This window comes from Lynx canadensis, chromosome B3, assembly GCF_007474595.2.
Source record: "Lynx canadensis isolate LIC74 chromosome B3, mLynCan4.pri.v2, whole genome shotgun sequence".
Taxonomy (NCBI): Eukaryota; Metazoa; Chordata; class Mammalia; order Carnivora; family Felidae; genus Lynx; species Lynx canadensis.
In genome coordinates this window covers 71,746,909-71,807,856 of record NC_044308.2, presented here as the reverse complement: position 1 = coordinate 71,807,856, position 60,948 = coordinate 71,746,909, and the positions used below count along the sequence as shown (strand labels likewise).

At 49.7% G+C, this 60,948-nt stretch overlaps 3 protein-coding genes and 1 pseudogene across 4 annotated transcripts; 1 reads left to right on the top strand and 3 right to left on the bottom strand.

Moving 5' to 3' along the window:
• Positions 1–6,116: 6,116 nt before the first annotated feature.
• LOC115517039 lies at positions 6,117–9,054 on the bottom strand (annotated as a pseudogene).
• Positions 9,055–16,750: 7,696 nt separating this feature from the next.
• On the top strand, positions 16,751–31,331 carry ZNF219 (zinc finger protein 219). 2 transcript variants are annotated; one of them, XM_030318637.1, is made up of 5 exons: positions 16,751–16,873; positions 27,817–27,908; positions 28,201–29,608; positions 29,918–30,049; positions 30,270–31,331. In XM_030318637.1, exons 2-5 carry the CDS (start codon positions 27,903–27,905, stop codon positions 30,869–30,871), a joined length of 2,148 nt encoding a protein of 715 aa, XP_030174497.1. In that variant the 5' UTR covers positions 16,751–16,873; positions 27,817–27,902; the 3' UTR covers positions 30,872–31,331. The 2 variants fall into 2 exon arrangements, with proteins under 2 accessions (XP_030174497.1, XP_030174496.1); XM_030318636.1 differs by lacking the exon at positions 16,751–16,873 and adding an exon at positions 23,062–23,091.
• On the bottom strand, positions 17,671–20,065 carry TMEM253 (transmembrane protein 253). Its single transcript, XM_032593674.1, has 6 exons — positions 19,939–20,065; positions 19,479–19,589; positions 19,330–19,386; positions 18,897–19,007; positions 18,632–18,778; positions 17,671–18,269 (listed from the first exon to the last, which is right to left on the bottom strand). Exons 1-6 carry the CDS (start codon positions 20,044–20,046, stop codon positions 18,189–18,191), a joined length of 615 nt encoding a protein of 204 aa, XP_032449565.1. The 5' UTR covers positions 20,047–20,065; the 3' UTR covers positions 17,671–18,188.
• A 508-nt stretch (positions 31,332–31,839) lies between the features above and the next one.
• Positions 31,840–51,062, bottom strand: ARHGEF40 (Rho guanine nucleotide exchange factor 40). Its single transcript, XM_030318644.1, is given in 28 exon segments — positions 31,840–32,245; positions 32,494–32,539; positions 33,188–33,318; positions 33,823–33,966; positions 34,194–34,298; positions 35,064–35,241; positions 36,451–36,621; positions 37,337–37,552; positions 38,376–38,462; positions 38,803–38,826; positions 38,828–38,964; positions 38,967–39,024; positions 39,140–39,781; positions 40,279–40,422; positions 40,525–40,583; positions 40,586–40,627; positions 40,630–40,645; positions 42,301–42,427; positions 42,803–42,918; positions 43,000–43,095; positions 44,428–44,544; positions 44,657–44,737; positions 44,848–44,941; positions 45,525–45,645; positions 45,774–45,941; positions 46,079–47,324; positions 47,913–48,110; positions 50,669–51,062. Coding segments are annotated over 27 exon segments (4,563 nt in total). The 5' UTR covers positions 50,672–51,062; the 3' UTR covers positions 31,840–32,245; positions 32,494–32,497.
• Positions 51,063–60,948: the final 9,886 nt, after the last annotated feature.

Genomic DNA, 60,948 nt, shown 5'->3' with positions numbered 1-60,948 from the left:
TCTGAGCTGATAGCACTGAGCCTGATGCAGGGGTCCAACCCATGAACTGAAAGATCATGACCTGAGCTCAAATTGTCACTCATCTCACTGAGCCACTCAGGTGCCCCTCAAGTTATATCATTTTCTGTTTAATTCAGCCAGTTAGTTTCTGATATTTGTAACTATTAACCCTGACTGTTAGTGGAAACAAGTCTGGAAGGAAGGAAAGAGTTAGGAGGTCATTATTATAAACCAGGTGATGATGGTGTGGGGAAGAATGTTGGAGGAATAAGAGATTATTGGATTGGGAATATATTTTGGATATAAAGGAGACAGAATTTTCTAAAGGATTGGATAAGGAAGAGGAAGAAAATAAGGTAACCAAGGATGACTCCTGGGTTTTTGGCTAGCACAGCTCTGTGATTGGTAGTGCCATTTAATTGAAGTGGGAAAGACCGAGGGAGAACGTTTTCCTAAGGGTAGAAATTGGAAGTTCTGCTTCGGTCATGCTCCACTCCAGATTCCTGTTAGACGTCCACACAGAGATGATATACGAGCCTGGGGTTCTACACAGAATCACATCTGGAGCTACAAGCTTATGGGATCAGCAGCAAATAGAGTATTTAAAGTCATAGGACTGGATGGAATCATTAGGGAAATCGTATATATAAAGAAGATGGCCATGAAATGAAGCCTGAGGCAACTGATATTTAGATATTGGGAAGAGAAGGAGGATCCAGAAAATTTAATATAAGATATGAAAAGATAGAAATAATTAGTGAACTTGACAAAGGCATTTTCATACGGTTGTGTGGAGAAAAGCCCGGGCTTTACTTCCTTTTTCCCTCCTTCCAACTTTCTCTTTCTTCCTACCTGGAATGCAGATAAAATGCCTGACGCTACTGTAGCCCTGTTGGGTCGTTATATGCACTTGAGAATGGAAGTTTTGTGCTAAAGATCTCGGAGCAGGAAGACAAAGGGCCCCTGGGTCCCTAGTGACAACATGGAACCATACTATCTACCTCTGAGCCTCCATCACATAAAGGAACACAAAACTTACCGTTTAAAAAAAAATGTTTATTTATTTTGAGAGAGAGAGAGAGAGAGAGAGTGCATGTGCGAACAGGGGAGGGGCAAAGAGAGAGGGAGAGAGAATCCCAAGCAGGATCTGTGCTGTCAGCACAGAGCCCGACATGGGACTCGATCCCACAAACTGTGAGATCATGACCGAAATCATGAGTCAGACACTTAACCAACTAAGTCACCCAGGCGCCCCAAACCTTATTTTATATATGACCCCAATTTAGGTTTCCTGTTATATGAGACTAATCCTAATTCACACTGACATAGGAGAGTAAAGAAAAGAGGCAATGTCCCTACAGAAACAAAGTTATTTAAAAAAAGGGGGGGAGATACTATAACATATTTCTAGGCTGATAGGAATAATTATACAGAGGAAGAAAAGATGATGTAGAAGAGAGAAGGTATAATTAGAGGAGCAAAGCAAGTGAGGAAGGAAAAGGGGTTGGAGTCCCATACACAGATGAGGGGATTGGCCTGAGATTGTATAAGGAGAGAAGACAGACAAGTACAGGCCCAGGCAGTTTGATAGCTTTGGTGAGGAAGAGGAAGTAGTTTTCAACTGGATTCTTCTATTTTCTCAATAAAATATGAAGTGAGTCATGAAGTTACTTTAATAATAGTTTATCTGTAAAATGGAGATAATAGCGCTTGCTTCCAAGGGTTAATGTTCATGTATTTAGGTCACATACAGTATATAGGTCATGGCTAGGTTTGCTGTACTGAAATCTCCAGGAGGCCTAATTGCACAGCAAGAAATGACACTCGAGGGGTGACTGGGTGGCTCAGTTGGTTAAGTGTCCAACTTCGGCTCAGGTCATGATCTCACGGTTTGTGAGTTCGAGTGCCGCATTGGGCTCACTGCTGTCAGTACAGAGCCAGCTTTGGATCCTTTGTCCTCCTCTCTCTGTCCCTCCCCCCTCATGCTTGTGCTCTTTCTCTCTCTCTCTCTCAAAAATAAATAAACATTGGAAATAAAAAAAAATGACACTTGGAAGTAACTAATGCTTCCTATGGATTTTGTGACTAGGTTATATTTCTAGGGCATAGAATAGATTATATGAACCTGGAACTCAGGTGTTAGTTAGGGTGATGAGCCCTGACGTTCTCTCCCTAGTTTCAAAATGGAAGAAAGTTCTGTTGTTCCTGGCCCTTACGGTTGAGGTCGCTGAACTTTGGGCACAGCCCCATGAGAAACAAGGGAAGGTCTGGGAATCTGCTCCAACTTTTTCCTCATTCTCTCATCCTCAAGGTCCTTGAACTTTGGCCAACCCTCATTGTCTGTTCTAGTCTAAGTGGTCACTTTGTAATTTGTATTATCATCTGAGTTGACGTAATTTGTTGGGGAAAATAAGTGACTGAAATAGTGCACCAAATCAGTTAGGTCTTTTATCAACCCTCCCTTCCAGTTCTCATAAAGTTCTCTCATGCTTAGAGGCCATATAGAAAAAGTCACACCGGATGTGAGAATCCTTAGTCAGCAGTGTGGCACTCTAGCCAACTCAACCCTGCAGTGGACTGGGAACTCTGCCTCCCCCGATTGACCATTCCTACCTAATATTAGATGAAAACCTGTCTCCAGATTAGCTTTGAACCACTGGTATTAGTCTACTTCCGGAGTCACACCGGTCTTCATATATGGTGATCACTTTCATCTCTGCAAGTTTTCTTTGCAGGCTAAACAACCACTAAGCCAGTGTTTTTCAATATGTGGTTAGTGGATATTTTACTTCAGAATCAACTTTACAGTTTAAAAAAAAGAAAATTCTTGAGTCCTAACTTCTAAAGACTGAATTGGTATCTCTTGGGGTAAAGCCCCAGAATTTGCACTTAAAAAAAAATTTTTTTTAACATTTATTTTTGAGAGACAGAACATGAACAGGGGAGGGGCAGAGAAAGCCGGAGACACAGAATCCTAAATAAGCTCCAGGCTCTGAGCTGGCAACACAGAGCCGGATGCCTGGCTCGAACTCGCAAACTCCGAGATCATGACCTGACCTGAGATCATGACCTGACCTGAAGTTGGATGCTTAATCGACTGAGCCATCCAGGCGCCCCCAGAATTTGCACTTTTAATTAATTTAGCAATGGATTCCATGCATTCTGATGTTTTAGGACCATTGCACTAAAATGCATGAGCCAAGGGACCATGCTACTCTTGTCCCCCACTGTAATCTCCACACCTGGCACAATATGTGCAATGTAGTACTCAACAATTATCAAATGAATGAATGAATGAATGAGTGAGTGAATGAATGGAGTGAGTGAATGAGTGAATGAATGAATTACAGCAAGAGGCTGTGATTATTCCTTCAGAAACCACGTTCCCTTTACCTTATGTCAGGCAGTGGTTCTCAAACATTTTGATGTCAGGATCCCAAAGAACTTGCCTTAGAAAATCCCAGAAAAATGCAAGACTTTACAAACACATATTCTATTGGCCATTAAAGTGGATGACGTCATCGCACTTCCTGTAGCCTCTGGAAAACTCTAGGTACTCATAAAAGAATGAGAAAAAAAATATTAGGGTTATTATGAAAATAGTTTTGACCTCCAGGATTTCCTGAAAGGACTACTTTTAGTGAACGACTGCTGGAAGGGATGTTTTAACCATCAAGGCGGTATAACATGGTGGTTAAGTGCATGAACTCTAGAGTAAGGACTGCTGGATGTGATTGGTTCTTTCACTTACCAGCTGGTGACATCAGTGTGTGACACTACTCGACCTTCCTGTGCTTCATTTTCCTTATCTGTAAAATAGGGATAATAGTGCCTGCTTCTTAGCGATGTTATGAGAATCAGGTGAGTTAAAACACTGTAAGTGCTTAAGACAGTGTCAAGCACGTAGTAAGCATGACAAAGGTACATGTAAATATTATTATTAGAAATGTAGGTCGGGCACCTGGGTGGCTCAGTCGGTTGAGTGACCAACTCTTGATTTCCGCTCAGGTCACGATCCCAGGATTGTGGGATTGAGACACACATTGCCCTCTGCCTTAAGTGTGGAAACTGCTTAGACTTCTCTGCTTCTCTTTCTCTGTCTCTGTTTCTGCCCCTCTCCCCCATTCTTGCTTTCTCTCTCTGAAAAAAAAAAAAAAAGAAAGAAATGAAGGTATTAGGTATCATTAGTAGTAGCAGTAGTATAAATGCTACATAATTGCTCATAACTGTTATTTTCTCAGGCCCCTTCCAAAGGCCTTTTCATGAACACAGACCACATTTGCAGCCCTTCTGTCCTGCAACCCAGTGGCCAGCTATAGTCAGAGGTCACAGTTTGACCACAGGTTTCTAACTGCTTCTCTGACTTGTTTTGAAATTCCCGGGTGCTGTCTGTCACACATTGCTCCAAAAGCAATTTCTCCTCTGCAGCACTGAATATGATTTGGTTGCATCCTCGTTCTTTTTGCCTTTGCCTTTCTGAAAGGTACTTCTCCCTCACAATAATGACATTTTTGAGTCTGTGAGTTAGCTATGCAAGAGGTTTATTTTTTTTTTCTTTCTAAGCACGTGCTTACTTGTTTCTGAATATTCTCTTCCATTTTCAGTGTAATAGTTTCCAGATTCTTTGGTGTTATTTACCTTTAAAACTTTACCTTTTGGAGGTGCCTGGGTGGCTCAGTCAGTTAAGTGTCTGACTCTTGGTTTCAGCTCAGGTCATGATCTCACAGTTCATGAGATGGAGCCCCATGTTGGCCTCTGTGCTGATGGTGAGGAGCCTGCTTGGGATTCTGTGTCTCCCTCTCTCTTTGCCCCTTCCCTGCTCATGCTCTCTCTTTCTCTCAAAAATAAGTAAATAACTTTTAAAAATTTTTAAAAGAAAGATCTCATCTGCCAAGATTATATAAATATATACCTATATTTCTTCTCATATTTTTATGGTTTTGATTTTTTTCATTTAAGTGGTTAATCATCTGGAGTTTATTTTGGCTTAAAGTCGATGATAGAAGTATAACTTAATTTATTTGCAAATGGGTATTCATTTGTTCCAACATAATTTATTGAAAAAAATCATTTCTTTTAAGATTTTATTTTTAAGTAATCTCTACACCCAGTGCGGGGCTTGCACTTACAACCCTGAGATCAAGAGTCCCATGCTCCACTGACTGAGCCAGGCAGGTGCCCTGAGAAAAATCAGTTTGTAATTAACTGACTGTTGAGAAATAGTGCCACGAAAATATATTAAATCTCTGTATATACTTGAGCTCTCTTTTTAAATATATATTTTTAAGTAAGTTCTATACCCAACATGGGACTTGAAATCAAGAGTTTCATACTCAACCAACTGAGCTAGCCAGGCACACCCACTTGAGCTCTTTTTTTTTTTTTTTTTTTTTACTCTATTCTGTTCCATTCATCTATCTGTCTATTCTGGCGCCAATACCACACTGTTTTAATGTTTTTAATCTTTTTTTTTAATGTTTTATTTTATTTTTGAGACAGGGAGAGACAGAGCATGAACAGGGGAGGGTCAGAGAGAGGGAGACACAGAATCTGAAACAGGCTCCAGGCTCTGAACTGTCAGCACAGAGCCTGATGTGGGGCTTGAACCCACGGACCGCGAGATCATGACCTGACCCGAAGTCGGCCGCTCAACCGACTGAGCCACCCAGGTGCTCCTTATCTTTATAATATATATTAATAGCTGATAGACCAGGTCTCACCTTGTTACTTTTTGTTAGAAGCTTTCTCTTTCCTTTCCTCTCTTCCTTCCTTCTTTTCATGATCATTTGTTTATTCTTCTAGAAGCACTTTACAGCAACCATTGAGAACAAAGTGAAAAACTTGAAGTAGCAGCTGTGGAAACTGACAGCTGCCAATAGTAGTATTATGGTGTAGCCTTTAAGATCTAGTTGCAGTTTGAGATCACGAATTTGTTGTGGCACCAGCTGCCACATTTGAATGATTTTCTGCAATGGCATTATTATTGTTAATGTTTCAGCAGACTGAATAAGTCAGAATATCGCACGGGAGCTTGTATGTTGAGTAGAATGCCTTTTAAGGTTCCTTCTGGCTTAGTCTATTTATTCAGTGAATATTGAATGTCTCCTATACGTCATTCACTTGGCTAAGTTCTGAGGTCTTAAGGACAAACAAAATGTTTCTCACTTCAAAGGTGGACACATAAATGATACTTTCAATTGTAGGGGAAGAAAAAACTTCTCTATCCTCTTAGGTTTAGTAGCTGGAGTTTGCAAATTAGATTGACATAAGTCAAATTAACAGGATAAAAGGCATACAAATTTTTATGTTAATATTTTAATTTTTATGTGCACAGAGGGCTTTCATAGAGAAGAGATGGAGACCCAAAGAGGAGATTAGATACAAAGCATTACATACCATTTAAATTTTTTTTAATGTTTATTTTTGAGACAGAGAGAGGCAGAGCATGAATGGGGGAGGGTCACAGAGAGAGGAAGACACAGAATCCAAAGCAGGCTCCAGGCTCTGAGCTGTCAGCACAGAGCCTGACACGGGGCTTGAACTCATGGACCAAGAGATCATGACCTGAGCTGAAGTCGGATGCTCAACCGACTGAGCCACCCAGGCGCCCCATTACATACCATTTTAATAAAGAGTCAGAAATTAGGGGATCCTGGCTGGCTCAGTCGGAAAAGCATGGGACTCGGGGTTGTGAGTGCGAGCTGCACGTTGGATATAGAGATTACGTAAATAAATAGAACTTTAAAAAAAAAGTTTGAGATTATAATTGACAAGACAAAGGAAAGGGGTTTGGGCTTCGAGGGGAGGTAAATTGTAGAAAAGCAAATATATGGGGGAAATTGATGGAAGATAAGGGTTATTTTAGTAAGGTTTGTTTGTGCAGACCCATCACAGTGGTGGCACTCCGTCTGCAGTGATAATGCTAGTCTTTCCTCCTCCTGCTCAGGGAGAGGGGAGGGGAAGACCTTCACAAAGGGAACTTTATATCCCACTTTAAGGCAGATGGGGGAAGGCAGAGAGTTCTTTCTGAGTTTGCTGCTTCTTATTTGCCTTCAGCTCCAAACAATCCTTATGCCGATGTGGCATATTCTGATCCCCTTCACAATAAAATGTTGTAAGTATAGAACTATGCATAGAGCACTAAGGCAGTATTGAACAGTATAGTCTGGGTGCTAGTGGGAGAGGTCAGGGAAGCTTCCCAAAGTAGGTGAGTATGGAACTGAGTCTTTAAGGATCAGTAGCTGTTGTGAAGGGCTGTTGTAGGGCTAGGACTAGGTACAACAGCTTGAATAACGCAGGTAAGAAAGAAATATATGCACTGGGGGCGCCTGGATGGCTCAGTCGGTTGAGTGTCCGACTTTGGTTCAGGTCATGATTTCACGGTTCATGGGTTCAGATCCCACATCGGGGTCTGCGCTGACAATGCAGAGCCTGCCTGGGAGTCTCTCTCTCTGCCCCTCACCCTGCTTGCTCTCTCTCTGTCTCAAAATAAATAAATAAACTTAAAAAAAAAAAAAGAAATATATGTGCCCAAATCAGATGTTCTGACTTATTTTTTCATGATATGGCTTTCACCTCCTACTAGTGTTTTCATTTATTTATTTAATTTTTTCCATGATCTGTGATTTTGTTTTTAATTATCTTAAGCCTTAACACATAATTTACAAATTTGTGTTGATGACATATCTCCTCTACTTTAACCCACGAGTTGGCAATAGCCATTACCAGTCATACATATATATGGTAATTCCACAGTTGTGTTTTAAATAGCTGTTTAGAAGACAACCCCAAATTATAACTTCGTAAAGAATTCACAAGCCAAGCCTGCTGCTATACCTTATACCTGAATTTTAAAAGCATCTGACCTTACAGATCATCTATAAAATGTGAGAATTGCTAATATTCTTGATTTAATGTTATACATTAACCACACTAAAATGCCTTTCATTAACCAAAAGGCAACATTTTAAATGGCATAGTTAAGACTAAAAAGATAAAGTGGACATTGCCAGCTTATCTTCAGCCCTTGCCTTTAACAGGCTAACAAACAACTTGAAACACAGCTGAGTCTTGCTGTTCTGATACAGTGAAGGGATTTCCTTAGTATTTAAATATATTAATATAATATAAATCTATTTTATATAAATCTAAATATAAAAATATAAATCTAAATATATACATTTGTATAAATCTAAATATAAAACCAATCTCCTGTAAGTTTAAACATGGAATTTACCATCTCTGTGAGAAGCTGAACATTATTAATTAATTCCAATCTATTTTTCGAAGGGGAAAATGGGGACAGCACTTGCTGAACCAGAATTACTATCAAAGTTTAAAAAGCTGATCATATTCATTTAACCACAAACTAATCTTATTTAAATCAGGACTGTCCAAAAGAAATAGTCCATAATCTGAATTCTGGTGTATGAGATCAATTTAAATATGGTACACATAAAAAAAAAAGTCATGAGACATTTTTGTTTTGTAATAAATAAGGCAATCGCCAAATATTACTCCTTAGTAGCTTTTTTTTAAATTTTTTTTTTCAACGTTTATTTATTTTTGGGACAGAGAGAGACAGAGCATGAACGGGGGAGGAGCAGAGAGAGAGGGAGACACAGAATCGGAAACAGGCTCCAGGCTCTGAGCCATCAGCCCAGAGCCTGATGCAGGGCTCGAACTCACGGACCGCGAGATCGTGACCTGGTTGAAGTCGGACGCTTAACCGACTGCGCCACCCAGGCGCCCCCTTAGTAGCTTTTTTGAGATAAGCTATCAAGTCTGCTCTTTCCCCTGCCTTCTTAATGCCAGCGAAGATCATTTTTGTTCTAGAATATACTTCCTGGGATTCTTCAAGTACTCTATCAGTGTCTCCTCTCCCCAGGTGACTCCTTTGTTCTTGTTGGCATCCGTGTAAGAAAATGCAGGGGCTTGACCTGTCTTTTGCCCAAATAAACCATGGAGATTTGGCCCAGTCTTGTGTTTGCCTCCCTTTTCCACAGTATAGCACTGAGCACACTTCTGAACAAAAATCTTGCCCTTCTCAAAGTGACCCAATTTTTTTTTAACGTTTATTTATTTTTGAGAGAGGGGAGAGAAAGAGAGTGAGAGTGGAAGAGGGGAAGAGAGAGAGGGAGACACAGAATCTGAAGCAGGCTCCAGCCTCTGAGCTGTCAGGCTCAGACTCTGGGCTTGAACTCACGAACTGTGAGCTCATGACCTTAGCCGAGGTCTGATGCTTAACCGACTGAGCCACCCAGGTGCCCCTCAACATCACCCATTTTTAAATCACTCTTTGGTCGTGCATGAAATGAAGGTGCCTGCTCATAAACCATGGGCCCTGCTCTCTATTTATTTCTTATTTAAGTAATCTCTATGCCCAATGTGGGGCTTGAACTCAGAACCCTGGGATCAAGAGTCGCCAGCTCTACTGACTGAGCTAGCCAGGAGCCCCCCCTACTAGTGTTCTAATTGTTTTGCCTTCTCAGTAATGTCTGCAACAAACAGCACTGACCCCCACCCTCCAGCCCATCACTGAGTCAATACTGTCATTGTCATCATCATCATCATATCATCATCATCCCTGGGCTAATCAAAAAGAAAATAGTGAGAGGCCTAGGGGCACCTGGGTGGCTCAGTCAGTTAGGTGTCTGACTCTTGATTTTGGCTCAGGTCGTGATCTCACAGTTTGTGAGATTGAGCCCCGAGTCAGGTCCCGGGCTGACAACATGGAGCCTGCTTGGGATTATCTCTCTCCCTATCTCTCTCTCTGTCCCCTTCCCATTTGTGTGTATGCTCTCTCTCTCTAAAAATAAAAATTAAAAAAAATTAAAATTAAAAATAAATAAAGAGTGAGAGTAAGAGGGTGAAAGATAGGGTGGAAGTGTCTATCATAAACATTAAAATTTTTTTTTAAATGTTAAGGCTGCATGCCAATGCCACCTTCCTCAGATTGCTGACACTGAAGAGTGAAGGGAGAGGATGTGGGAGATGGCACTGGAAAGGCAGGCAGGGACCAGGTCATAGGGGTCACTGCATCATTTTTAAAAACTTGAATTTGGTGCATCTGGGTGGCTCAGTGGGTTGAGCATCTCGCTCTTGATTTCAGCTCAGGTCACAATCTCACAGTTTGTGGAATCGAGCCCCAAGTGGGGCTTTGCGCTGACAGTGAGGAGACTGCTTGGGATTCACTGTTTCCCTCTCTCTCTGCCCCTCCCCCGTTTGCTCTCTCCCTCTCTCTCTCTCTCCAAATAAATAAATAAACATCTAAAAAAATAACAAAATAAAAAAACTTGGACTTGATTTTATAGGTGATGGGGACAACTGAAGGGCTTTTAAGCAGGGAAGCCATGTGGTCACATTTGTGTGGTTACATGGAAGATGTATAGGAGAAGGACAAGCCTGGAGGCATAGAAACTTTATGAAGCTTTTCCTGTGGTCTAGGTGAAGAAGTGAGGGCTTAAGGTGGGGCAGTGGTGAAGGAGAGAACTGATTCAAGAGCAGGAGGAGAATCTATAGAACATGGGGAGCATTTGGCCATAGGAAATGAGGGAGAAGAGTTTAGCATGCAGCTTGTGTAACCAAATGAAAATATCAGTTAAGACAGAAAATTCAGAGGAGGAATAAGAGGCGGACAGTGGGGGTAGGATTTCAGGCTTGGGATGTGCAATATGGCTCTTGTAGGCCTTTGTACGTCTCTTCTTTTTCAGTATAAGAATCTGGGTGAAGTTAGACATTAAGTTCTTGAAATCTTATATCTCTCTAAGGCATTGGTTTTCAAGGAGGAGGCTGTTTTGCTCCCCAGGAGACACTGGCAATGTCTGAGACAGTTTCAATTGTCACAACTGGGGGAGGGGGGGAGGGGTGCTATTGGTATCTAGTGGTTAGAGGTCAGGGCTGCTGCTAAGCATTCTACATTCCCCAGGACAGCCTTTCACAACAAAGAGCTATCTGGTCCAAATGTCAGTAGTCAGGGTTGATAAACTCTGTTCTAGAGACTAGAGGAATCTTTTACACCTTACTTTACAATTTTGCCCAGGGCCAGGCATTCAAATTAGAGAGGATGGATGTGTCAATTAAAAACATCACCATTGGGGCGCCTGGGTGGCGCAGTCGGTTAAGCGTCCGACTTCAGCCAGGTCACGATCTCGCGGTCCGTGAGTTCGAGCCCCGCGTCAGGCTCTGGGCTGATGGCTCAGAGCCTGGAGCCTGCTTCCGATTCTGTGTCTCCCTCTCTCTCTGCCCCTCCCATTCATGCTCTGTCTCTCTCTGTCCCCAAAATAAATAAACATTAAAAAAAAAAAAAAAAAATCACCATTGATGAAAAACCAAATCCTACTGTTGTAAAATAAATTAGAGGTCATCTGTTCTTTTTTTTTTTTTCATGTTTATTTATTTTTGAGAGAGAGAGAGAGAGAGAGAGATAGAGACAGAGCATGAGTGGGGGAGGGGCAGAGAGAGAGGGAGACACAGAATAGAAGCAGGATCCAGGCTCTGAGCTGTCAGCACAGAGTCTGACACGGGGCTTGAACTCAAGAACTGTGAGATCATAACCTGAGCCGAAGTTGGACGCTTAATTGTCTGAGCCACCCATGCACCCCAAAGGTCATCTGTTCTAATCATTCAGTTGATATATATATATATATATATATATATATATATATATATATAAATGTTTATTTATTTATTTTGAGAGAGAGAGAGAGCATGAGCAGGAGAGAGGGGCAGAGAGTGAGAGAGAATCCCAAGCAGGCTCCACACTTAGTGTGGAGCCCAACGCAAGGCTCAATCCCACGACCCAAAGCAGGCTCTGTGCTGACAGCAGAGAGCCTGATGAGGGGCTTGAACTCATGAGCCATGAGATCATGACCTAAGCCAAAGTCAAACGCTTAACCGACTGAGCCACCCAGGCATCCCCAAACAAGAAAACTTTATAAAGGCAAGGTAAAATAGCCAAGAATCAACAAGGAGAACTTATTAATTTTGGACAGAATATAGGAAAAGTTTCTAATGAAAATAAACCGAAGATTCAGATGATAAGTAGAATAAAAAATAACATGGAGTATAAAATAATGAAATAAGGCAGAAAAAATATACACAAAGAAGGAAAAACAAAAGAAATGGAAGACAACTCCCATTAAGTAAATAGCATCTGAATTTTCAAGAGAAGCACTACACACAGATGGCTTAGTAGCAAGCCATCTAGTGTGAGGCCCTAAGAAATTATACAAGGAGGCCCTTCCCCCTGAATTTGTATACTGGGGGAAAGCTGGTTAAAATAAACACCAAGGGTGTCCTCTTCCTCCTCCCCTTCTAGGGTTAGGGGTAATGGGGTTGTGGTACAATCAGGGCTCTCCATAAAAAGGTGAACATACAGAAAGTATACGGGAGGGGCTAACATGAGGGGCAGTTCTACACATTTGCTTTAACAACTGGAATGTTTTTAATACAGTATTATAATGAAAAAAAAAATAGCACCAACTAAAAGTGTTTTCTGCCTTTCCCCTCTTGCAGAGTCACTGCTCAGTCATAAGTAGCCCAGATTCCCTGTACCCTAGAGAGGGGCCTCTGATCAGTACAGGTACAGATCCTGTCTTGTTTATAGGAAACGTTGCCTCACACTGACCGCCCTGCCTCTGTCCTGCTCAAACCCGTCAATCAAATACCGAACTTGGAGGAGCATGGGCTGGGCAAGCCAAGATGAAGCGTGGACACAAAGCAACACCGAATGGGCCTAGCCAAGAAAAAGGAATCCAGAAACCCAACGGGGTAATCTCTCCTCGCTGAGATTAAGAACATCCCAGCCCTGGGATGGTAGAGGCAAGAGGCTGCGGATCATTCATCCGACCAGGCAGGCGAGGCGATCTCCCATTACTCCTGGGTAGTTGACGGTGGCTCAAGTCCAGCCCCGCAGAGCAGACACGGAGGCCTGCTGGGGTGAGGAGAACACGGAAGGGCCCTGCGCCTCCCGCCTGCTCTCCGCGTCCAGGTTCCCCGCCAGGCCGCGGTGCCTCGGCCCTGGTGGACCCGCTGCAGGGGAGGGATATGGGGAGCATCTCGCTGCTTGAAGAGGTTCTTTCTCCAACTGAGCCCCTGCCACACGCCATTACCTTGCGGGAAGGCTCTTTGTGAGACCTCGACCCGGGCAGCCAAGAGGCCACGAGATGGCAGCAGAGGACACAGCCCAGCACAGAAACCCTAAACCATTTGCAAAAGCAGATATTTGATTTGGGAGATACCGTCTGTTGTCTATAATCTTGTATTCAAGGCCAGAAAAAAATGACTGAATTTCAAAGAAATGAGGGCAAAATTCATCAACACGGAGAATTTCTCAATCACCACAGAATTCAGCTGCATATGAAGCCACATGTGAATCGGTCATTTCTACAGTGCTTAAAGCAAGGGATAGGGGTCAAGGCCTTGAAAAACTGACGTCAGCAGGAACCTTGTCACAGTCACTTCTTTCTGTGAAGTTCCAATAGGCAGTAATTCAAGTAAAATATGAGTGACTTTCACAGAGGCTGCCAAAGTGATAAGGGTGATTGCTGGGAAGCATTGTAGCAAAGCAGAATGCTTTCCCGCAGCAGCCAGGACTCTGGAGACAAGCAGTGTGGGGGAGAATAATGAAGATCACAGGATGTCTCAGACCATCTTCATTCGCAGCTGGGAGAAGATAATGCATATGGAAGGGGCATTAGTAACACTGAGACTAAATCTCTGATCTTCTGACTTCTCATCTAATCATCTAATGCTCCTTCCATTCTAACCCCTCACCTGCCCCCAACACCAGTTGTTAAAACTAAAAATATCTCTAGACATTGCCAAATAACTCCTAGTGGGCAAAATGCCCCCTCCCTGAGAACTAATGCTGTAGAGAGATATTGATTTAAAAAAAAAAAAAAAAAGAAAAAAAAAGGTTAAGAACACAATGTCTCTCCAAGAGTCTTGAATTTCAGAAAAGACCTCAAAGGCCTACAAGAAGTGTATTGCACACCCAAAACCTGAATTCCCATCACATGTTTGAATAACAAGGAGACTAAAATTGAAAGACTCTAGGCTGAATCTGATCCTCAATTTGAAAAGAAAAATATTGTTCTCGGGGCGCCTGGGTGGCGCAGTCGGTTAAGCGTCTGACTTCAGCCAGGTCACGATCTCGCGCGGCCCGTGAGTTCGAGCCCCGCGTCAGGCTCTGGGCTGATGGCTCGGAGCCTGGAGCCTGTTTCCGATTCTGTGTCTCCCTCTCTCTCTGCCCCTCCCCCGTTCATGCTCTGTCTCTCTCTGTCCCAAAAATAAATAAACGTTGAAAAAAAAAAATTTAAAAAAAATAAAAAAAAGAAAAATATTGTTCTCAACATTGAAAAAATTAAAAAAATTTTTTTAACGATTTATTTATTTATTTATTATATTATTTATGTCTCACACGAGAGACAGAGTGTGAGCGGGGAAGGGGCAGAGAGAGGAAACACAGAATCTGAAGCATGTTTCAGGCTGTCAACACAGAGTCCGACAGGGGGCTCGAGCCCACAAACTGTGAGATCGTGACCTGAGCCAAAGTCAGACATTTAACTGACTGAGCCACCCGGGCACCCCTAAAATATTTTTTTTAATGTTTATTTATTTCTGAGAGAGGCAGAGAGACAGAGACAGAGAGAGAGCATGAACGGGGAGGGGCAGAGACAGAGGGAGACACAGAATTAGAAACAGGCTTCAGGCTCTGACCTGTCAGCAGAGTCCTATATAGGACTTGAACTCACGGACCGTGAGATCATGACCTGAGCTGAAGTCGGACGCTTAGCCGACTAAGCCACCCAGATGCCCCTCAACATTTTAAAATCAGAAGAGCTCACATTTAACAAGTTAGGATTTCTGACTTTTATAGGAAAATTGGAACTATGCCAGTACCAGGCCCACAGTCCCACATTTGCAATAATTGGGTAGAGTGGAGTAAGGGTAACTGAGGGTAACGTCTTTTTTTATTTTTGAGAGAGAGAGAGAGAGAGAGAGAAAGAGAGAGAGAGAGAGAGAGAGAGAGAGAGAGAGAGAGACGGGGCGGGGGGGGGGGTGGTAGGGTGTGAGAGAATCTGCTGACAGTGTGGAGCCTGAAGCTGGGCTCCATCTCATGAGCTGTGAGATCCTGACCTGAGCTGAAACAGAGTCCTCTGCGTAACCCACTGAGCCACCCAGGCGCCCCAGAGGGGAACATCTTGAAGTAGAATGTGTGCTCTCTGGTTTGCTACAGTTGCCACCAATCCCTGTCACTTCATACTCTATCTCTTTCACTCCTTTACGCTACTCCATAACCCTGTAGGCAATTTATTTTCAGCCTCTGGAGTGCCTTGTAGTTTCAAAGTATTTTTCCATGTGTGATTTTATTTTAGCCTTGATATTCCAATAAGGCAGAGACGATAAATACTATGATTATATCCTCCATGTAAGCAAAATGTAGTTCCAAAAGGTTGACTTTCCAAAATGTACACAACAAAACCAGAATCTAAAGTTCCGGGCTCCCAGTCCTATTATTTTTTTGAAAAGTTTCTATGAAGAACTGCATTTAGGGGTGCCAAGCTGGCTCAGTGGGTGGAGCATGCAACTCTTGATCTGGGGTCTCTGAGTTCGAGCCCCATGTTGGGTGTAGAGATTACTTAAAAAATAAAATAAAATCTTTTAAAAAAAAAAAAGAACTGCATTTAGTGGTTCATGTAAAAAAAAAAAAATTAGAGGTAGATATAGGCATAATTGCTGGAATGGATGAGTTCCAGCTGCTAAGCTGTTCAAGAATCACCACAAATGATTTAACATTTTTCATTTTAATGAAATATTTCTGCTTCACTTCTTCCAGACATTTGAAAAGATTGCCCTTCTAGCCCTCTTCAAGTTGGGTGTGGCTATATGACTGGCTTTGGCCAATGAAGTGAGTCAAAGTGGTGTATGTCCTGTTGAGGCAAAAGCATTTAAGAGCCCATGAACAACTCATGCTTACTTCACTCGGGTGGGGGTGGGGGACTCTAAGTCTCATGGGGATTTAGGTAGGATCTCAAAATGGTGGTGCTCTAACAGCTTGGGTACCTTGAGTAACTTCTAAAGAGTAGAGCTCACTGCCAGACTACTCTAGACATGTACTGCGAGACCAACATTTGTGGTTGAAAGCCATTAAGACTTGGGCATTTTGGGAGCGCCTGGTTGGCTTAGTAGGGAAAGCATGTGACTCTTAATCTCAGGGTTGTGGGTTCAAGCCCCACTCTGGTCACAGAGCTTACTTAAGGGAAGAAAAAAACTGGCGCATTGTTACCAAAGCCTAGCCTAACCTGACTGATAAGGTTCATTTGTACAGTGGTTGAGCTTCTCCAAGAACCAGAATTCCTAGACTTCTGATCCTATCACTAAAAGCTGTCAATCCTATCTGGAAGACACAGTGAATTCTCTGTGTGTGTGTGTGTGTGTGTGTGTGTGTGTTTACCCCTAATTTCCTCATCCACCACCATCTTCTGACTTTGAAGAAAATAATTTTCGGAGTCTTGCACACATAAGCTCTGCATTATTGTGGCGGTTAGACTGGGAGGAGAAGGGGGAGGCCCAGATCTTGTTTTCTCCATTCAAGAGCCTAATTCCAGAACTGTCTCCACCCACTAGTACTCACACAACCTTGTCATAGGGCGACTATCACCACTCCCAAGGTGTCACAAACAGGAGCTCTGCCGCTGGCACCACTGCAATGTCAGGGCAAGGCAGCCAGGCTGCGCTCTTTCCTCACTGATGCCTGGGCTTGACTAAGTTCGGAGAAGCAGCATTCTCTAGGGAAAGAAGCCTTCTCAAGTGGGAACAAAAATGAGTGTGAGGCGCACACCCATCCTGGGCACTATGTGAATTTGGGGTGAGTTCTCTTAGTACTCCAGCTGTGCTCAATTTCTAGTTTCTCTAGCGGCTGGTGCTACTGGGTCTCCCAGTTTTCCTGGGCTTTTCTCAAGCCCACTTGAGCTTGTCATTTTTGCACACGTGCAAAGGTCATAAACTGTGGGGGTTGAGCCCAACCAGAGCTTCAGCAACCGGACGCAGCCGGGATCAAAGGTCGGCGGGGCTGCGAGAGGCTGAGCCTGCGCAGTCCCGCTCCCGCCTTGGAGAGAAAGGGTGGCAGCAACGCGGGCTCGTTACACCGGCGTGCTCGCAAGAGGCGGGAAAATTTTAGCTCGGGTCGCCGCGTCCTTTCCTCTTCTTGCCCCGTCCACCCGTCTGCCCCACGCGCCTGTCCTCGTCCGGCACCGGGGCCCGAAGGGAGGGGGACGAGAAGGGCCTTGGGCTTCTGACTCATCATCTCCAACCCCTTTCTCGCGCGCGCTCCAAGTCTCAGGACTCTGGATTTGGGCTCTATGGGAGGGGGCGCGGCGCCAGCATTTGGGGCACGCAGCTTTGCCGAGGGCCAGCTCCCAGCCCCAGCTCGTCCCCGAAGCTGCCAGAGGGAGGGCTGTGGACCCACAGTCAGCTCTCAGTTGCCGTGATTGGGGCCGTGGCGCCCCCGCGCAGGATAACCCGCCCGGCTCCTCCCTGCACCCAGGGCCAGTGGTCGCGTCCGAGGAAACTCTCGGCTAGGCCCCGACTTACAGCGCCTCGCGTCACTCAGCAGATGCACAGCGCCCCCATCCCGGAGGGAAGGCTCTTTATTTCCCATCAGGCCAGGGGCAGAGGGGCATCCTGGGACTCGTAGTCTTTGTTAGAGTAGAAGGGACCGGGATCGAAAGAGAAAACTAAAGCCCCCGTGGATTGACTTCCAAGAGTGGGCGCATACGGGAACCCGGGCTTGGAGTATGGGATTGTGAAATGTGGAAAGAAGAGAAATAAGTGAGATGAGACAGATGCGAAGCTGTATGGGGAGGCTATGGGTAAGGAGGGGAAGGATGGAAGGGAGAAGTGGGTACAGCTGAAAGCTGGCTTAAGGATGTCCTGCCGGCGGGCAGCTTTTCAGGCTAGTGAGGTGAGGGAATACTCTGGTTTAGGTATAGCTTCTCCTAGCGAGGAAGGGAAGAGAAAGGGGCCGAGTCCGAATGAAATTGAAGGCACTCCACTGGACTTCATGTAGGTCTCAGAGGACTGACTCCATCTAGCTTCTGAGTTCTGTGGAGTGGGGACAAGAGGGTCTGGAAACTGCTCCTGACGGGTAGCAGAGCAGGACTTCTCTGCCTCCCCTCGCCAGCTCACTCATTTGTTCCATTTGCTGTGCTAGCCACCGTGGGGCCATTCTCCAAATCAGCAACTTCCTCCAACTCAGAGAGACCCTAAAAGCCAGATAGGTGTGAGGGGAGCAAACTGTAGGGGTGAGAAAGGGGGGAATCCCAGACAGAAACAACTTCCTCCTGTTCTTCCATTTTTTCTTGTTCCAATAGTCCTTCCTTTTAGGCAGCTTCCTAACGCTGTCCCACATTTCTAGTCCCAGGCATTTAGATGCCCAGCTCCCTCTTACCCACCACTATGAGAGAAACGTCTAAAACCAGAAAACCAGTTTCTGGCTACAACTCCTTCTTCCTCTCCACCTCCCACCAACCCCATGGTTTTCCCTTAAGTGCCACTGACCACAATAGCCAGTGAAAAAATCAGCTGCTAGCTAACTGCTCCATACTGTCCTCCAAGCCCTGAATACCTCCTGCAGCTCCTGGTAGTGCAGACTCTGGGTCCGGCAGCATCCTGGCTTCCTCTGGCTCAGCAGGAATAGGGAGTGTGCTGAGAGGAGCACTCCCCCTAAGGTGAAGGTCTCAGCGCTGAGCTCCACCACCAGCAAGCCAGCCAGCTGCAGGTAGACAGGGCTGAGAATGCTACAGGGGACCCAGCACCTGTTTGCTCTTGCCCCTTTCCCTCTCCATCTCCTCTTGCCTCCTCATCCTCCCACCTTCTTTATTCACCCATACCTGGGAGGGGGCAGTTGGGGCAGGCCCCAAGGCTGTCTTCATCACCTCGACCACCACCACGATGAAGCCCAAGATCAGATTGAAGATGTTGAGTATCATCATGGCCTGCACCTGCCAGTGAGCCAGCTCAGCTCTGCCCAGCCTAGGGGACTCATTGCAATCCCAAGCCCCACCTACAGCCTAGCCCCAAAACAAAACTCAGCTCCTATTCCTCCACCTCCAAACAGGGCCATCAGCCCTCTAACTTTCTTGCTTTCTCTCCTTTTAGGCCAGTCAGGGGCAGAGAGCTGACAGGATTAGTTAACATCTATCCACTTCCTGGGCTGAGTCCTGCGTGTGTGTGTGTGTGTGTGTGTGTGTGTGTGTGTGTGTGTGTGTGTGTTTGGTGGGGGGCAGTGTTGGAGAACAGTGCTGTATTCTCTTCCCCTCTCACCTTCCAGAGGCGGGGTGATCTGCGCAGCTCAAGGGTAACCATCCCAGTGAGGAGACCCTGAATGTTGAGAAAGGCAAATGTTGAGCTCTGCCCCATTAGGGAGGGGCTTCCAGGATCTTCCTTCCACCCTTCCTTGTGGTGGGTCTTACCAAAGCTCCAGGCACAAGTGGCAGCGCCGTGGCCATGTGACAAGCAGAATTCAGGCAGGCAACAGAGACAGCAAAGGGCATCACAGCCACAGCCAGCCATAGCTGGCTCACCTGGAGGCCAGACACAGGGGAGTTGAAGGGGATCCAGAGATCAGCAATTGGGAGGAATGCATGTTGGCAGAAAGTAGTCAACCAAGGACAAGTAAAGGAATGGGATATTATTTAATATTTTCTGCCTCCTGTCCAATTTTAGTTACTTACCTATGTGTTTTCCCCACATGATGGAAGCTAGTTAGAGATTAAGGGTCCTGCTTCATTGTTCTATGCCTTCTCCACCCTCCTCCCACTCAGAGCCTAGCACAGTTTCAGGCACATGGTGGGTGCTCCCTAAACATGGACGGAATTGAATTGGGATACAAGTGGGCATGCTGAAGCTTGGGGTGGGGCAGCCTGGCCTCACCGCCAGCACCAAGAGGTGCCCACTCTGCCTGTGCCTTGCCCAGTGCTGTAGCTTTTCCAGACGAACACTGGGTCTCTCCTGTTCCCGCTGAGCAGCTCTCTCCTCCATGGCTCCCTTGACCACTGGAGTTCAGTGCTTCCTAGGCTGGGAGAAATGCATTATGGCACCTAGCAGGAGATAGCACATGCAGCAATATCTCTTTGAGCTGTCCCTCTGCCCGCTTCCAATATCCAGGGAGTTGAGCCTCAGGGCCTCACACCTACCTAGTCTGAAGGAGCTACTCCAAGGAGATGGGGCCCAGCCTGGCCTGGAGCTCCTAGCAGGGTCTGGTAGCTTAGAGCAGACAATAAACTTGTGCTGGCAGAGACAGGCTGTCAGGGCTGGGTGTGGTGGGGCAAAGGTCCCCATGAAGGCCTAAGGATCCAGGGAGTGGCCATGGGCAAACCCAGCCTCAGTTCATTCCACAAGGCAATTCATTCCTGCCTTGCTCTGTCCTTTCCTGTTGCCCCCCTCTCTGCCCATCCTGAGTCTTCTGATTGTTCACCTCATCCCCATGGACACTACCACCCTGGGCCTCAGTTTCCCCACATTTCCATCTAATCTTTCTCCTCCCCTTGTTTGGTTTTTGTTTGTTTGTTTGTTTGTTTGTTTGCTTCCTCTTCAAATTACCGGCTGTTTCTAGGGAAATCCCATATTACTGTCTAGTTTGGTCCCCTGTCATTACCATTTGCAGATTTGTCTCAAGACCAGGCAAGGTTTAATTCCCCTGCCTTCCTGTCTCTCACTTTCTGGACAGTTTGTCCTCTCTCCTTCCTTTCTTGAAGGATTTACTTTGGATTGGATACTAAGTAGATGGGGATCCCTACTTATAGTGGGGATTGTTTCTCACTCAGTGTTAATTTGCAGCTAGATATGTATAAAAGATTGTCCCTAAATGGTCAGTTTTGGGAAGGACACCAATGAATATTTTTTAAGTTAATTTTAAAATTTATTTATTTATTTTGAGAGAGAAAGTGTGCACAAGTGTGAGTGCAAGCCGAGGAGGGCAGAGAGAGAGAGGGAGGGAGAGAATTCCAAGCAGGCTCCGTGCTGTCAGAGTGGAGCCCAATGTGGGGCTCGATACCATGACCCTGGGATCATGACCTGAGCCAGAACCAAGAGTTGGACACTCAATGGACTGAGCCACCCAGGCACCCCTACTGATGAATATTTTTGAGAGACAGAAGTTGCCTTGCAGTCAGGTGCCTGGACTAGAATCTCAGCTCTGTCACTCCCAGCTGTGTGAACTTGGATACACTATTCTACCTATTTGAACCTCACTTTGTTCAACCTGAGTGATAAAAAGGGGGCTAACGATATGGCTATGAGAGGTTGTTGACTCGTGGAGGGTACTTAATAACCATCAGTGGTGTGACGAGGTCACACTGATGTGCCTGATGCCTGTATACTAAAAGCTTATTCAGAAGCTAAGTGGGGGGAGGGGGGCATTTATTTCTACAGTGAGAAGCAGAACCAGCTAGCCCCAAATATATACTCTATGGAGCAAAAATAGGAAAGACACATCTTGGTGCAGAGCCTGAGATCTGAAGAAAACCGAACCTATGTTCAAATCCCAGATCTACCAGGGTGACCTTGGGCAAATTACTTAATGTTTCCTTATCTATAAAGGGAAGTTAATAATACTGATCTCAATACAATACTCAAGGGGTTGCCTTGAGTATTAAAAGAAAATGCAACGAACTAGCTCAGCCCAGTACCTGGCACATAAGTGCTCAACAATTGTTAGTGGCTATTATCATTATTATTACTGATGGTAGAAGACTGGGCAGAAGACTCCTGGGAGTTAGTACCAAGAGGCAGGGTCCTGGATGGCAAGCGACCCTTTGAAAGCCACTTCTGTCCTGCTTAGTGCTGGTCCAACACTCATTGGAGCATTGTGTCCATTTTTCTTTCCTGTGGAGTGGGAATCACACTTAAAGGGATTTGGAGAAGTTGTGTGTCTACTCCCTCTTCAGTCCCCATGTGCATTAATTCTATTTGGTGGCAATGGCCTTACAGAATTTGAAATGTTAGGCTTGCTCTGATGATCCCTGAGCTGGTAGGCCAGTGGAAAGAGACGCTTCAGCTTCATTCTCCTTACCTGTATATGCAGACTGATTATATTTCAGAGTGTTATTGTAAGGATTCTACACTATTAAATATGTAAACAGGCATTCGGTAAATACTGATAAAATCTGAGTGTACTATTTACAAATTTGTAGCCCCCGTCTAGATTACAGTCTGCTCATGGGAGGGTATCACAACCCCCCTCATATGTTCATCCCCCACAGTGCTGAGCATAGTGCCTGGCACTTAGTAAGCAATCAGTAAATATTTGTTGTATTGAAGAGCCATTAAAGTGACTTAAGGAGTGGAAAAGAGAATTCGAGAGGAAGGAGCAGGAATTGTTTATCAAGAACAGAAAGGACCAAAGAGTAACTTTAATAATGTTTCTTATACGGCAGACATTAACTATCTCTATAATCGCCCCTCCTCCTCCTCCCCAAAAAGAGAGACAAATTGTAAGGGAGAGGCTTTGAGATAAAACCCCAGGAAGAACTTCCCGAGTCTGTGCATGTTGGGGCAGAAAGAGCGGCAGAGCCAACTCCTTCCCTGGTATGTCCGGGTTTAGGGTGGGAGGGGCAGTCCGGCTTGGAGGCTGGGGGAAGGACGAGATGACCTTTCAAAATCTCTTCCAGTCTCCCGTTGGAATCGTCTGTGCGTCCCACCCCCGCTCACTCCCTCCCTCCCTCCGACAGCGCCCCCAGTCTCCAAACTGCCCGCACCCCGCCCCTGGCGGCCGCCTCTCACGGCTCCCGGGGTCCCCAGCTCCCTGTCCCCGGAGCCAGAGCCCCGCTCCCGCTCCCGCGCGGCTCCCAGCCCCGCCGCGCCGCCCCCCGCATGCTAATGGCCGGGCCGCCTCCCGCCGCACACAATGCGGGCCAGGGCCGGGGGCGGGGGACCGGGGAGGGGGCGGGGGCCGGGCCGGGGGCGGGGGGGCCGGGGCCCGGCGCATCTCCCCCGGCCCCACGTAACGCTGACGCCCGCGCCGCCGGCCCGCCGCCCGCCGCCGCCGCCGCCGCCGCCCGCTCCGCCGCCGCCCGCCCGGGGCTCGTGAGTAGCCGCTCCCCCCACTCCCGGCCCCCCCCTCCGCCACCCGGCCCCCGCCCCCGGCCCCCTCCCCCCCACCCGGAGGGGGGGCCCGCTCCGCGCGCCCGGCTCGGAGCAGGTGCAGGGGGCGGGGGCGGGGGAGGGGCGCCGGCTCGGCCCCAAGCAAACTTCGCCCAGAGCTCCTGGGGGGGCGGGGTGGGGGCGGCGGCTTCGGAAGCCCGGAGAGCTGGGGGGCCTCGAGGAAGGGGGGGGCCAGGTGGGGAAGACGGGAAAGCGGACACCAAAGGGGAAAGGCCAGCGTTGGGGGGGGCGCGCGGGCGTCTTTGTAGGGGCCCGAAGGCAGGGCGCGAGGGGCCTGGGGGTGCAGGGCGGCTGAGCCGGGAGCCAGAGTGGATGAGCGCCCCCCGGCCCAGGTAGGGCTGATGGAAGAGGGGGAAGGGACCCAAACTCTCCCGGAGCGGGGGGTGGGGGAGGGGAGAGGATGGGGGGTGCTTCCCTCTCTGCGTCCCAAACAAAGTGTCACAAAGAGCTCGGCCGGCGGCAGCGGCGGAGGCGGCTGCAACTCAGCTTTTGTTCTCCCGGCCCGGGTAGCTGAGCCCTGGCCTCCCAGTCTCCCAACCCTGCCCCCCCCATCATCCTTCTAGCTTATCTTCCCCGGGAGGGGACTGGGGTGCTGCTGGAAGAATCTCTTGTGCAGGATCACAGGTCCTGCCCTACTTGCCAACCTACTTCTGGGAGGGAGATTTTCCCAGAGGCTCTTTTGCCCACCCCCCCACCCCCTAATCTGAGGACTGAGGCTCATATGGGTGCTAAGGCTCTGACCTTTCTAGGTTCAGCTCCAGGTAAGGGGACTTAGGGTTGGCTCTATGCCCCCTCCCCAAAATCAAGGTTCTCTAGAACTTTCAGAAGAGGGGTCAAGTTGGGACATGCCTCTGGAATAAGATACACTGTGGTGGGGTGGCAGTAGGTCAGCGGGTGAACCTTCCTCTTGTCTCCTGCTGCACATTTGGAGTCAATGACTGAGGTGCCATGCCCCCAAATCAGGACAGTGAGGATGGAGGGAAGGAAGCTTTAGCAAGGACTCAATGTAAAAGATGGGCATGCTGTGATGTGGGGTCAATTTAGAGGAATTCCCTGAGCAGTAAGGTTCAGAAGGCCATGGAGAAGAGACCATAAAAGTGAGCTACTGGCATGTGGTTGTGTGATAAAAGTGATCTTGACTCTAGACCCCCTAAGAAGCTCTCTTTCTTTCTAACGTCATCTAGTGTAGTGTTAATCATAATTGGTAGTGGACTTCGGAGGTGTAGGGTTCTCAACAGAGGGAAAAACATCAAGTATTAGAAATGAACAATGACAGAGGCTTAGTTACAACTATACCTCAGAAATCCTGAATCCTTGCCCCTTACACTCTGACTCTAAAAACTTTTGAACCACAGACTTGAAGGACAATCTTCTAGGTCCTTCAGTCAGCAGATGCTTCTTCATACCTGCCCTTGTTTCTAAGACTCCTCTCACCAACCCTTCCATTCTTCCCTAACTCGGTTAAGGTTTGATGGTCCATATCCCCCTTCCCCACCAGCTTTCCTAGCACATAAAAATAATTGGCCTGTTACTTTAGAAGGAATTATGATCCCTAGCCCTAGCCCTATATCCCTATAGAACCCAAATAAGGTCCAAATAACCCCTGATTCCCAGTGGGAGTGGAAAGTAGGTCAGTACTACTGTCTGGCCAAATTTCGTGGATGGTGTTTAGGGCTTGACTATAGAAAACTCTAATTATTGCTCACAGGCAAAACATGCATGATCTGGGTTCTAAGCCAGTTCATAGATCTTGGACCCTGTCAGTGCTGTCTCCTATTGAAAAACAAACAAACACAAACTCATGGGATCACATCCCTGGGACCTGCTTTGGTGCGGAGATGATTCAGGAGGTCTTGGCGGGGCCTAGGAAGGTGTCTAAGTGGATTTTGTTGATTTGAGGCTACCCTCTGGGGTACCCTGTTTGGGAATTCATCTTCAATTTGGGCCTTCTTATGTATCACTTTTTTTTTCTGACCTGGAAAATGCTATGTGCAAAGCAAGTCTTTGTTTTTGTTTTGTTTTGGAGAAGGAAACTTTGCCCTGTTCCTGCTCTACTTGCCTTATATATGAGGTCAGCCTCCCATGAGGTATTTTGCTTGCTGTCCTACAGGCAGTTTTAGGGGCCCTAGAATCTTCTCAGAATCAGAATATGTGCCCATAGGTTAGTCAGCTATGACCATGCAGTATTCCCAGCCTCCCCCCCCCCTCCTCCCCCACCATCTGCTTCCTCTGAATATACCAGATTGGCTGTACACCAGGATGTTCCGGGAATCCCCAGGAGAGCAACAGAATGTGATGGACCCAAATACGATGCCTCAGTAACTCATTCCAGGATGTACAAACTGTAACTGTCAGGACACTCCTTATAGCTAATTAAAATTCTTCTAGTTACATCTATTTTCTATTACATTTATCTATTTTCAGTGACATCCAAAAGGCCAAAATAATCCCTCCGGTATCACTGTTCCCCCGGCCCGCTTCCCCATGGTTCCCAGATAGGAATTTTTAAAAATCCTCTAGCTTTTCTCAGTGCTTTATCTGTGGTGCTAAAATGGCAAATGTGGCCCTTCTAGCACTTCCTAGCTCTTTCTATGGTACTGAGGTGGCCAAAGTGGCTCCTCTGGTAGCCCACTGCACTCTCCATGGTACTGAAGGGATGACCATTTATTTCAACATCCCTCTGGGGTCCAGAAGAGTCCTGTGACTCAGAACCACAAATTTTCAAGTTGGAAGGGACCATCAGTATAAATTAGTTCAACCTTCTTGTTTTACAGATGAGTAAACTGGGAGGTTAAGTGATTTACTGAAGGTTGCAGGGCTATTAATAGTCAGACTGGACCCACAATAGCCTGTACTCCTTGGTCCTACTCTTTAATTCACCTTTCCTGACACTACTCACTGAGTCTAGCTGGGCTCTTAGTCTCAGGAAAGGGGTTTATTTGGAGGATCCAGAAGATGACCATGGATGCTCTAATTTGGAACTACAGAAATGCAAATATTAAAGATGGTGGTGGAGGTTGTTTAGTGACCCTTGGATGAGGACACTTTGCCAGTCAGCCTCCTGTTCATAAAATTCCCTTAACCCAGATTTCACATGTAACAGGTACCTGCCCCTTCACAGACTCTTATCACATTCGTTAAATGTCAAAAATTAAAGAAGGCTTGGACCTCCAGAGGCTTTTCTCTTTGCTGATAAGCAGGGCTGACTCCTGGCCCAGTTCTCTTCTGTTAAAGATCCTTAAGCAAAGTAATGCTTGAGTCCTTTTCTTTCTCAGTAACCCATTTCAGTTTCACAATGGCTATTGTAAGGAAGTTCTTTATATCTCAAATATTCTTTCTATCTCAGGCAAGAAAAATAGGTTAGGTCTACATTCATCTGGCCTCGACCAGACACAATTCTATATGTAAGTAGGAAGTTAGGCTGGCTGACTTCTGGTTGTCCTCTCAGGCCTATTTCTATGAATGTTAATTCTGGGGTTGTTTCTAAGTCCTAATGCTAACCTCTGCAGCTTAGAATCAGGAGAGCCCTCCTCCCCGCCCCCCCCCCCCCCATCTTCTCAGTGCTCTTCTCCTTCCTCAGAACTGGAGCTCTGCACATCCCAGGCCCAGGGAATTTCAGCCTGGAGAATTTTAACCCTTTCCTGCTCAGAGCATGTGCTGAGCCCCTATCTGTGCAGATGGCCCAGCCCCGCCCCCCGTCCCTCACTCCAGCCTCTTGAGCTCAGAGCCAGTGTAATCCTCCTCTTGTGTGAGGGAGCCTCTCCCCTGCAGAGAGGAGGAAAGCCTGCCTCGGAACAGCCCTGGACAAAGGGGCTGAGATGCCCCATCAAACTGCAGGCTCCAAGGTTTGAAACACGGGGATGAATCCTATCCGGTATTTGCAGTTTTTAACCCCTTCCCCAGGCCAGCAGAGCCCCTTAACTTCCACTCCTCCCCCAACTCTCTCTTCATTCCCTCTCCCTCTGGCTCTCTCCCCCTTCATGCCCCTCCCCCTCTGTCTGTCTCCAGACTCTCTCTGCTGCTGGGAGGTGTTTCTCTCCCATGCATGAATGAGTCTCTGTAATGAATGGAAATGAATGGATCAGGAATCCAGGCGGAGGGAGGGAGAATGAGGGGGAAAAGACAGAAAGACAGGATAAGGGCAGAAGGAAGGACTGTGGAGTATGGAAGGTTGTTTGGCTGGCTGGTCAGTTAAGGGTCTGAGAGCAACTAGTCCCACTTGGATAACTGGGGAGCATGGCAGGCCCACCCCATTTGCTCATCAAGCTGTATAGTCCGACTTAAATGAGAGAGGGGTGTATTGTGATGGTTTCCACCACCAGGGGGTGGTGATGGTGGTGGTAGTTGTTGGTGGTGGTGGTGGTGGTTAGTGGCAGAGGTGGTGGTGGTGGTGGTGGTTTGGACTAAGCATGTAAAATGAATAATTTGGGGGAAGACAGCTGGGTTATCAGGGAGCCTGTGGGCTGGGCAAATCAAGGAGTACAAGTTTTGAAGACAGTAGTCCCCTCCTGTCTCAGGATACAAGGAAGGAGAATGAAGGGATAGGTTTCAGCTAAGAGTGCTAAGAGTATGGGGTTGGGGGTGCCTCTTTCCACTGCTGAAAACCAGGGCTCATCTTTTCCTCCAAATCTGTCTCCCTTGCTTTAGCTCTTCAGCACCTGTTGCCTTCACTAGCAGCTTTTCCTCCTCCTCTTCCCTGCACTCCCAAGAACCAAAGAATGTGAAGGGGGTCCATGGAGGTGAGTGAAGAAGCTCTGGCTTGAACCTGCAAGTACTTACAACTATACTCCTCCCCCTCCCTGTTTCTCTCTCTCTCTGACCTCCCATTATTAGAAGTTATGTCTGTGGCCCCAACAGCTCAATTCCCATTCACATCCCACCTCCCCCACGGTGAGTGGGAAGGGCACTTGGTGTTCTTGATTCAGGCCCCAACCCACCCTCCCTCGGGTGTTCTTCTGGCCTTCTGCGCCCTTGCTTTTCCCACAGCTCTCCCTTCTCCACCCCTTGCACTGTTACCATCTTTTTTCACAGGGCTCACGTCCCCGTGCCCCGGGCGGCCACTTAGCGCCCTCGCCGCCAACATTCGACGGCGAACTGGATCTGCAGCGCTACTCCAACGGGCCAGGCGTGAGCGCCGGGTCTCCAGGGATGGGAGCAGTGGGCTGGTCCGAGAGTCGCGCAGGCGAAAGGCGCTTCCCCTGCCCTGTATGCGGGAAGCGCTTCCGCTTCAACTCTATCCTGGCTTTGCACCTGCGGGCGCACCCGGGCGCCCAGGCCTTCCAGTGCCCGCACTGTGGCCACCGCGCAGCGCAGCGGGCCCTGCTGCGCTCTCACCTGCGCACGCACCAGCCCGAGCGCCCGCGTAGCCCGGCCGCACGCCTGTTGCTGGAGTTGGAGGAGCGCGCGCTACTGCGCGAGGCCCGGCTGGGGAGAGCCCGAAGTTCAGGGGGCATGCAGTCCACCCCTGCCACCGAAGGCCTGGCGCGGCCCCAGGCTCCTTCGTCGTCCACTTTCCGTTGCCCTTTCTGCAAAGGCAAGTTTCGCACCGCGGCGGAGCGCGAACGCCACCTGCACATCCTGCACAGGCCCTGGAAGTGCGGCCTGTGCAGTTTTGGCTCCAGCCAGGAGGAGGAGCTGCTGCATCACAGCCTGACGGCCCACGGAGCTCCTGAGCGCCCCCTGGCGGCCTCCTCGGCTGCGCCCCAGCCTCAGCCTCCACCCCAACCTGAACCCAGATCGGTCCCAGAGTCTGAGCCGGAGCCCGAACGTGAGGCAGCTCCCGCCCCCGCTCCTGCTGCTCCCGAGGACCCCCCAGCACCCCCGGAGTTCCGCTGTCAAGTGTGTGGCCAGAGCTTTACGCAGTCCTGGTTTCTCAAGGGCCACATGCGCAAGCACAAGGCCTCCTTCGATCACGCGTGTCCCGTGTGTGGCCGCTGCTTCAAGGAGCCCTGGTTCCTTAAGAACCACATGAAGGTGCACGCCAGCAAGCTGGGCCCGTTGCGTGCCCCGGGTCCTGGTTCCGGGGCGGCCCGGGCCCCTCAGCCTCCTGACCTGGGCCTGCTGGCCTATGAGCCACTGGGCCCCGCGCTCCTCTTGGCCCCAGCACCCACTCCGGCAGAGCGCCGTGAGCCTCCGAGTCTCCTGGGCTATCTGAGCCTGCGAGCTGGCGAGGCCCGGCCTAATGGTGAGGGCGCTGAGCCTGGGGCTGGCCGCAGCTTCGGAGGCTTCCGCCCACTGCCCTCCACTCTCCCGGCCCGGGCTCGCCGGCATCGCGCCGAGGAGCCAGAGGAGGAAGAGGAGGTGGTGGAGGCGGAGGAGGAGACCTGGGCCCGGAGCAGGGCGTTGGGCCCTCTGGCTTCACTGCATCCCCGCCCAGGCGAGGGGCCAGGGCACTCTGCGCCTGCCGCGGGGACCCAAGCAAGGTCCACCGCCACGCAGGGTATGTAAGGGGTCTTTTCTCTCCAAGGTTTCCACACCCTGGGCCCACTCTGATGCCACCACTGCCCTCCTGTCCCCTCCTTTTAAAAAGACCTGTCTCTTAATTCTCCATTTTTTTTCGCTCCTGGAGGCCACTTTTCACAGGCACAGCACCACTCACAACAAATCCACCCCCTCAGGTTCCCTCAAATGTTCTGTTTGCTTCTGGGCCTGGAGGGGAAGGAATCCTAAAGGGTGGGTGTGGGGACGCATGGCCCCGATAGGGTTAGGGCAAGGGGCCATTCTGACTTCCTTAATGTGTGTATTGCAGAAGAGAATGGGCTGTTAGTTGGAGGGTCCCGGCCTGAAGGGGGCCGGGGAGCCACAGGAAAGGATTGCCCCTTCTGTGGAAAATCTTTCCGCTCAGCGCATCACCTTAAAGTGCACCTGCGAGTGCACACAGGTGAGGGGACCAGTCTCTGTGGTGGGGAGGGAATTGGAGGGCAGGAAGAGAGATGAGAGGGGTACCAGGTCCGCTTGCTGCTTTGTTAAATCAGGGGGGTGGGGTGGCAGTGTTTTTTTTTTTTTTCTTCTGGTCCAGAGGGGTCTGTACCTAGAGCGAAATGTGGGTGGGGGTGAGCGGTGATTGTGCCTCTGTGACCCTGTCCCACCCGTTTCTCCAGGCGAGCGCCCCTACAAGTGTCCGCACTGCGACTACGCGGGCACCCAATCCGGCTCGCTCAAGTATCACCTGCAGCGCCACCACCGAGAGCAGAGAAGCGGAGCAGGCCCCGGACCGCCCCCGGAACCACCGCCCCCTTCCCAGCGGCGTTCCGCACAGCCGTCGGGAGCCAAGACGGCTCCGCAGCCTGCGACCTGGGTGGAGGGCGCGGCGAACCCCCGGCCCCCTTCGAGCGCTGCGCCGGGGTCCCGTCGGAAGCCTGCCAGCCCCGGGAGGACCCTGCGCAACGGGCGAGGCGGTGAGGCCGAACCCCTGGACCTGTCCCTGCGGGCGGGGCCAGGAGGCGAGGCTGGGCCGGGGGGTGCCCTCCACCGATGCCTCTTCTGCCCCTTCGCCACTGGAGCGCCTGAGCTCATGGCCTTGCACCTGCAAGTGCACCACAGCCGCAGGGCTCGGGGCCGCAGGCCGCCCCAGGCCGATGCGTCCCCGTCCTACACCCCTGTACAGTTGGGAGAGACCCCTCCCAGTCCTCCGCAGGAAGGGGAGGAGGGCCCCGGGCTGTCGAGATCAGGAGAGGCGGGGCTGGGGGGACAGGAACGGTAGGGAGCCCTCTTAGGGGCGGTTAGCTTAGTGAGCTTACCCCGCGGGAGCGGGGGAGCGCTAGAGGTAGTTGGGTAGAGCAGCCAGCAGGGGGCAGCGTGGGACCCATATCCCAGCCCCAGGCGGACCAGAGGTGGAGGGGGGTGGAGGGCGTAGGAGGGTGGGCGGGCGCTACCCACCCAGCCCAGGGGAGTCACAGTGCCTTAGAAGTGGCAGGGGTGAGGATCAAAGAACGGGGTCCCAGGGCTGGCAGAGGGCTGTGTCCCTGTTGAGGAGCCGCTCTGCCAGTCTTTGCTGGTCCATAGGCGTGAGAGTTTATTTTTGTACAATGGGTGGGGGTGGGGGGCACTGTACCCTTCTAGCCCCTTCAGGGGCCCTGTAGACGTCGCTATTTTTGGTACGATTACTGTCATCCCTGTCGCAGAGTTGTGTCCCCAATAAACAGGTGTCTTGAGGCACAGGGCACTGTGTCTGTCTGCCTATGTCCTGTTCTCCTTCAGCCATTTTGTTCAGAAATAATTCACTTCAGGCACTTAGTAATCACACCCAAAGAGCTTAATGAGAAATGAGGAATCTTGGGCTTTACCCTCAGACTTTTGGCTTCAGCAACTCTGGGGCAGGGCCAGGAATTAGCATTTAACAAGTAGCCTAGGAGATTCTCATGCACTGTGGTCTAAGGACCTCATTTTGAGAACTGCTGGACTGTGCTGGATCCCAGCTTGACTGTGACCAGCTCAGCCTCAAGAAGTAGGTGCAGTGAGAGAGGAGAAACTTCAAAGGGTGCACTGAGCCTCTAGGCGCCACTGTGAAGAAGCACATTCTCCTACACCCAGGGCCTGTACAGGTACTGGGTACCTCGAAGCCTTGGTTTTATTTTCTGTGTTCTAGTTAGTGGTTGGGGAAGGGGAAGTGCTCAAGTTAGCAGTATCACCTCAACGCAGAGGGTCTGCTCTAGCTCTGCTGAGACAAAGCGTGAGTAAATACATTTAATATAACAATAGTATTATAATAACAGTAATTACATGTATAAAGTTTGCAGTTCCCCACCCCATCCTCCTATAATGGTTTGCATAGCTCTGTTTCCTGTGACACCCCAGAATGGAGTCACCAGGAACAACAGCTGACCTGACAGAGATGAGTGTTCTCAGGGAGAGTCGGGGTGGGATGGGACGAAGGGGAGAACTCAGGCTGACATGGAGCCGTGTCCTGGGAGTATGCAGCAGCCCAGGATGGGGCAGGACTGGATGAGGGATCATACTCCACCTCCGGAGTATGAAGGCAAGCAAGTGTGGTCACTCTGGTTCCTGCAGGAAGGCACTCGGCTGGAGAGCGCTAGAGATAGCAGCAGGGAAACACGCCGGTCATTGGACCTCCTCTCTGTCCAGGAAGCAGAGGAAAGGAAGCATTCAGTGCCCTTCCAGTCCTCCACTATGTCCCACTGCCATCCCAGCCCAAAATGTGCTGAGAGGGAGGCTGGAGCCAAGTTCTCCGTCTTCTCTAGAAGCCAGGAGAGAAGAGGGAGATAGGTTGGGAGAGGGGAGAAGCTGACTTCCAGGCAGCCGGGAGGAGGGCAGCACGCGCAAAAGGGAAGGCATGCTGGATGTAGTGAAGGGGTACGGACTCACCCAGTCACAGAGGTGTAGTGGGGTCGCTCAGGGCTCGGGCATGACTCTGCAAGGAGAGGAAGTGCAGTGAACTTAAAGGCTAAGGAAACGTCCTCTTTTCTATACTCCTCCCCATCTCCTAAGCCTGCCAATTCACCTCTCTGTCCTCCTCCTCAAAGTTCCTGAATTTTGCTGATTTAATCCAAGTCCAAATGCTGTTGGCATTACCCCCTTTCCATCCACTCCTGCACTATGCTCCTTTTTTTTTTTTAAGTTTACTTTTTTTTATCAAATTTACTTATTTATCCTGAGAGAGAGCATGAGTGGGGGAGTGGCAGAAGGAGACAGAGGGAGACAGAGAATCCCAAGCAGGCTCCATGCTGTCAGCACAGAGCCCAATGTGGGGTTCAGTCCCACAAACCACGAGATCATGACCTGAACCGAAGTCAAGAGTCGGACTTTTAACTGACTGAGCCAGCCAGGTGCCCCCTATGCTCTTTACTTAAGATTCCTTTTTACTTCTGACCTTGATGCCTCTCAGCCAAGCCTGTGGGAGAGGAGGAAGGCAGACTGGACAATATATACAACCTGCGGTCTTGCTGGGTGCACAGGCTCATTGGTTCCCCCTGCCCCCGTGGGTTGAATGATCAGAATATCCCACCCAGAAAGTGGCTGAAGAGATCACCCCATTCCCAGCCCTAAAGCAGGGACTTACCTGCCGGGACAGCCCTAAGATCCCTCCACTGGCCAGAGTGGGAGTGCTGCTCCCAGGGTGGGGGGGTTGCAGGCTGGGGCTGTTTCTTGGTCCTGGGGACACATCTCCAGAAGAGTCAAGTGTTTCTGGGGCTGGAGGGGAAGCTAGGGTGAGAGCAGGGTATAGAACCCCTCTAGATTACCTTAAGCAACCAAGCTGCTCCATCAGGGAAGAAAAAGCTCCATAGCAACAGGAAGCTGTGAGTCACCATAGCAATCCATTTGCAAGAGAACCCCCCTACCAAGAGGCAGGAAATTGTCAGCAGCATCATTAGAGCAACCAGGGAAGAAGCGACAGGAAACTATAAGGATTGCCGTGGTGAACCAGGAGGGTACAACAGGAAGCTGAGCAGTTTCCATAGAAACTCAAGGAGAGCTAGAGAGAGAGGTACAGAGGAAGTGCTTCTTAGCAACAGGCTGCTGTAAGCATTACCCTAGCAACCAGATGGAAAGCTCTTTTAGCAATGGGGAAGCTGTACATAGTTGTCATGGCAACTGGGCTACTTGGCTAGAAAAAGGAATTGCTTAGCAGCAAGCAGCCTGAATATCACCACGATGACCCAGCTGTTGAGAGCCACCCCTTGAGAGGTGCCTCACCCAGGGAAATTTGCTTGACGTCCAGATCCCAGGCCTCCTCCTCGACGCGGGCAGGCAGGGAGCAGGCTCCCGGTGAGAGGCCGGGAAGGGAAGGGCCGGCATGCTCAAAGGATGACACGGCCACGGAAGCCCGGGTGCGGGCGGCTGCAGAGAGGGGGGGTGGTGGTGGGGTGGTGGTGTGGGAAAGCCCTCCTGGCTCTCTGAAGTGACCCTCAGCCTCATAGAGGGCCTCCCAGTCAGTCCCACAATTTCTGGGAGGACATGTCCACTCATTACCCTTCCTTACTTTTCCACCATGCCTCCCCACTGTGCCCTCACTCTCGAGGTCTTGACTTCTGGGGGCCACCCCCCCCCAGCACTCTGGCCCTCACCTCTTCCAGTGAGCAAGGCACTAAGCGTCCGCTCCCCAAGGGCTTTGATGTCCAGGAAGGGTTTATTCCCAATGCCCATGGAGACCATCTGCTGCACTCGGAGCTCTAGGGAACAGAGACCCTGTTACCAACCTCCTTCAGCCCCTCTTCGCTCCAAGCCCTAGCACTGGAATGGGAGACACTTCTTTTGCTCCTTGCCAATTCTCATTCATCTGGTATCTCCTATTACTCTTGCTGTCGACTGTTACTACACGGATGGTGATGGTGGTCCTAGACTTCCTCCTCAGACATCCATCTCTTGTATCTTATTTGTTGCATTCTGCCTATTTGGCATTCCAGCCACCCACCTTCTAATACTCACCTTCTGCCCTTTATTGTGGACATTAAGAGCAAACCCCTCATTTTTACATACATTTATAGTTTACCAAGTGTATCCATATATATCACCTTATTTAATCGGGCCTATCACACTAAAATGTAGCTGTTACTTTCCATTTTTCAGATGAGTGGAATGAGGTTCAGAGAATTATAAACAAAAATCCAGCCAAAAAACCCCAAAAAGAAACACACGTACTGGTCTAGGTCACCCAGCAAGTACATTTTGGACTCCAGGTCCAGTGAGCTGTCCCTCATTCCCTTTTGCCCCGCCATTTGCTCTTGCTTTCCTGAAATTGGTAGCTTCCTCTTTCCTTTTGGTACACCTTACACTAATTTCTATGTCAGCAATCTCTCTCAAGTCAGATCTTGAATCATCTCCAAAGTCATTCTTTCTCCATCCCACACCCTGTTTCCCAAGTGGTCTCCACATGCTCTGGCTAACCTGCCATAACCTTGACCCCAAGCACACCCTCCCCTGGCCCTGCCCGGTACCCTTGTTGTGGGCTGCTTGTCTCCACAGCAGCTGGGCAATAGAACTGGTCCACTTGAGTTTGATCTCTGGTGAGGCTGCCTGCAGAGTGTATGCCTCTCGTGCACGCCGCCGCCGAAACCACAACTCAAAGCAGAGGCCGCTGTCACCGATGTTTTCTGTTAGCCCCATGTCAGCAGTCTGAGAAAGAGCGGAGGAGAGTGGGTGAAGACAGAGTGAATCCTGGCTAGATGGTACCACATGGAAAAGCACTACACTTAGCTTGGCATCTGGTGGATGTTCAGTAAATGTTTGCTCAACACCTACCATATGCCAAGTGCTCTACATGTAGGCTTCCTAACAACCATAATTTACAGACGGGGAATGCCCAGAGACAGGAAGCAGCTTGCCCAAGGGTTTATCACAGCTTAGCAGAGAAAGAGGGTTCAAACCCATGTCTACATTATTCCGAACCTAGGCTTTTTTCCCTATACTGTACTCGCCCCTAAAGAGCTGGAACGAATGTAGGGGAGGAAAGTTTAGAAACCCTTAGAATCATGTCGCACTGCCTGACCTAGGCCTCTAGGTCTATTTTATTTTATTTTATTTTATTTTATTTTATTTTATTTTATTTTATTTTAAATATTTATTTTGAGAGAGAGAGAGGGGAGGGAGAGAGAGAGAGAGAGAGAAAGAACGTGCATGTGTGGGGGAGGGGAGTCTTAAGCAGGCTTCACGTTGTCAGCACAGAGCCTAACGTGGGGCTCCATCCCTCAAACTGAGAGATTGTGACCTGAACTGAAAACAAGAGTCAGATGCTTAACTGACTCAGCCACCCAGACATCCCCTAGAGATTTTATTTTTAAGTAATCTCTACACCCAACGTGGTGCTTGAACTCACAACCCCAAGATCAAGAGGTATATGCTCTATTGACTGAGCCAGCCAGGTGCCCCTAGGATTAGAGGTCTCTACTGATGTTTATCTGAATACCAAAGCTGTTAACTGAAGCAAGGCCTCCCTCATCTTGGGTTCAGTTCTACTCGTTCCATCAACTCAAGATATAGATAGATAGATAGATAGATAATAGAGTCCTCTCTCCTGACCCCCAGGGACCACCCCTAACTCAGAAAACATATATTCTTAATGGGAAAGGTCTTCCTCCATTCTGGGTTGGAATGCCTCGTGAGTGTCCCACATGAATGATAAGGAAAACCCCAATGACAGTAACAGGAGCTTCTATCACTCCCCCAACACCTTAACCTGATGGTTGATTAAGGTCAAAGCCTGTTTTAGATGATGCAGATTCTGAACCTCGGTTGGGGTTGAATGTCCAAAACATCTTGAGTTCTCAAGAAGAGCATGGCTTCTTGTCCCGTCCCTCTCCAAATCTCCCCTTTCCAGCATTGTACCTTAAAGGCCTGCTTGTAAACAAAGGTCTCTGACCCCCCCTCAGCGCCCTTGAGCTTGCTGAACAGGAGGAGATGCTCAAAGAGAAAGACATGGCGAAGGCACTTCTTTCGACCACAGATGACAGTGAAGGGGTCCCGGTGCAGGAGCTGTCCCTGCTCCTTCAGATCTGTCTGGGGAAAGGAAAAGGAAAGATAATTGGCCCTGGAGCCCTTTGAGTATATTTTGTGGGGAGTAAAAATGAGATTTATAGGGCAAGGGGCCTAATGTACTGGTTCTCAGGCTGAGTTAGGAAATCAGTGAGGGCCTTGACCTAGAATCCATCCATGGTCACCATGCACAGTGCACCTGACCTAGTAACATAGCCCTGCCTTTCAAGACAGAAGGTACGCTGTATAGTAGGGTTATAGCCTCCCCCTCCCATAGTGTGGTTACAGGGTTATAGTGGGGAAATCTTTGAACGTTGGGGATAAAGCACCATTCTGACCCAGGAAGAGAATCAGCAAAGAATTGAAGGGGAAAGAGGTCTATCCTAGAGGAGGCAGGTTCCCTACCTATTCTGGAACTTCTGGGCTAGAAAGAAACTAGGTAGGGGAGAATAAGGTATGTGTTGGGTGTTGAGGAAGAACAGAGTAGATAAGGAAAGAGAAGAATTGGGAATGGAACAGGAAAGCACATGGGATGTCAGGCAGGACATAGCTTCTTTATTTATAGATGAGGACACTGAGGCCCAGTGAATTTCAGTGACTTGACCAAGGCCATCTAGCTGATTAGGAATTAGAGCCTGGGCCCTCTGACCTTGAGTCTAGTTCTCTTGTCACCAGCCACACTGCATCTAAGGCCACAAGGCTAGACCGTTTGAACTGGAGTGATGAGCCACGGCCTTACCTCGCAGCCACGCACTGCCTCCACGGCCAGCAAGTCTCTGCCACGGGTCTCCTGTTCCCGGAGCAGCTGCACGGCAGCCCCAAGAGCCTGGCGCTCAGAACTCAGTTCAGGCCCAGCTTCCCTTAGGAGCTCCTCCAGGAGCCGCCCATACCGAGCAAGCTGCTCCAGGGGCTGCTGCAGGGCGCGGGGCAGGTAAGGGCCACTCTCTGTGGAGCCCTAGTTGGGGAGGAGACAGACAGGGATGAGGAGGGTGGGGGCTGGAGCTGGTGGGGGCTGAGTTCTGTAGGGAAGGTGGATGGTAGTCCAGGCTTTCAGGGGTAGATGAAGCCCAGATACAGCCAAAGGTAAGATGAAAACTTCCCCAGGAAGAAAGCAGGTAGGGGGCCTGCAGGAGAGTCAATCATCCTCTATCTTGAAGGAGAATGAAAGAGGAACACAAATTATCCCTTACAGTCTCTGGCTTTTAAGTTTTGTTTTTTCAGCGTTTTTTTATTATTTTTGGGACAGAGAGAGACAGAGCATGAACGGGGGAGGGGCAGAGAGAGAGAGGGAGACACAGAATCGGAAACAGGCTCCAGGCTCCAAGCCATCAGCCCAGAGCCTGATGCGGGGCTCGAACTCACGGACCGCGAGATCGTGACCTGGCTGAAGTCGGAAGCTTAACCGACTGCGCCACCCAGGCGCCCCTCTGGCTTTTAACTCTAACGTCACTTTCGTATCTTTTGATGTAAAGTCTTTTGATCCTCAGAGCACTCTGTAAGTTAGACAGAGTGTATATTGCACCCATTGACCAGATGCAGAAACAGAGACCCAGAGGAAATCAAGAGTCTTGCCCAAAGTCCCTCAGGATAAAAATGCATGCTCACTTGGCTCCCAGGCCGGTGTTTGTCCTACCCTCAGCAATTCTGGGAGCTTATTAGTAGGTGATGTTCCTGGGCACATCCAGGAAAGCTTTCTTTCCCTGAGAGACTTTGAGGGGTGGCATGTTTTGGGTACTCCTGACCCCTCTCCTTCTCATGAGGGTTGGAGCAAAGGTTACCTTGGTTGGGGGGCCAAGTGCAGCCAAACCATTCTCCAGTTTGTGTCGGTGCTTCACATACTGGGCATAAAGGCTGAACTGGTCCCCCTGTGCCAGAAGGGAAGAGACAAGCCATTATCTGGTGAGAGACAAGCCTCTCCTTTTCCTCCTCCCCATCCTCACTACAACGCAGAGGAGAGACGGGACACTGAGTCTGCCTAGGAAACGACCGGCTTCCATGCAGTGAGTGAAGGCCAGGCTGCACTCGAGGACAGGACAACAGGCTAAGGAGATCCAGAGGGGCCCAGAGAACAGGACTGGCCCCAGAGTCTCGGACCACATACTTTGGATGGTGGCGGGGAATGGATACTGAGAAGGAGGGACAAGTGGATGGGGCTGAAGCATGAGAAGGGAGAGGTACCCTGGAAGAAGTTGAGGGATCACTCACGTGGCGAAGAAAGCAGGCCCCAATGCCGCAGGGGGTGGGTGGCGCAGCCCTGAAGCTCCCGTAGGAAATGTGTCCGGTGGAAGCTGCGAAGCCTCTCCCGCGTACTCAGGGCGGCAGCCCAGGCGCCCCTCAGTTCAGGAGTCAGCTCAGGCCCAGGTGGCATGGCTCACTCAAGGTGGCCACGTACTCTTGCTCACAGGCAATCAGCTCAGACACCAGACGCTGCGGGCGCTGCAGGAGCAACAGGAAGTCGTGTCAGAGGAGGTGGGGCAAGGGAGGGAGTCACCACCTCCAACAACTACGCTAGTCTTTTCCTGCTGGGTCCGTTGGGCCTTGCCTCTTGGGCACTGATTGGCCTGGGCTCTCACCTGATGCTTCGCTTGCGCTCCATCCGGGGGGTGCCTACTCCCCAGGGCCCGTCTGGACCTCCAGCTCGGCCCAGCAGCACATGTTCCCGGGGTGAGCACGTCCTGTCGACCACCTCAGTACTGGTGACTTCCAGGCCTCGGATCAGCACAGTCCTTGGAGGCCTGCCCTCTGCCTCTGGAGCCAAATCAGGGCCCTCCTCTTCACAGTCCTCCCCACAGGGCGCCAGGGAGCAATGGGATGGGGCTGCACGTGGCCCAGGGCTGCTGGGGAGCAGCAGGGAGCTAAGGCTGGGCGAGGGGCTGTGGGGGCCCCGGGAGGCCCCTCCGCTGCTGGTGCTGTCTGCCCGTCGTCGCCGGTGGCCCTGTGGACTCGCCTCCTCTCCCAGGTGTTGCTGAATCCTCCTCTCCAGCTCTTGGCAGCGGGCCCGGCAGCGGCCCCATTCTCGCAGGGCTGCAGGGCTGCCCAGGTCCAAGGCCAGGGCCCGCATCTCCTGGAAGGTGCCGGCGCTCGGCTCCGGGGCCCGCCGCAGGGCCAGGGCTGCCAGCACTGCCTCCCGACCCGGTCCCGCTCCTGCCAGCCGAGCAGAACCTTCATTCACCCATTCATGTGCCTGCCAGGCCAAAGCGGGTGGTCGGGAATGGGGAGAGAAAGAATGAGTTTCTGTGCCACTCACACATGCTGCCCAATGACAGCTCCTGTCCTCTTTTGCCGCTGGCTTCCCAGTGCCCGTCACCCTCTTAGTCCTCTGAGAGCACTCCCTTCACTATCCCAGCACCACTGCCTAACCGTGTCACTCTGAGCTGGTACAGAGACAGAGGGGCCCTGGATGTGAGAAGAGCCAATACTTATCCGTGTTTATCAGTGGCAGGCTCTGTACTAAGTGCTTTTATATATTACCTATGTCATCCTCACAGCAGCCCTGTGAGGTGGGTGCCTATGGAGGCATGCTCAAGTTTAGAAACTTGTCCCAGGTCACTCAGCAAGTAAGTGGCAGAGCCAAGAATCAAAGGAGATGGTCTCCTGAGTCCCTGCTTTTAGCTACTACCTGATCAGCTTCTCCATGCAGAAGGCAGGCAATGGTGGGCCCAGAAGAGGATGTGCACACACCTGCTGGAAGAAGCGCTGTAGCCGCAGGGCCCGATGGAGGCCACTCTCAACCTGCTCCAGCCGCTGTTCAAAGACATCCAGAACCTTCTGGGAGGTGGTGTCCTCCTCCAGGGCCAAGGCCTCCCGGGCCTGGGCCAGGCGCTCCTGAAGAAGGAAGGCTGAACTCAGACCCCATCCTCAGGCCTAGTCAGTCTGCCCCTCCTTCCCCGCGTGCTTCTCCTGACCTGCCCCTCTCCCCCTTCTCACCTGAACCTCAGTACTGAAAGCCCGGAACTGTAGCTCTGTCTCTTGCAGGGCAGACAGGAGTCCCCAGGCACAGCAAAGCTTGCTAGCTGCTCCTCCCCAGGCCTGAGAGCCACTGTAGCACCTGAGACAGACAAGGGGGCACAGCAGGGCCGTGAGGGAGAAGGAGGCCATGTGGTGGGAAGGAGAGCTGAGATCCAGCTCCAACCCCACCACCCTAATCCATGGACCCTTGGGTAAACCATTTCATATCAGCTGTAGTGTGGGAACGGTAACATTGGTTGGTAGTAGTTCCCACACAGGTCTAGTGAGAGATCATTTGTAAGCACAAGAAGAAAGGGGAAGCTGGGCTGGCAGGGAGCACTGAGGAGGAGGATGAGGGCTCCAGGGCTCTGTCTGCAGGTGACATAGATAAAGCTGGTGTGGGCCTGAGGTGGATGAGGATCCTCTGGATAACGGAGGGGGCTGGGAGAAATTTCACATTCACTGAGTCCAGCGACAAGTGGGCAGGGGTCCCAGGGGCCTGGCTTGGAGAGACAAGGACAGTGCAACGCACGTGTGTGTGTGTGTGGTGTGTGTGTGTGTGTGTGTGTGAATGTGGGTGCGTGTGTCCACCTCTAGTTGCCTATTATGGCGATCTAAGGACTCTCATATTAGTTCTAGAATATTTAACCAAAAAGGGATGGTAATATTTTCTTCTGAAGAAAGGCTGGAAGCTGGCATAGGACAGCCTGAGGAGAAGTCTGAGAATGTTCCTAATAATTAGAGCCCAACCATAAACACTTCTCTGTCCTTGCTGAATTCATTTGGTCATCCCAACATCCTTGAGAGGTCAGTGTCATTATCATCCCCATTCTAAAGATGCAGACTTGAGAACTCAGAGACACTTTAAGATCTGTGCAACATCTCATTCCTAACAGAGCTAGAACTCAAGCTGGGAACTTTAGACTCCAAATCCTGCGTGCTAACGGTTTGAAATGGGGGAAAACAGCTAACAAGCAAGCAAACAAACAAACAGTAAGAGATACAACCCTTTGGATCTGGGATGGAGGAAGGCACTATGTGGCAACCCCAGAAAACAGAAAGCCCTGTCCCCCACTTTGACATTGACCCTGCGATGACTCTTCCCCTGATGCCCACATGCAGGTCCATGAGGTGTTCACTCACCCATGCCTGGGGCTCTGAGGGAACAATCAGATTGCAAACCACCCCCATACCCTACATGTTAGAATGATCCCTGTGGGGCTCTTAACCCCAGGAGAATAATGAAGGTTCAGAAAAGCCAGCCTTATCCCTGAATCTTCCCCACATAAGAGGCCTTAGCATCTTCCATTGCCCTCTCCTTCCAAGGTGGAGGAAGCTGGGACCTTACCAGCCTCAGGTTTGGGGAAGACATTGTATAAAGAGTTGAGGGAGCTTGGGTAGAAGTGTAGTTAAAGAGCTGGTACCAAGAGACATTTATTATTTTAAGCTAATAGGCACGCTAGAGTCAATCAGCTCTTCCCAGAATCCCCTAGGGCACCCAAGCATCTCACAGTCTCTAAGGATTCTTGATCAAAGATCGACAGTGGGGCAGGGGAGATCTGGCTTCTCTTCTTTGCTGGTCCTTAGATGCTATCTCTCCCTTGTTGAATCTCACACTGACCAGACCATCCTCCAGGGTGGGGTGAGAAGAAGGAGGTTAGGAGAACACTATCAACCATAAATGTCAGCAGAAAAGGGAGTGCTGGAGGCCAGGCTCCCGGGCCAAGTAAGAGAGGTCTGGGGGTCCAGGCCCACCTGCTGGAGTCGGTGTAGACGCTGCCTCCGCTCCTGCTCTTGTACATGCAGGTTGGAGAGGCGCACGAGCTGGTGAATGGCTTCATCCACCTCCTGGTACAGTGTAGCGGGGCCAGGGCCCTCCAGCCTGGGGAAAGAGAGGGGCAGAATGAACTATTGCCCTTATCAACCCTTCCCTGCCCCCACCCCATTCCATCCTTGCATCTTAGTATGAGATGTAGCACAGCATCGTGGGTCAGAGTACAGGCCTGGATTTGAATCCTGACTGAATTACTGACTAATCTTGGCCAAGGCATTTAACATTTGTCATCCTCCAAATCCGTCTGTAATCATAACTAGCACCTAGGGATGTTATGTGAAAATTATAATAAGTGGAAATGCATACTCTCCTGTCCGATACCTGCTCAGTAAGAATTATCTGGCAGCTAAGGTTTATTGACAGCTCTCTGCTGTGTCTCCACACCCCCATGTCCACCGCCCGCCCCCTCCACCCCCCTCATACTTGCTGCTATGGGTGGAGCGCAGCCTCATCAGGATGGCTCCCCCATCCCTCTGCAGCTCCGTCAGTCGGGGATCTGCCAGCACCTTCTGTAGGGGCTCAAGCATTCCTACAGCCTCCTGGGGGCAAGGAGCAGTTGAATGTTGGCATTCCACTAGAGAGCCCCCATCCCAACCCTTTTGTCCCATCTCGTTTCCTACCTCTCCTTCTGGCTCTGCGGCTCCCTCCAGCTCCTCAATGGCTTGCCGCACAGAGCACAGCACACCTTGACACAGGAGGCACAGCCTTGCCACTTCCTGAAACACACACACAGGGATGGAGGTGGGGCAGTCCCAGAGACTCTTATGGAGACAATGCTCAGTTAGTTGCTGACTTTGTTGTTTACTAACTGTATGACATTAAGCAGGTCCAGAAACCTCCCTGAACCTCAGTTTCCTCAACTGTAAAGCGAGGACAAGACACACAGGATTTTGCGAGGTTTAAAGAGATGATGCCAAGTAAGCACTTAGCATGGGACTGGTACAGCATACAGCGTAGTAAATGTAAGTCTCCTTTTCCTCTGTGCGCTAGGTGTTCACCCTATAAAACGCTCCTCTCTGCCTGTTCAGACTGACATCCCCTTTGATGCATAGTTTAGAGACCATGTTACAAACCCTCTTTCATACTTAGCTCAGATCATGTTCACCTGTCTTTTCTTGAATATTCACAGCACTTAGATTCACAGAATCAGAGATTATATCACAATTGCTCTATTTTTTGGTTGAAGACCCTGAGGCCTGGATGTTGGTGCAGGGAATAAGTGCAGAAAGGGTACCATCTCTGGAAGTGGGGTACAGTAATTTGTCCTAGGTCACATGGAACTAGAACCAGACTTCATGACTGTCAGCTCGTTCCAGAACCCCAGTAAAACTACCTTACACTCTTCTCCAATAGCTTCTTACTTATGTCCCACCAAAAATCATATGCTGCTTGATATCACATTAAGAACCTGTTTAACAGGGGTGTCTGACTGGCTCATTCGGTTAAACATCAGACTTCAGCTCAGGTCACGATCTCATGGTTCATGGGTTCGAACCCCGCATCAGGCTCTATGCCGACAGCTCAGAGCCTAGAGCCTGCTTCAGATTCTGTGTTTCCCTCTCTCTCTGCCCTTCTCCCTCTCAAAAATAAATAAACATTAAAAAAAAAAAAAAAGAACATTTAACATACTCCTCTCATGTCCCCGGTAGCCCATGGTACATGCTTAATACTTTGATCATGGGTTGTGAGCCATAAATACTTATTGAATTGAGGGGCCTCTGGGTAGCTCAGTTGGTAAGTGTCCAACTCTTGATTTCAGCTCAGGTCATGATCTCACAGTCTGTGAATCGGGCTCTGTGCAGACAGCACAGAGCCTGCTTGGGATCCTCTGTCTCCCCCTCTCTTTCTGCCCCTCTGTGCTCACATACTCTCTCTCTCTCAAAAATAAACAAACATTAAAAAAAACAACCTTATTGAATTGAATGGAAAGGAAATCACTTTTTCTCAACCCCATGGTCACGTCTCAGATCTGCCCTCTCTCTCCCAGAATTTTCTGAGCTGGGTCATTCCTGGCTCCCAGTGTCCTGGGTAGGGGTGGTGAAGCTTACCTGGTGTGTCTCTACCCAGTAGCTGGGCAAGGGTTCCCTGTGACCTCCCAAGTCCCACGGCAGCTCCTCTGGCTTGGCCACTCTTTTCAGATCACTTTCTGACAGCAACTCAGCGCCCTGTAGACATGTGAAGGCAGGGGATTCTGGCCTGGCCACCCAGGGTTCAGGGACCAGCCTGGGGCTTTCTCTCCACTATTAAGGGGGACTAGCTGGGAGTGAGGAGCTCAACCTGAAGTCCATAGAATTCAGTCAGAGGGTCATCATGAGTGAGAGAGCAGAGACGCTGAATGAGAGGAGGGTCTCCTGAGTCCTAAGGGCAAAGAAGCATAGCCCTAAACTGTGGGCACCTGGGTGCCATTCCAGGCCACGGGGAAGGGTTATGGTCAGGAGAAATACCTGTGTCAAGGGGTGGTTGGTTACCTGAAGTTGACTTAGAACAGGAATGAGTGCTGGAGGCAGTGGGGCCTTTCGAAGGTCCAGCAGGATGGACAGCCCCAGTATCTGGAGATCAGGCCTGTGGGGGCAGAAGAGCCAAGGAGGCAGTGTGTATGCACCTGTGTGTGTACTGAGGGGATAGTGGCCCGGGGTCTGGCTTTACTGTTACTAGTTCTCAGGAGAAGTTAGTTCCTGGTACTTTTGGGAAGCAATGGGCAAAAGGCCAAAGTGTGAGTTTGTGTCGAAGAGGCACTGATCTAGCATTCAGGAGTCTGTATTCACATGGCTACTAAATCATAGGATCATGGTCTGAAAAATTAGGACTTCAATGCTCTGGAAGGGTGTGAATTCAATTTCAGTCCATAGCATGATGCCTACTAGGTTCTTGGGGCTTAGTAAATAGTTGTTGAGTGAGTAAATCAATACCCCGATAATCTAGGTAGTGCCTTAGGGTATTGAAAGTCAGCAATGTTGACTTTGAGGATTGATGAAGATATCCTGGAGGTTAGAGGTCAGCAAGGTCAGCAGTCAATGACTTAAAAATGTGAGGGGTGAGGAACTAGGTATCCTAGACGTCAAGAAGTCAGTGTTCTGAGAAGGGGGCCAGGGTCCTCATGACCGGGAGGTTAATGTCCAGGGTGCCGCTGCTGGGCCTCGGTTACCTGAGCAATGAGTGGAGGTAATGAAGAGTAGTGCTCAGCATGTCTCGAGAGGGTGGGGGTTCTTCAGGAGGGCATGGTGGGGTAATGGTCAGCAGAGCTCGCCCACTCTGGTCCATCCCTCCTGAGGACACAAAATGGACAGGCTGTCCTGGCTGGGGGCAGGCCTTGGCTGCCTCCCATCCACCCTGCCTCCCTCGACAGCCCACCCTGGTTGCTTCTCTTTCCCTCCTAACACTGATGCCCACTGACCAGTCAGGACAAGGAATCCAGATGCCATCAAGTCCCAAGCTACATCCGGGTCATCAGAGATGGAGACTGGAGAGGCCTCTTCTGGGACACTGTCCCCTTTCATTTCCTGCACAGCCTCCAAGGGTGGTGTTGGTGGGTCTGATGGAAGCCCTTCTGGACCTGTGGGTCCTGCACAGACACAGGCAGAGCTGTTGGGCCCGAGGTGGGGAGGGTTCTGGCTGTCAGGTTCCCAGCTCCTCCTCTAGCCCCCTCCCTTGGCCCAACCTATGCTGACCCTTGCCTTACCGGCTCTGGTGCCATCTCACCTGCCATGCATATTAGGCTGGGGCCCTCCTGCTCCTTCTTTCTGGCCGTCTCTTCTATAGGTCCACAGGCTTCTGGGGGCCGAGACTCTTTTTTGTCTGCTGGTCCGAGCTCCTCTTTCAGCTCAGACTCTGGCTTCTCTGAGCCTTTGTGCTCCTCCTCAACCGGGCTGCATCCTGGAAGCTCCTGCTCATTTGGCGGGGGCAGACTGACATGGACTTCCTGGTGGCTGGACTCTTCCTTGTCCCCAGGGCTCAGTGGAGCACTGTCCCCTCCTCGGCTAAGAGCCCCTCTGCCTGCAGCACGTTTCTTTCTCCTGTTTCCTTTGCCTGTTCTCCGAGGGGTGCCGGGTGGTCCTTCAGCCCCCTGGCCTGCTCCTCCCCCAACCTCCCCTGGCCTCAGGGGGCAAGATTCAGAGGATTCCCCCAATGTCTCTGCTGGAGACTCAGATACCTCTAGGGCTGTCGCTTCTGGGAGAGCCTCAGCTCCAGGGGGAGACCCGGGGGAGGCTCCAGTGCTGCTTCCTTCACCAGGTGGGCGTGCCCCATCCTGGTCCCGGGCCCCCAGACCCTTCTGGTGCATCCAGGCCCGGTGTCTCCTGTGCCGGCCCTTTCCTCCAGCACCCTTTCGGGTGGGTACCGTCCGGGTCCTGGAGAGGCCCGAGGAGCCCTCAGCATCTGTGGGGCTCCCCCTCGCAGGCAGTGTCACTTCCAGCAGCTCCACGTACTCGCCCTCGGGTCCTTCAGCGGGGGCATTGTGCCCATCCCCAGGACTCCGGGTGCCCAGGGCCTCCTCAGGGAGTGGAGGGCTGGGGAGCCCTGGGGGTCCAGAGGGCAGCTCGGGGGGCAGTGTGCTTGGCCGATGTCCAACCATGAGGCCTCCTTTGTGCACAAATCGTGGGCAGATGAGCTCTGCCCAGGGCAGCCGCTGAATGCCAGAGGGCGCAGATAGTAGGCAAGTACTGAGGCGACCTGTTGGCCGGTCCTTATTGATGCCTTGTAGCCACTCAGGTGTGAATAGGTAGGCACAGGCCTCATTGGGCACAGGCAACTCCTGTACCCGCCCGCCCCCTGGGGCCAGGCACTTGAGTGCCAGGCGGGGTGCTTGGGCTGCTGAGGGCACCACTTGCAGGTAGAAGTCTCCTGGACGTAGCAGCTGCCAGGGCAAGGCTGCAAGCTGCACCACCACCTGCTCGTGCAGGCAGAGGGGCCAGCCCTCATGGAAGAAGAGGAAACCGCTGTACTGGGCCTGGGGAGAGAGGTGGGACTGCGCTCAGGCCCCCGCTGATGAAGCCAGCAGGAGAAGGCAGTTAGAATGGGACCACCCTAGGCAGGGCTGGCCTTTGGCCTGATAGGTCACAATCCCAGGGGAGCTGGAGGGATGGTCATGTAGCAGAAGAAAGGATTGGGACTGTTCAGTTTTCTGCTAGTAGGAAGCTTCTCTAGCAAACGAGTTCCATGCGTGGGAGGGTAACAACTGAGTCATTACATATGGTATGGTCAGCAGATGCCATTGTCTTGGAGGGATCAGAGACTCTTAGGAGTCTTAGGAGTCTTTATATCGGCAGAAGTGAAGGATCTCTGTTGAGTCCTATTTGGGGGAGTTAGTATCTTGAGAAATCCATATGAGGGGGGAAATGTCTGGAATTGGGTCTGATGGGACTGTGGGAGTTGATATTTTTTTTAGGGGTCAATATTTGGGGAAGATGAGTGTCTGTGTGCGTTAGTATCTGAGTGGCCTGTGCCTCTGGGGGCCATCAGTGTTGGGAGCTGGCGTAGATGGAAATTAGTCTGGCTAGTCTCTGAGGCGAGACAGTGGGTCTTAGGGGCCACTCACACAGGCTTCCTGCTGGACCTTGGCAAGCAGGTGCTTGGCGGGCACCAGGAAGTCCAGCGTGTACCTCAGCGCGTCCTCCCGATAAGTCCTCTCCACCACCTGGAACACCTGGCCCAACAATGTGGGGGCCGTTGCCTCGAAGGGCGGGTACAGGGCGGCCAGCGTGCTCTGCACACAGTCTTCCACTGGCTCGGGCTCCTGGGAGAGATAAGACGGGCTGCAGATCCCTGGAGAGCATGGCTCCTGGTATGGGGCTGGGAGTGACTCCCAGGGGCCACCTCATACACATTATGTGCTCAGAGAGGACACTCAGGAAATGGTGGCTGAATGAGCCTGGGATGGCCCCGGTGGGACTGGATCAGTCAGAGTGCACAGGACTAGTGGTGTATTCCACACTGGAGCTCTGAGACATTGGCTTTGGAGGGCCAGGGAGAATTTTTGGTGAATGTCTCTGATCTCAGGGCCATTCCTGGTTCTTGAGTTGGGATGATTGCATAGGGACTCCTCAGGGAGAGGCAGGCCTCTGGGCCACCAGAAGATTCAGTGATGGCTGAGAGAGTTCTGAAGGGTGGAGGGCTTTCACACAGCCATCCTATAAGCCCCTCCTCACAGGGTCTACCATCTGGGGAGCTCCATCTCAAGTGGAGGTGCCACCATCCATGAACAATCATCTCCTAGAGATGGTCATTGGGTGGGAAGAAGGAGGACTAAAGGGCTGTCTGTGGCGTCTTTCTAGCAACCTCTTCCCTCTCAGAGTGGCTCTAAAGGTATCACCCACTTCCCCACATGTGGGATTGGGTTACAAAGAGCGGGGTGGGTACAGCTGAAAGAGGAAATAGTCACAAAAGAGACATGTGGGGAAGGGAGGAGGCTTCGATGTTATGTATTTTCTGATTCCAATAGGACCTCTCCACCAACTCCACCTGTAGCCACTGTCTCAAAAGACTCAGCCCTGCTTTCTCTAAATCTGCCTCCCTAGGTGAATCAATGGGTATCTTTCTCCAATGTGTACCCTAAACAACCACTCCTCAGGCTATATTCCTTCGCAGACTAATTTCTCTTTCAAGATGGCTTTGAAGTTCTTTGTATCAGATTTGTTTGCTCTAAGTGGGCAAGGGGATGCTCACTGCCGTGTTCATCTAGTTCTTTATGACCACCCTCCCCCAGTCTTGTCTTTGCCCTGCAGACAAAACTGCCTATTTTACCAGTTGCCCATCTGTCCTGACCCTCTGAGAAGCCAGGGCAGCCACTCCGGAGTCGGACATTCAGTGCGTCAGCGCGGAGACCCAGCCCCAAGGTGTGTGGGCGAGCAGACAGACCCCCCAGTGTTCCGGGGACCCGGCTAGCGGCTAGCGCAAAGAGGGAGGGGCGGGGGGGGGGGCGAGGTGGGAGGGTGGGAGAGCGGAGAGTGGCGGGGTGAGGCAAAGTGGGCTGTCCGATAGGAGGCCAGGAGGGGGTAGCTAGAGCTGGAGCAGCGAGGCAGCTGCAACCCATTAGGGGCGGTGAGCTCATGGCTGAGCGAGAGTCTCAGCCACAGGAAACTGCAGCGGCAGGAGGGGAGGAGGGGTCTGGGGTGGGAGGCGGCGGGCAGGAGCACAGAGACCGGGCCTCCAGTCGGCCAGGACCAAAAGACCAGAGACTGAGTCAGCTCTCCCTGGCCCAGTTCCTCTTTTTTCTTGCTCCAGCCTCCCTGCCAGGGGGTGCCCTTCCTTCTGTAGAGAAACAGCCCCGGTAGTGCTCCTCCCCCCACCTCCTTGCAGTGAGCGCCCCCTGGCAGGGCCTCCCCCCCCTCCACTCTTGCAGTGAGCGCCCCTTTAGCCTTGTACCTCCCACCCCCCTACAGTGGAGTGGGCGCTCTCTCTGGCAGTGCTCACTACTTGGAATGATTCTTCAGAGAGAACTTCTGGAGTGAAAGTTCCCAGAATAGTGTCCACTCCTGTTGGTAGGGGCTCCCCCTTAATAGTGCCACCCTGCTTCCTGTGTCCTAAGTTGCTGCTGCCAGAGTCTCCTACCTCCTGCGGGGAGCTCCCGCTAGTGCTCCCTCCCCTCTGCAGCTGAGGACTCTAAGACAGTGCTTCTGTTCCCTGCAGCGAGAGCCCTGGGGCACTCTCCCCAGACCCCCCCCCCCATCTCTTGTCTGCTCTGGCAGCGTCACGCCCCCTCCCCACTCTGTCCACTATCTTGAAGCAACCCGTCTTTCTCCACGGGAATTTCCCTCTTTGGCCACGTCCCTGGCCCCAGCCCAGCCACAGCTGTGGCCGGTCCCCCAGGGCCGGATGGGTGGGCCCAGCTCACCGGGCTGGGGACTGGGATGGAAAATGGTGGTTCCAGGCAGGTCAGTTCTCATGACCCGAGGCCGGGCCCCTTCCAGGGCCACTGCAGCACCAACCCGCAGGGGTCTCCCGCGGGTAAGGAGCTGGGACCCGGAGGGGGAGGGAAGACCCTGCAAAGGAAGGCACAGGTCGGGACAGAGGAGGGCGGGGGGAGGCGTGTGGACTGGGGGAGCGACCAAAGGGAGGATGGGGGAGGGGGCGGAGAAGAAGGGAAGAAAGAGTGAGAGCAATACCCCGTGGGGACAGAGCCAGACAGTGGGGCAGACAGACCAAAGAAAGAAGGGGGGGGGATGGGCGGGAGGAGAGTCCCAGAAGCGCTCGACAGACCAAGGCAGGCGCTGGAGGCACTGGGCTGGGGCTGGCGGCCCCGAGCGGGCTGCGCTAAGGCAGAGGGGGACACCGGGGCTGCGACGCCGGACTCACCATGGCTCGGCGCGGGGCCGCGTCCGACGCTCGGGCGGGCGGGGCCGGGCGCGCCGCCGCCTCCCTCCCGCCGCTCGCGTCTCGCCGGGTCTGGCTGGGGGACAGCTCCGGCCGCGGTGGCGGATCGGCCCGCCCGGGCTCCCAGGCCGCGGGCCCCGCCAGGGGGCCGAGACGGCCGCCCCTCCCCGCCCCGCCTTTCAGTGCCCGCCTCCGCCTCCGCGCCGGACCCCCTGCCGGGACTCCTTCTCCCGCGCGGAGCTTCTCCGCGGCTTCCCCGACGCCCCAGCAGATCTGCCTCCCTCTCCCGCAACGCGCTTCCTCCTCCGCCCCGCCCTCCAGTGGGCAGCCCCGACCCTGGCCCTCGGACGCCCGCCTTGCCGAGGATGCCCCTCTTTTGCCGCCGCCGCCTCGCTCCCTGCGGGATCAGTTTAGCTTCCGCAAGGGACACTCCAGAGGGTGGGGCGTGCGTGAATTTTCTGGGGTACCTAGCCTAGGACTGGGGTCCTTTGGTGGCCGGCGCCTCCCGTCTGTAACTCGCCCGAGAACCTGTACTCCCCTTGGTTGCCAGACTTCGGCAGCACCTGGAGCTCGGAAAAGACCCCCAGGCCCCTGCCGACTCTGGTGGAGCTGAGGGCAGGGAAATCAGGGGATTCCTTCCACCCCCCAGGGGCTTGCCCGCCCTCTTTCCCTCCCATCTCCTTCGGCCTCGAGCCTTCTGGCTCCGACAATGGGCTCCTCTGTGCGGCCAGGGGAGGGCGGAGGCGGGGGGGGGGGGATAGGCGGAATTAGGGAGCTGGGAAGGCTTGGGGTGGGGGGTGGGGGTGAACATCGTGACGGAAGGGGAGCAGGGTCTTCGGATCAAATCCTCCTGCAGGGGTGTGCACTTTGGCAGACGTTTTCTGAATTCTTTCCTCCCTGCCCCTTCCCCTCTGCATCCTGTCTCTCCATTTTCGGCTGGCGGAGGGAAGGCATCAGACACCCCGCCCCTCTCCCCGAGTCAGATCCCATGATTCGAAAGACCCTTCCTTCTTATGGGGGTGGCGATACAAGTCTCCCAAGGTCGCTAGGGCTCAAGGCGGTGAGGATGGTTATCTGGCGCAGCAGACAAAGAGGGGTAGTCTAGTTAAGAAAGTTCTAGTCTCACCCATCCTCCACTGCGTCTGGATGTGAAATGAAGCCCCTGCGAGGGTTTCCCAGGAGAGCAGGGGAGGCTTAGGCATAGACGGGAGGTGCTTTTGTTCCTCCTGCGAGCGCGCAAAGGGAAGCCCTGTAGGGGGTGGGGTGGGGGGCGGCACTCCCCAAGGGTGGACGTTTGAGAGGAGATCGGAAAGCTAAATAGTCCCCAGAGAGGGGCGTGAAGGCATGTGCCACTGCGGTTGGGGGCTGACGTTTGGAAAACGTCCTGCCAGTGGGTGCAGCACCTGTGAGGCCAGGAGGCTGGAGCCTCTGGGCAGTGGTTGGAACCGCTGGAGAGGAGGGCGTCGCCTAGGTGATGAGCTCTTCTTTCACTACCTCTGAAAGCTAAACTCCATCCTTTCTCCACTCCACTGGGTCTGGAAAAGAAGAGAAATTGTTGATTCTTCTTGGAGACAAGAGGATCCCTCTGCTCCATGGTGTCAAAGAAAAAAAAAAAATCGAGGGCAAGCAAACTTTAGTGATAATGTTCCCAGCAGAGTTAGAGGTAGGGAGCTGGAGTTCATTTCCACCACTGGGTTATGGGCCCTGAAGTCAAGGAGACTCTCTGGCTTCCTTGTAATTAGTGCTGGGGAACTAGGAGAGTGAGATTTTGCTACCCCCTGGTGTCCACTTTATAAATGCTGCCCAGTAGCTGGTTACAGAGGCCAACACTTAGGAAACTTTTGTAGAGAATATATTATGAACCTTATTCACTTGTTTCAAATCCAACGGACCCATTTCCAGTGTTGGGAAAGAGTCTGAACTTTCCCTTATGGGGTCTTACCTTCCTTATACTCAAGCAGTTGTCTGGGAAACATTTGGTAGAATCCAAGTTTCCCACAATTAGGAAGTGGACATAAATTGAGCTGGCTCTGGGAGTTCATGCACTCCTGGAAAAAAAAAAAAAAGGGTGGATCATTTTTTTCTATGGAAAAAGGGGAGCCATTGAAATTTTTTGAGCCTGCAGGGTGATGGAGTTTAGTTGCAAGTTCTGGGATCCAGTTACTCCTTTCCAGAATTTTTTTTTTTTTTTTAGTGTTTATTTTTGAGAGAGAGAGAGAGAGAGAGAGAGAGAGAGAGAGGAGAGAGACAGATCACGAATAGGGGAGGGGCAGAGAGAGATGGAGACACAGAATCCAAAGCAGGCTCCAGGCTCTGAGCTGTCAGCACAGAGCCCACACGGGGCTTGAACTCAGGAGCTGTGAGATCATAACCTGAGCTGAAGTTTGATGCTCACCCAACAGAGCCACCCAGGTGCCCCTAGGAGTTGTTTTAATCTGTACTAAATGAGAAATTTTATTTTTAAGTAAAGTGAATTTCCTTATAATGGTTAAATACACTTTCTGCAAGAATGCAGGCTGTCACCTACAGTGTGAATGCGTGTGGTATGCATGTGTGTGCAATAGAATGTATGTTGATGAGTATGTTTTGGGGAGATGTGAAGGGGACAGATGATATAGGAGGAACTGGAAGTTTGGAACAGCCCAGGCTTTGAAGCCTTCTCTTGTATTCACAAACAGTTCTCATCATATTTCACCAATTTCAAATTCCTTGGAGCTTACCAAACTCCCATTTTATAGATGAACTTCTGGCTTATTGAAGTTAAATAAATTTGCTGGAAGGTGCACAGTAAGTAGAAAAGCCAGGATTTGAGCCCACGCAGTCTGACTCCAGAGTCTTCACTCTCAAACACTAAGTTATAGGGTTTCGTCTAAACTGTCAGAGTCCAGAAAAGAAGCATATTGAACACTACATCACCTTTTCTATCATCTAACCAGCATATTAGAAGATGTTTATTTTTGTAATAGCCAGTGCTGAAAGAGCGTCTAAAAGTGACAGACACACCTCTGTGGGTCAGAGAATAAAAATCCTTTTTTCCTATCTGTTCTAGAATAAGCAATAGTTAAAATAATCCCCAAGAAATTTCCAAAATGTTTTTTGTAGGGAAGTAGTGTTATCGAAACATGAGAGAAAGTGGAAGAAACATTTGTTTCTGTAATGCTTATTACCCACTTTCTGTGCCCCAAGAGATGTAATTGGCATTCTAGGTAGGCTTGGGACCATAGGCTCCACTCTTTGTCCACTGGGAGTGGACTCTTTGTCCACTGGGAGTGACCAGGGCCCTGCTTTGGTCCTGGGCTTCCAGACAAGGGGGAAGTGATGAAGGACCACAAACGGGAATTGTAGAGATAAGAAGGGACAGACTTGAGAGAACATGTTTTTGTTACCTGTGCCTTCCAAGGAAACTGGAGCCAAGCCTTAGTTATTTTAGGATAAGAAATCTGTGTAGTATACAGTACATATGTTAATAATGTTTTTTGTTTAATTCTCCCTTAGTTTTGGCTTTATTTTATTGGTAATATTCCTTTAAAAATGTACAACTTACTTTCTCTGAGCTAGGTGTCATCAAAGTCCACACCACCACCATCTTGTCTGTGCTGGTGAATTAGTTTCCATACTGGTTGATGTTCTGTACTCTTACTTCCTGAGAAGCCATTCTCTGCAACCCGTCACCCAGAGCATCTTCTAAAAACTCCAGTCAGATACCCTCAACCCCTTCTAATGGCTTCCAATTTGCATATGGATCATTTGCTGCCTATCTCTCTGAGTGACCCTCCAGCCCTAGTGGCCTTCTTCCAGTTTTTTAAACATGCCTTGCTTATTCCTAATTTGGGGTCTTCTTATTCTTTTCTTCCACCTGGAGACTTCTTTTCACAGTTCTAGGGGGCTGGCTCTTATCCTTTGGGATTTTACTAAAGTGTTGGATTTTCAAATCTCTTCCATGACCACCTGGTCTAAAGTGGTCTTTCACCCATCGTCCCTTCCAGTGATGTTATTTTGTTTTGTTTTCTTCACGGTATTTATCTCTTTTTGATTATGTATGTATTTATTTATGTCCTGTCTCTCATAATAGGTCCACCAGCTCCACCATGTATCATTTGAAAATAAGTTCCTTAAAGATAAGGACCTTTGTCTATTTTGTCCCTGCTGTATCCTAGATAGTGTCTGACTAGATCCCAAGAGATATTACGAATCCAGGTGAAAATGGTAAGGGGAGCAGAAAGACCCACGAACAGGAACAATGGTGGAAGAAGAAGAGGTGAAAACCATGCCCAAGTGGTGCCTGAGGCCTGGAGCCTGTTGCTTAGCTCTCCTTTCTCCCTGGATTTGTCCCTTACAAGTTCTTTGTTTGGTGGTCAATGTTTGCAAGTGGAAAATACACAGGACAGAATTAAAGCCAAATGTGGGATGCAGCTGCTATGGAAAACATCATGGAGGTTTCCCCCAAAATTAAAAATAGAATTACCATAGGGTCCAGCAATTCCATTTCTGGGTATTTATCTGAAGAAAACAAAAACATGAATTCAAAAAGATATCTGTGCCCCTATGTTTGTTGTAGTGTTATTCATAATAGCCAAGGTATGGAAACAACCTAAGAGTTCATTGATGGATGAATAAATAAAGGAAACGTGGTGTGTGTGTGTATTTGTATGAATATTATTCAGCCATAAAAAATGAAATCTTGCCATTTGCTACAACATGAGTGGATCTTGGGGGAATTATGCTATGTGAAGCAAGTCTGAAAAAGACAAATACCATATGATCTCACTTATATGTGGAATCTAAAAAAACAGAACAAAACACCACACACACACACACACACACACACACACACACACACAAACACAAGCACACAGAGAACACACTGGTGGTTGCCAGAGGTGGAGGGTGGGCAAAATGGGGGCAGGGGTCAAAAAGTACAAACTTCCAAATATAAAATAAGTCATGGAGATATAATGTACATACAGCATGGTGACTATTGTTAATAATATTGTATATTTGAAAGTTGCTAAGAGCAAATCTTAAAGGTTCTCACCATAAGAAGGGCACCTGGGTGGCTCAGTTGGTTAAGCGTTCAGCTCTTGATTTTGCCTCAGGTCATGATCTCGTGATTTGAGAGATGAAGCCTCATGTCACGCTGTGCTGACACTGTAGACGGAGCCTGCTTGGGATTCTCTCTCCCTCTCTCTCTGTCCCTCCCCTGCTTGCACTGTCACTCTCTCACTCAAAATAATTACACGTAAAATTTTTTTTAATTAAAAAAATTTTGTACAAGTTCTCATCACAAGAAAAAAATTTTGTAAGTATGTGTAGTGGCTGTTAACTAGGCTTGTGGTGATCATTTTGCAATAAATATGAATTATGTTGTATACCTGACACTACTATAATTATGATTTGGTTATAAAAACAAAAAACAGGGGTGCCTGGATGGCTCAGTTGGTTGAATGTCCGACTTTGGTTCAGGTCATGATCTCAGGGTTAATGGGTTTGAGCCCTGCTTCGGGCTCTGTGATGAGAACTCAGAGCCTGGAGCCTGCTTCGGATTCTGTGTCTCCCTCTTTCTCTGTCCCTCCCCAACTCGTGCTCTGTATCTGTCTCTCAAAAATAAATAAATGTGGGGCGCCTGGGTGGCGCAGTCGGTTAAGCGTCCGACTTCAGCAGTCGGTTAAGCGTCCGACTTCAGCCAGGTCACGATCTCGCAGTCCGTGAGTTCGAGCCCCGCGTCAGGCTCTGGGCTGATGGCTCAGAGCCTGGAGCCTGTTTCCGATTCTGTGTCTCCCTCTTTCTCTGCCCCTCCCCCGTTCATGCTCTGTCTCTCTCTGTCCCAAAATAAATAATAAACGTTGAAAAAAAAATTAAAAAAAAAATGTTAAAAAATAAATAAAATAAAAAAACAAAAAACAAATGTGGAATGTCTTCTGGGTCACATGTAGGATCACTGAGCTAGGTGAATCTGGAAGAAGCATGGCTTGGAGAGGATGTTCTGGAAGGCTCCCAAATTCACTTATGGCCTTTTTGATGAACAAAAGCCAGAGACTGTTTTATATAGTTGTAGTTCATTTGAAAGTACAGTTTTAGGGGCACCTGGTGGCTCAATCAGTTGAGCGTCAGACTTCGGCTTATGTCATAATCTTGTGGTTCATGAGTTTGAGCCCTGCATCGGCTCGGTGCTGACAGCTTGGAGCCCTGGAGCCTGTTTCAGTTCGTATCTCCCTGCCCCTCCCCTGCGTGTGTTCTCCTCGTCTCTCTGTCTCTCTCTCTCTCTCAAAAATAAACATTAAAAAAGTTTAAGTACAGTTGTTAGGGGTACTCTTGATTTCAGCTCAGGTCCTGATCTCACAGTTTGTCTGTTCAAAGCCTCATATCAGTCTCGTGAGCTTGACAGCGTGCGGAGCCTGCTTGGGATTTCTGTCTCCCTCTCTGTCCCTCCCATGCTTGCTCTCTGTCTCAACTCAAAATAAATAAAAATAAACTTTAAAAATATTTCCAAATGAAAAAAAATAGTTGTAATAGTCTGATTTCTTACACACAGCATGGCCTGTACACACTTCCCTGCATCAGTATGATTTTTGTGTGTTTGTCTTCAGAGTGATGACTTTTGCTGCTTCAGTTAGAGCACTATGTAGTTGCCAGTCATTTATTTAAGTCACTCTCAATTTTAGGACTTTGTATTATTTCTAACTTTTCTCTGTTACACAAAGTGTAAACAGATGTGCACCAATTTACTCCTCCCCACTTGGGGTTATTTCTATTGAGCATATCTTATGGATATTATTGGAACTAGTGGATCACAAAGGGGGAGCCATTTTATAGCTCTTGTTATTGTCTGGTGAGCCAATATTTGGAGGGCAAGGGTCGTGAAACTCCCTTAAAATATTTCAGAGGTTGGGTGTGAAGAACAATTGGGTTTATTCTGTAGGGCTCACAGTGACTGGGCATCGGTGAATTGCTGCAGTGACAGAGATGTAGATTAGTTTCTATATAGGACAATTTAAAATATTTAGAGCTGCCAGAAAATGGCACAGGCTGTCTCCACAGGTAGTAGATTCCTCCTCTCTGGAAAATGTTAAACATAATGAGAGTTTTTTAAAAAAATTTTGTTTTATAAGCTTTCCAGATTTGCAATCTGTATATTTTCCTAGCCCCATTCCTTTGCTCTGAAAACAAGTTTTGTTAAACAAACACTTATTAAGATCTAACATGTGCCAGGTATATCTAGGGGCAGCCCGAACCCTCACTGGATGCCTCCCAGCAAAATCCTCCAGGGGCAGGCAATCTGGGAATTACAACAGCATGAAATCATCCGTCCACCCCACCCCCAACTTCAGAACTGCTAAGCCGGTGAGTGCAGATTTCTCTCCAGTTCCTTAACATCTCCTTTCCTGTGCTCATTGACTACTTGTAGGCCTCTGCCCATATTCCACCCATTCTTAAGAGCCCTTACTACAAAACTTTCTCTATGCCATGCCTCCAAACCCAGTACCTAACTGATTGATTCCAAGTAATTGTTACATTGTCTTGTTTTTTTTTTATTTCTGCCAAAAATATATCTGTATTTAAAATTGACATTTTTGGGGCGCCTGGGTGGTGCAGTCGGTTAAGCGTCCGACTTCAGCCAGGTCACGGTCTCGCGGTCCGTGAGTTTGAGCCCCTCGTCGGGCTCTGGGCTGATGGCTCGGAGCCTGGAGCCTGTTTCCGATTCTGTGTCTCCCTCTCTCTCTGCCCCTCCCCTGTTCATGCTCTGTCTCTCTCTGTCCCAAAAATAAATAAAAAACGTTGAAAAAAAAATTAAAAAAAAAAAATTGACATTTTTTTTTTTTAAGAAATGGGGAGTTTTTGTCCCCACAGTATCTCTAATTGGTAGAATATAGCACTCTTGATTCCACTCATATAACTTCACCTCATCACCCTGAACATGATGGGTATTTTTTACACATACAAACTCTCTCTCTCTTCCAGGCAAGCAGCCTGATATATTGATGGAGCCAGTTGCTTAACAATCTGTTGTTGTTGTTGTTTTTTTAAGTCCCCTACCTAGTAAAATGTAGTCTTAAAACTCCAAATTTGGCCAAGGAGGAAGAGCCCCAGTTGAGGATGAAGACTCAACCATAGTCTCTTGAGTGTTACTTTTTCTTGGAAATACTTTGCTGATGGCCTCTGCCAGCGCCACACTGGCCTCAGGGGAGTCCTGCTCCCCTTTCTCAGTTTCTCCGGAATGCAAGTCAGCGGAGTGAGCCACTGGGAGGCAGCGTGGGCAGAGGAGGGAGGGCACTGAGGAGAGATACAGTTCCAGGTTTTGTTCTGGTGCTGAAGCCGCCCGCTGTGGGTCTTGGGCCTGAGCCTGGGCCACTGCATCGTCAGTGACCACCCTCCCTTCGAAGTGTTCAGTAAAGCCCAACAAAACATGGGAACACCAGAAAACACAATTACCAAAGCTCACGGTTCACCGTATAGATGAAAACAGTGTAGAAAATGGACTGGTCCTGTAGTGTCAATGTGAATTTTTAAAATGTCCTTTTGGTTCCCGGAAAGAAAATATTCAGAGGGCTACTCTGGCTTTTAAAAATTTATGTTCCCTGATGCCTGGATGGCTCAGTCATTTAAGCGTCTGACTCTTGATTTCGGCTCAGGTCATGATCTCACGTTTTGTGAGATCAAGCCCCATGGTGGGCTCTGTGCTGACAGGAGCCTGCTTGGGGTTCTCTGTCTCCCCTCTTTCTCTGCCCCTCCCCTGCTCATGCTCTCTTTCTCAAAATAAGTAAACATTAAAAAAAATCATAAAAGAGGTGCTGGGGTGGTTCAGTCAGTTGAGCGACCGACTCGGTTTTGGCTCAGGTTATGATCTCACGGTTTGTGAGTTTGAGCCCTGCATCGGGCTCTATGCTGACAGTGCAGAGCCTGCTTGGGATTCTCTCTCTCTCCCCTCCTGTGTGAGCCAACTGTCTCTCTAAGTAAATAAACATTAAAAAATAATAATAAAAGAAAATTTATGTTCCTTATATTAAAAATGCAAATCAGAAGCCAGTTCTTCCTTAAGCTTTTATGTTTAATTTATAAACAATATAATTTTTAAAAGGATTCTTCAATTTTATTTATTTATTTATTTATTTGAGAAGAGGGCTGGAGTGAGTGTGGGGGAGAGAAAATCCCAATGAGGAGCAGAACGAGAGAGAGGGAGAGAGAGAATCCCACTCAGGCTCTGTGCTGACAGTGTGGAGCAGGGCTTAATCTCATGAACCATGAATCATGACCTGAGCTAAAATCAAAAGTTGGATGCTTAACCAACTGAGCCAGCCAGGTGCCCCACAAACATACATTTTGATAATCACTTCATACGATTGTATTGACGACTATTTGGTACTATTTATACATGTAGTTAATAAGACTACTTTAAAACATTAAAAAATATATTTTACACATTTAAAATATTCCCTGTCCTTATAAAGTAATTCAGTCATCTGGCAAACCAACAAGGCATTCCTGAATCCCTAAAACACTAAAATCTAAACAATTATAAATATGGTGATTCAATTTGTTTCCTTCAATGTTCCAAAAGTAATTTATTTATTATTAATTTTTTTTAATGTTTATTTATTTGAGAGAGAGAGAGACAGAGAGATAGAGCATGAGCGGGGGAGGGGCAGAGAGAGAGAGAGACACAGAGTCCAAAGCAGGCTCCAGGCTCTAATTGGTCAGCACAAAGCCTGATGCAGAGCTTGAACTCATGAACCATGAGATCATGACCTGAGCTGACGTCGGATCCCTAACTGACTGAGCCACCTAGGCACCCCTCCAAAACTAAATTTAAAGCAAAGTTCCACCTCAAATCACCCATCTAAACCAATTACACATTTTAAATTAGAATTGTAAGGCCAGTTTATTACTGTAATAGACTAAATTTTCTTAAATACTGCAAATACTTAAAATACCAAATATGCACAAATTACTTCATATAAACATATTAATGCTACGTGTTTGATTCTTTTAAATATTTCTATCCTTAATTTAAAAAGTTCTGCATGTTAAAACAAACTTACCTACTAAGAAGTAATTGTGTTGTCTTAGATGGCTGGGGAGCCCCTTCTCAAGTGACTTTTCAGAAACATGTTCTCAGTGGCCCAGCAGAGATTTTGTCCCAAGACTTTTGGGCAGCTTCTCAGGCCCCAAACTGCCCCTCTGAGCCCTCCTTCATGGATGCTGTGTCATTACACTCTGAATGGGCCAGTTTCACAGTCAAAGGCCCCCAAGGTTCAAGTTACTCT

What these genes read in the sequence shown, in the direction of transcription:
- TMEM253 (XM_032593674.1), bottom strand. Translation starts at nt 20,046, where the DNA reads ATGGAGGAGAGAGCTGCTCAGCGGGAACAGGAGAGACCCAGTGTTCGT. An exon ending in GATCACCCCGCCTCTGGAAG is followed by an intron (nt 19,008 to 19,329) that starts GTGAGAGGGGAA and finishes GCTCACTGGCAG; the next exon opens with GTGCAGGCCATGATGATACT. An exon ending in CCCCAACTGCCCCCTCCCAG is followed by an intron (nt 18,779 to 18,896) that starts GTATGGGTGAAT and finishes GTCTACCTGCAG; the next exon opens with CTGGCTGGCTTGCTGGTGGT.
- ZNF219 (XM_030318637.1), top strand. An exon ending in AAGGTCCACCGCCACGCAGG is followed by an intron (nt 29,609 to 29,917) that starts GTATGTAAGGGG and finishes TGTGTATTGCAG; the next exon opens with AAGAGAATGGGCTGTTAGTT. An exon ending in GCACCTGCGAGTGCACACAG is followed by an intron (nt 30,050 to 30,269) that starts GTGAGGGGACCA and finishes CCGTTTCTCCAG; the next exon opens with GCGAGCGCCCCTACAAGTGT.